This window comes from Lycium barbarum, chromosome 4, assembly GCF_019175385.1.
Source record: "Lycium barbarum isolate Lr01 chromosome 4, ASM1917538v2, whole genome shotgun sequence".
Taxonomy (NCBI): Eukaryota; Viridiplantae; Streptophyta; class Magnoliopsida; order Solanales; family Solanaceae; genus Lycium; species Lycium barbarum.
In genome coordinates, this window is record NC_083340.1 from 69,823,575 (window position 1) to 69,895,663 (window position 72,089).

The following is a 72,089-nucleotide window of genomic DNA, read 5'->3' on the forward strand; positions in this document are numbered from 1 at the left end:
AGACTGAAGCTCCGGATCAACTGGAGCACTCTCAATGAACAGCTGGTGGAGCTCCTAGGGATTAAATCCGTCTATCTGCTGACCTGCGCGACATGAAACGCAGCGTCCACAAGAAGGGACGTCAGTACGAGTAATGTACCGAATATGTAAGGCATGGAAAATAATACAAACAGAAACATAAAGTATGAATAACGATATCATGGAATCATAGGACATGTAATGAGATAAGAAAGTAACTTGTACATACGAATGCCCTTTCAGGCTGGATACCATGCATGCTTGTCTTTCCCTTATATAAAAAAAACATTTCTTTTTCATAGTCATAGAAAATAGAGTTTATACCATATCATGTCTCTTATTTTTCATATCGTATCGTATCATATCATGCCGTATCGTATCATGTCGTATCATATCATGTCATATCAATTCATATCATATTATATCAAGTCATAGCATAGCACCGAACGACGTCGGCTCGCCCACATAGCGCCGAAATACGTCGGCTCGCCCATATATCCCGCGTCCGGGATGATAACGCCAACTGACCAGGTGGCAATGAAACATATGTCCCTCCCCCAATGTACATATACATATCATATACATATATCATATAAGCATGCAGGGGAGCCCAAGGAAGATCGTGTGTCCATCGGAGTGACGTAAGGTCGGTAACCTCTGATTACATTATGGAACAATCACCATGACTTTGTCTTACCTTGAAGGGACTAGCATTATAAGGCGAGACTATCAATAAGGAATAGCTTTAAGAGAAAACGTAGAATAAGATCACGAGCCTCATAGAACATTCATTCATATACTTTAGAGTCTTTTAGAAAGATAGAGTCGTAACCAAGAAATAGAATAAAATTCAAGAACTAGTTGACACTTTCATACTCATTTTGAGTCCTTAGCTTAAGACTCTTAGTCCTGGAATCATTCTTGTCATACTTATCATAGACATATTCTCTTTCTTACATCATCGTTATCATTATCATCATAGAAGTATTCTCATTAGGATAGTTACAGTACTTGTCATTTGATAAACGGAACAAGGATCAAAAGTTTCCTTTGGATTCTACTCCAAAATAGGTCAAACGGAACAATAAGGAAAATCCTGGAACAATGGGCCCACCTCGGCCGAGTGAGGTAGCGTACACAATTTGCATATGTTACATTTCATGACGTCACTTGTGAGGGTTTTTTTAAGGTAGTCAGGTCCTATTGGTGCAAGTTCCAGATGCTTAGGAAGTTTTTCCGACATTTCATACAACTTTAATTCAATTCCACTGAATGAAAAAGGGGTATCTTTAGGTGCGGATTCCGGAGAATGGAGTTGTCCCCGAGGCTCGTATCCAACCTAGTATGCCTAAGACATGCCAAAGAAGAAAGAGTAAAGCCTTACATACCTTTTTCCGCTCCTTATGCTACTCCAAATTCAAGTTGCAAATCCGCCAAAATCTACAATTTGGTCACATTTACCAAACATTGATTAGAGCATTTAGAAGTTGAATCTTAAGATAACACTTGTCCACCGAAATTTCGGTAGCACTTCCCCTGTAAATACACCATCCCCAAAATTCAACTTAGCCAATTTTTAATCAACAACAATCCGGGAATTCAACCCGGCCAAATTATCAACATATTGTCAACAACCATATTAACAATTTCCACATTCAATCCAAGATACATTATAACAACTCAATCAATATACTACTTCCTTCAAAACCTTCCAACTCCAATAAAAACAATAACAACCTTATAATTTATATTCCAACAACACCATACTAATATCATTGTCTTCCATACATGTAAGAACATCATGTTTAATTTACATAATCTTCCAAGACAAGCCTCCAACTACTAATACTTCACTAAACTCATTAGGCTTTTATTTGCAATATAAAATCCACAATACAACAACCAACATACTAAATAAAATTTGCTCACCACTCCTTCATGATTCACCAAATATACACGGCTATACATGTAATATACAACTCACAGCCAACATCATGCATACATGGCTACAACTTCACTAAAATCATCCAACTTCCATTATTAACATAGCATTCATTACAACCACAACTATCCACTAGATAAAATAATTAAAACATGATTTCCACACACACACACATATATCACACCTCACGGCCACACCCCCACTTTCATATTCTTCATGAATTTCACTCATTTGTATACACTACAACATGCAAAATTATCCATAACATGTAAAGATAATAAATTCTTACCTCCTTCTTTGATTCTCCAACTTGCTTGAATTTCCAACTTATGAATATGTGTTTTTCTTGCTTCAATAACAACTCTACTTTGTTAAGGACCCTCCAATGGAATGTTTGAGTGGAAGAGAATGATTTTTGAAAAAAAAAATTCCCAAGTACTTATTGCTCTTGCTATGGCCGAATGGCCTTTGAAGCTTCTCCCTTTTTTTTTTCTTTTTCTTTCTTTTCTCTTGAAATGTCTAGAAGGTTGTGGGACTACTTAGAAGACTTAGTCTTCTTTTAATCCCATGGATTTTAATCCAACATGGGCTTGGCCCATCAAGAAGGGTGGACGGCAAAAAATGGCCCAACACCAAGCCCACCCTTTTTTTTTTTTAGTTCTACAATTCATGAAAAATTATTTTTCAAATTTCAAATTTGCCCTTCGTCTTCCTCCATATTTTCCACGAATCATATTGCGAATTTCCCTTTATGCCCTTGACCTTTCTTAATATTCCCACTTCAAAATTTTCATAACCAACTCATGTGCTTAACAAAATAAAAAAATAAAGCCTCGCTTGTCATTTTCCCGCAATTACCTTGAATTGTCCGAGCGCCCAAAATGCGGGGTATAACAATGAACATCAACATCATTAGTATGTGCCTTAATGGGACTTAGGAATCATACATATGAACATGCTTGAAAACAGTATCATAAGGGAATGAACAACATGGACATCCCTAACTACTAAGAGTAGAACCATTATGGAATAACGTTTCGTTTACGTTACGTATCACTTCGGAACATGCCAAAAGAAAGAGAGTTAGCCTTGACATACCTTTGCAATATTCTCTCCAATCGTCAACTACGCTTAATATGATCCTCTTACGTCTACAATGAGTAAAATGACTTCTTCATCATTATGTAAGAATTGTAACTCTCATATTTCGACAACAATATTCTACAAGAAAACTGACAACACCTCCCTTGTTTATACTACATCCCATAAGTTATTAAAAGTCACCAAACAACAATAATATAATTCACAATAAGCTTTACGATTACTTTAACAACCATTTTGAGCGGCAAGCTCGATTTACGATTAACAAAATATAATTTGAATCTAATTCCTTTTCCATGAATCTGCCTACAACATCTATAACATCATACTTATGCTTACCATATCATTTTCATCCCCAAACATCGTAAGAATAATCCTAAAAAACATTCCACACTCTTAGCACCTTAACCTTCACTTTCAATATCAAATTTCATATGTTTCTTTCATCAATTCACTTGATGAACATATCGACATGCATAACAACAACAACCATATCATAATCAAGTTGTTTTCCACAATTTCCATCCATAACAACTTATATATATAACCTTGAAACAGTCCAACAAAAAGTTAACAACATCTCTGTCCCTTTCAAGTGCTATCTTGTAATCTTTCACTCAAACAACACTACCAACATGTAATTAATCTTAAAAACAACCAACAAGATGTTAAATATACCTTAGGAGGCATATAAAATTCGAACCTAAGCTTAACTTAGATCACCATCATCCTTATTCACATCACAACACCATAGAGGGGCTATTCTTCAGCTTCGGCTAACTTTGATGTTGGGTCTAAGTTAAATCACCTTGGATTCACCTTGAAGCCTTAAGAATCCGTTAGGAGGGTTTATGAGGAGTGTGGGGACGAAATTTGGTTGAAAAATTATGATAAATGAATCCCCAAATCTTTTTATAAAAAGTAAGGTCGGCCACCGCCATAGTGGGTCCTAAAAGGGGCTGCCCGCGCAGTCTCGCGAAAATGCAAATATATCTTTACTCCGACGTCGCATCGACGAATGGTTTAATGCGTTGAAAACTAGACTCGTAGGCTTTCAATTTGGTGGGTGGACCGCTCTGTAACTCCAAGTATATTGGGAGAAAATATGTATGATTATATTTATTTGTTGCTACCATTTTAAATCATATGAAAATTCACATACTTGATTAATTCTTTTGCGTTACATATCCACAAATAGCTAAAGTTTTTACGTTGTTTGGATGGTTGTTACCTATTGTTTTATAATGTATTGTATTATATTGTATTGTGTTTGTATTGTATTGTACGATGTTGTTTCGACAAGTACAACGTTTGAATAGATTGTATCATTCCTATCGTTATCTAATGTTACACATCACTAATTTGAAGGATAAACCTGTTATATCCTGCATTTTCGAACGTCGAATTATTTATAAGCTGAGGTGGGGCCCACACATCAATATTTTTTTTGGGACATGTGAAAAGTTATATGAATCGTATATGTAAAGTTAAACACAACCCGTGAAGGGCCCTGGGGCCAAATCAAAGTGGAAGCCCTCCAAACGAATATTTTTAAGAAAACGTTTTCGGATGACCTGACTTGGAGGGGAAAAAACGGCATTATCAGTTTAGAATTTGGGAAAATGCCCAGAGATAAAAGTTGTAGATAATTGAAATATCTTTCCAACGGTAGGTCGTGGGCTCCCAGGCGACGTCGGTACAAGGAGATATGGACATTTTAAGGCGGAAAGGTCAAGCTGGGCAGTGAAATGGGCCCAACCCGATTCCAATCCGGGTCAGGCCCATTTCCTTATTATTTAAGGGAGTTTTCAGCCTCCTCCTCCACATTTCAGATCAGAAAAGATCCAGAAAATTCCATTAGAGAGAGAGAGAGAAAACTTCAAGGCTAAGAAGGTCATTTTGATCAAAATCCGAGCTCCGAATCCCGAAGCTCATGAAGAGAAAAACGTTGTACGTTGCGTTGCCTTCAATTTGAGATAAATATTGGTCTTGGGGGATGAAATTTTCGTGGTGGATCTTCTGATAAGGTATTTATAAAATTCCTTTTATGTTATTAAAGTGTTTATTTAGAGTTTTAACGAATTAGAACGGAGAAAACAACATTATAAACTCGTTTATTGTTTTGTTGAAATTTATGGGTGAGGGGCTGTTTTAATTGAAATTGATGGACTGATTTGAATTAATATTTTGGTTGTTTTAATCATGGATTATGTGAGGAGAATGAAGGAACTTAATGGTTATTAAGTTGTTGTAGGAAAACATACAACTTTGTTATGGTTTATGTAAAAATGGAAATGAAAGTATCAAGAGGAAAATTATGATTATTGTGGATGAATTTGGAAGATGGAAATGTATAATGAACTTGTATGTTGAAGGTTAGGAAAAATTGGAAAAGTAGTGGCTTAATGGAAAATTATGCTTCCGATGTATGTTGTAATGAATTTAGTGGGTGATGAATATCAAAATAACAAGTTTGGTTCGGAAATGTAAGTTTGAAACGAAAGATGTGTCGCTATACCGAAACGATGGCTAGTGATGCCATAGTGTGTGTTTTAATGTCTGTTGTTGTTTTTGCTGTTGTTCTGGGTTGTTGTGTAGTGAATTGAGCCGAGCTAAGTCTCGGGGATGTCTTATATACAGAGGAAATGCTGCCGAAATTTCGGTAGGCAAACATGTGTTAAGTTGGATTATTGAAAAGTTTGAAACTAACAAATGGTAAACTCGACCATTTCTAGATTTTGGACGAGATTGGGATCGACGCCAAGCGAGCGTAAGGCGCTATCGAGGTATGTGAAGCATTTTCCTTTGTTCCTAGGCATGTTCTGGATGTGATAGGCTCGGTCGCGAGCCTTAAGTACGACTCCGTTCCCCGGAATTCGAGACGGAAAACCGCTCCAATTCCTTCAATTCAATTGAAGCTATTTTCTTACAAATTGCCTTTAAAGTGAATTTTTGTACAAAACTCCCCTAAACGGAGTCAGAACACTTCCAAACGATTATGGATGACCTCATAAGGTCTATTAGCGATAATTTACATATGTTGCCTCGAGTTGGTCCGAGACGGGCCCGCAAGGCCCGATATCTTCTGTAATACTTTAAATACTTCCGTTTTGTCCGATTTTCTCAGAAACCATCTGAACTATTATTTTGATTATGATACAACTATTTTTATGAAATTCTTATAAAATAACTTCTGAACATCTGAGAATTCGATTCTGATAATAATATGTCGTGCCTTCCCAAGTAGGATATAGGCGCGTACTATGCATACTATCCGTATACTCTGATTTTGGCTCGCCGTTTGGCACCCTTTAGTCTGATTGAGTCTGTATGTGAGTCTGTATGTATGTGGTTTCCCATGGATCTGTTCGTGGCTGTCTCAATGCATTCCTTCACTGCGTCCCGGGCCAGGTTCTGTTATCGTGCATATTTCTCTGCATTGTTCACCGCGTCCCTCGGCGTACGGGCCGGGATCTGTATGTCTGTATGATACTATGATCTGTGTATGGGGATGGCGGCCAGGATGGCATATGATCTGATCTGATTCTGTCTGTCCACCGCGTCCCGTACTAAGAGGGCCGGGTTCTGTTTACCGCGCCCCCAGACAGGGCCGGGATCTGTATGTCTGTATGCATGTGCCATCAGTATGTATATAAGCACATGCCTCTGTATGATTCTGTATGATTCAGTATGATTCAGCACTACTCTACATGCATAATTCTGTCAGGTATACTTCTGTCTGTCCGTCTGAACTACGACTATGTCTGTATGTCCGTATGGATTCTGATTCTGTATGTCCGTATGGATTCCGATTCTGTATGTCCGTATGGATTCTGATTCTGTCTGTCTGGACCATGATTATGTCCGTCTGTCGGGACTTGACTCTGTCTGTCCGGCTTATGAGCCAGTCTAGTATATTTATGCGCTTCCGGTCCAGATCATGATTATGTTTGATATATTTCTGCTTTACATACTCGGTACATTTTTGTACTGACCCCCGGTTCTTCGGGGGCTGCGTTACATGCCCGCAGGTACAGGCGCACTTGGTGACACGCCGCCAGTCTAGGGCACAGGTTCTGCTATCTTGAAGAGCTCCTCTTGATTCGGAGCATGTACTTTGGTATATATATCTTTTGTTTTCCGTATGTTCTGTATGTATGGAAGTTCTGGGTACGGCGGGGCCCTGTCCCGTCATATGATTCTGTATGTCTGTAGAGGCCTGTAGATAGATGTGTGGGTTACGGGTTTCGTCTGTATGTTAGCCTTATCGGCTTATCTGTAAATGTCTGCATGTTCAGGTATATATATATGTTTGCGTGCGTGCCGTATCTGTATCGGCCTACTTCTGTAATATCTGTTTGAAAAACAAAATCTGTACGATACGAAATTCGGTCAGGTAGGTATGTACGGGTACCCAGCTAGGGTGCCAGTCGCGGCCCACAGGGTTGGGTCGTGACAGAAGTGGTATCAAAGCGGTTAGTCCTCGGAATGTCTACAGGCCGTGTCTAGTAGAGTCTTGTTTATCGATGTGTTGTGCACCACATCTATAAACAGGAAGCTACAGGGCATCTAGGATGTTACCCTTCTTTGAATCTTAGATCATGCGATAGAGCCAGCTGTAGGATATGAATTCCTTCCGACTAACTTTTAATTTCAGCCAAAGGACGGCATGGACAGAAGGCAATGGCTGATGATATTGGAGGCCGCATAGTACTCAGGTAAGCAATAATATGAAAGCTGTGTGTCGGAGAAGTTGTTTGATGTGTGGTAGAAATATAAAGTTGAAGATTGAACAGAAAAGTGAACAGGAAGAAGCCTCCGATGTTGTTCGAGTTGGGCATGTGAGGTAAGCCTCGACATCTGTATAATTTTATCTGTAATTGTTAGCCCCGTGTGGCTACGAGACGACATGATATGATGTATATATATATGCGTATATGTGTTGGCCCTGTGAGGCATGGTTGGTATTTCTTGTGTACAGGTTTCGGATAGTAAGAAATACAGAGGAACCTCTGCCCAAATGTTTTTCCAGAGATATGGAAGTAAATATATATAAAGTAAGTACAAACAGGTTCCGCGATACTTGTCGGAATTTAGTTTTCTTCTGTCGGTGGTTGGAGAGCACCTTATGGTGATATTTTATCAGATTTCACCGACTATTTGGAGACGGAATTCGTGGGACGAAGACTTAAATCTGTGGCCTGTCTGTAATTGTATGTATATGTGTATGAAAGTGAATATCGGAGATTCAGAAAGGCAATATGGTAATTGTGCAACTTAGCCGGGGGTGGGACCCGCTACAAAAATTTTCCGAAAATTTGCTAAGACCCCGATTTGCCCTAAAATTATGTGACAAAGGTCTTGCAGGGCAATTGACGAAATTATATCAGCCCTAACGCATCAAAATGCATGAAAGTTTCGGGGTTAAGCGTGCTCAAGCCAGAGCAATTCTGGGATGGGTGACCACCCTGGGAAGTAATGCAAAATTTTGCACAAGTGTAAGTATGAAAGATATAAATGAAAATTTGGGGTAATCTAAAGGAAAAGAGAATGTGTGGAGTAATTAGTGCCCTTACAGGAGTCGCGCAGAACGAGGCGGACTAAATGGTAAAAAAGAAAAGGTGCAACACCGCTCGGGAAATTGAGCGGATTTGAATAACAGTCAGAGACGTTCGCCAGTAAGATACTAGTAAATATATCTGTATGTGTGTATGTGTGTGTGTATAATTTTCGTTTGGTGCCCATATGGATCAAGAGCCGAGTCCCGACAACTAATGTTGTGATAGACGAAAGGTTTTACTAACCTGAATACATGAAACGACGCGGAGACGGGGATTCGAATGTCATCAAAGGATAGAAAAAACCCCTATTCCATTATAACTCGGTCTGGTATGACGATGTCTGAAAAAGAAAATGAGTATGGATAGTAGGAAAGATGAAAGATAAGAAGTGTGAATAAGCGGAATCTTTGAAAAGGTCGATAAGCGACACGTAAGACGATTTGTATGATAACTTGGCGAACAAGTTTACAAATAAGGGAAATTTTCATAAAACACTGGAGCCTTAATAGGAGTGATCTGATTCTAATTCAGATCCTATCTGTTATACTTCTGCACCCCCGATTCTGATAAGGCTCTGCCTATTACGCCTCTGTACTTCTGAACTCGATTATGTTCCCGTCTGATAAATCTTTGTACATCTGATTCTAAATACGTTTCTGTTTGACACACCCCTATACGATTGACTCTGATTACGAATCTGTCTGACACGCCTCTGTGTGTCTGATTCTGGATATGAATCTGTCTGATACATCTCTGTACGTCTGATTTTGATCACGCGTCTGTCTGATACATCTCCGTATGTCTGATTCTGATTACGACTCTGTCTGATACATTTTTGTACGTCTGATTCTGATTTCGAATCTGGCTGATACCTCTTTGTACGTCTGGCTCCGATCTCATGTTTGTCCGACATACTTCCGTACATCTGGCTTCGACTATGAATCTGTCCGATATGCTTTTGTGCGTCTGGCTCTAGTTATGAACCTGTTTGATGTAACGTGAAATTATGATAACGTTGTAAGGAACCGAGAAGTGTGACAAGAGGTGAAAGATGTTGATAACAATCGTAACGTTGAAAGGAATTTTGAAAGAAAGGAAGGAACCTCCCCGAAGTGTCACGAGGCCCGCTAAGGTCAATCGAGCATTCGAGGACGAATGTTCTAAAGGGGGGGAGAATGTTATATCCTGCATTTTCGAACGTCGAATTATTTGTAAGCTGAGGTGGGGCCCACACATCAATATTTTTTTTGGGACATGTGAAAAGTTATATGAATCGTATATGTAAAGTTAAACACAACCCGTGAAGGGCCCTGGGGCCAAATCAAAGTGGAAGCCCTCCAAACGAATATTTTTAAGAAAACGTTTTCGGATGACCTGACTTGGAGGGGAAAAAACGGCATTATCAGTTTAGAATTTGGGAAAATGCCCAGAGATAAAAGTTGTAGATAATTGAAATATCTTTCCAACGGTAGGTCGTGGGCTCCCAGGCGACGTCGGTACAAGGAGATATGGACATTTTAAGGCGGAAAGGTCAAGCTGGGCAGTGAAATGGGCCCAACCCGATTCCAATCCGGGTCAGGCCCATTTCCTTATTATTTAAGGGAGTTTTCAGCCTCCTCCTCCACATTTCAGATCAGAAAAGATCCAGAAAATTCCATTAGAGAGAGAGAGAGAAAACTTCAAGGCTAAGAAGGTCATTTTGATCAAAATCCGAGCTCCGAATCCCGAAGCTCATGAAGAGAAAAACGTTGTACGTTGCGTTGCCTTCAATTTGAGATAAATATTGGTCTTGGGGGATGAAATTTTCGTGGTGGATCTTCTGATAAGGTATTTATAAAATTCCTTTTATGTTATTAAAGTGTTTATTTAGAGTTTTAACGAATTAGAACGGAGAAAACAACATTATAAACTCGTTTGTTGTTTTGTTGAAATTTATGGGTGAGGGGCTGTTTTAATTGAAATTGATGGACTGATTTGAATTAATATTTTGGTTGTTTTAATCATGGATTATGTGAGGAGAGTGAAGGAACTTAATGGTTATTAAGTTGTTGTAGGAAAACATACAACTTTGTTATGGTTTATGTAAAAATGGAAATGAAAGTATCAAGAGGAAAATTATGATTATTGTGGATGAATTTGGAAGATGGAAATGTATAATGAACTTGTATGTTGAAGGTTAGGAAAAATTGGAAAAGTAGTGGCTTAATGGAAAATTATGCTTCCGATGTATGTTGTAATGAATTTAGTGGGTGATGAATATCAAAATAACAAGTTTGGTTCGGAAATGTAAGTTTGAAACGAAAGATGTGTCGTTATACCGAAACGATGGCTAGTGATGCCATAGTGTGTGTTTTAATGTCTGTTGTTGTTTTTGCTGTTGTTCTGGGTTGTTGTGTAGTGAATTGAGCCGAGCTAAGTCTCGGGGATGTCTTATATACAGAGGAAATGCTGCCGAAATTTCGGTAGGCAAACATGTGTTAAGTTGGATTATTGAAAAGTTTGAAACTAACAAATGGTAAACTCGACCATTTCTAGATTTTGGACGAGATTGGGATCGACGCCAAGCGAGCGTAAGGCGCTATCGAGGTATGTGAAGCATTTTCCTTTGTTCCTAGGCATGTTCTGGATGTGATAGGCTCGGCCGCGAGCCTTAAGTACGACTCCGTTCCCCGGAATTCGAGACGGAAAATCGCTCCAATTCCTTCAATTCAATTGAAGCTATTTTCTTACAAATTGCCTTTAAAGTGAATTTTTGTACAAAACTCCCCTAAACGGAGTCAGAACACTTCCAAACGATTATGGATGACCTCATAAGGTCTATTAGCGATAATTTACATATGTTGCCTCGAGTTGGTCCGAGGCGGGCCCGCAAGGCCCGATATCTTCTGTAATACTTTAAATACTTCCGTTTTGTCCGATTTTCTCAGAAACCATCTGAACTATTATTTTGATTATGATACAACTATTTTTATGAAATTCTTATAAAATAACTTCTGAACATCTGAGAATCCGATTCTGATAATAATATGTCGTGCCTTCCCAAGTAGGATATAGGCGCGTACTATGCATACTATCCGTATACTCTGATTTTGGCTCGCCGTTTGGCACCCTGTAGTCTGATTGAGTCTGTATGTGAGTCTGTATGTATGTGGTTTCCCATGGATCTGTTCGTGGCTGTCTCAATGCATTCCTTCACTGCGTCCCGGGCCAGGTTCTGTTATCGTGCATATTTCTCTGCATTGTTCACCGCGTCCCTCGGCGTACGGGCCGGGATCTGTATGTCTGTATGATACTATGATCTGTGTATGGGGATGGCGGCCAGGATGGCATATGATCTGATCTGATTCTGTCTGTCCACCGCGTCCCGTACTAAGAGGGCCGGGTTCTGTTTACCGCGCCCCCAGACAGGGCCGGGATCTGTATGTCTGTATGCATGTGCCATCAGTATGTATATAAGCACATGCCTCTGTATGATTCTGTATGATTCAGTATGATTCAGCACTACTCTACATGCATGATTCTGTCAGGTATACTTCTGTCTGTCCGTCTGAACTACGACTATGTCTGTATGTCCGTATGGATTCTGATTCTGTATGTCCGTATGGATTCCGATTCTGTATGTCCGTATGGATTCTGATTCTGTCTGTCTGGACCATGATTATGTCCGTCTGTCGGGACTTGACTCTGTCTGTCCGGCTTATGAGCCAGTCTAGTATATTTATGCGCTTCCGGTCCAGATCATGATTATGTTTGATATATTTCTGCTTTACATACTCGGTACATTTTTGTACTGACCCCCGGTTCTTCGGGGGCTGCGTTACATGCCCGCAGGTACAGGCGCACTTGGTGACACGCCGCCAGTCTAGGGCACAGGTTCTGCTATCTTGAAGAGCTCCTCTTGATTCGGAGCATGTACTTTGGTATATATATCTTTTGTTTTCCGTATGTTCTGTATGTATGGAAGTTCTGGGTACGGCGGGGCCCTGTCCCGTCATATGATTCTGTATGTCTGTAGAGGCCTGTAGATAGATGTGTGGGTTACGGGTTTCGTCTGTATGTTAGCCTTATCGGCTTATCTGTAAATGTCTGCATGTTCAGGTATATATATATGTTTGCGTGCGTGCCGTATCTGTATCGGCCTACTTCTGTAATATCCGTTTGAAAAACAAAATCTGTACGATACGAAATTCGGTCAGGTAGGTATGTACGGGTACCCAGCTAGGGTGCCAGTCGCGGCCCACAGGGTTGGGTCGTGACAAAACCTACACAAAAAGTATGATACGGAGTAGAGCTACTATAACAAGATAAGAGTACAGAACGAAATAAGATTATTAGATAATTAGTAAAGATAAAATGAGAAAAAAAAATAACATAAGGATGCAATCACATCAAATCGATTATTACATCAAATGAGATTTATATTGTTAACGATGAATTTAATAATACAATACAATAAAATTTAAATAATAATTAAAACAAACATTATATTCAAACCATAAAATAGGTAACCGTCATCCAAAAAGCCGTAAAACATTCTCCATTTTCAAGGTTAAGCTCAAGACCTTTAAACCAAGGAAAAGAGGATATGGACCATCCCACTACACCTTGCGTGCCTTTAATGATTTGTATTTCACTATTTCTTCAAAGGGTACCCCAATGATAATTCACACAGTTGGGGCCCACAATTATGCAGTGCTCTACTGCAATTATCTATATCTCCTTGTAATAATAATATGGCAGTGTGCTAATGGCCCTTTGCATATCTCTGTCCTTTAGTGCACCTATTCTATATCATGCATGTCAACATCAATGGCGGCCAACAATATGCATCTTTCACTAGCAAGCCTTTTTTATTTTAATAGCACCAAATAAACAAGAGGATATAATAGTAGTAAGCATCTATTTTCTTTTTTCTGTTGGTGTATTTTAATTGGGCGGATAATAAGTGGTGACTAACTTTCTAGAAAAGTGAAATAAATATAATATACTATAATTAAGAAAAGAGCATTGCTTTCAGTAACTGTTTCAAGATGCTTAGATTACAATTATTATTACATGTGAATTGAAATATCTCACATGGGTGATGGTCTTTTGTTTCGTATTTTTGATCTTTTCAAGATTTGCATCAAATTGTCTAGAGAATCTGTTAGTGGGTTTTGGTGTGTTAACAATACTGTCTCATTTTAGCTTTTGGGGTTCATCAAGAATGAGGTTTTGAGCTCTATTTTGGAGAAAACTGGGTTCTTTGGTTTGACTTTTAACGTAATTTAATTCTAAGTAATTTGTTTTGATTCTTGGAATCCAGTTAAAGATTGTTTCTTTTCATCATCCCACCATATTCAAGGTGTGAATTTCTTCTTTTTTGAGCTCCAAGCTTCATATTTGTAAAATCTTGATTAAGTTTCTGACTTCTGGTTTGATGTTTTGGACTGATTTTGTAACGTTTCATGGAACTGATATCATTGATTTTGGCTAAGAAAAGGGTGAAAGTTCTTTTATGATTTTGTTGGTTAACTTGGTAGTTAGAATTCAAGAAACTAACCTGATAATGATGAAAAGTTTCAACCTTTGTAGTTCTTGAAAGTGGGAAGAGAAATTTGTTGGATAAATTAGTGAAAGGGATTGAATTTTGTGGTGTGTGATGGATAAGCAGATTAGTTTTCGTGGGGTGATTGAGAAACAGCAGAGTTTTCGAAATGGGACGATTGAGAAGCAGAAGAGTTTTAGAGGGTTGATGGAAAAGCAGAAAAGTTTTCGGATAGCAATGGAGAGGCAGTTGAGTTTTGGTGGTGGTGAGAGGAAAAGGGGTAAGGATTCACCAGGAAAGAGAGGGGATTCCCAACTTCACTTGGCAGTTAGAGCAGGGAATCTTGGAAAGGTAAAAGAAATTGTTCAGAAAGTTGTTGATAGTAAAGATTTGTTATCTAAGCAAAACCAGGAGGGTGAGACTGTTCTGTATGTCGCGGCAGAGAATGGCCATAGTTTGGTTGTTGCAGAGTTGTTGAAACATTTAGACCTGCAGACAGCTTCTATTCTGGCTAATAATGGTTATGATGCATTCCATGTCGCTGCAAAGCAGGGTCATCTTGGTGAGTCTTATGACACAAAATAACTAAAAAGAAGAGTTAATAGTCAAAACCACACCTGAAGAATCATTTTTTTGTGAGTTTCACACCCCAACTATCAGGTGTGTTTTTGACCATTATCTATTTTCTAGACTTGGTTTTGGGTCGATCATTCCTTCTGGTACATATTGTATGCTTTATGGAGATATTGTGTATGTTTATTATTTGGTATATGATGCACTCGACTGTGGCACTTCACATTCTATCTAGTGCTGCTGTTTAGCACCCACATTAGGAGCAATTTTCATCATTGATTTTAGCTTCTAAATCTTTAACTTAAACTTATCTAGTTTAAATTACTTACGGCTTCAGTAAAAGACTAGATTGTTATAAAAATGTTTCCACAAGCCTAGATGATGAGGCCCTACATAGTATCACTTGAAGACTTGAGATATCGAGCATCTTCTTCTTTGTAATCTACAATTAGAGGACAAGACTAAGTTCGGAGCAGCCAAAGCTAAGTTTCCTGCATTTGGCCACTCGCAAAATTCTGCAAAAAATTTGGTCCTTTAGTATCATATATTGGAATTTTAGCAGATAAATACTGAAGGATGCTATACTGTATTTACCTTTCATCTTAGCTCAGAACTTTCACTAGGAAGGGCGCGGTCCAAATTGTTCAAGAATAGTGTCGTTAAGTTTCTTGTGTCATTTGACTTGAGGATTACTCAGTTCTATTTTTCAGTGGGAGTAAGGAAGGGATCTAAGTCAGTGGTATTGTCACATTAACGCACTGTATTGACTGCTGTATGTATCCTCTGATTATACATGAAATAGAATAGCAACAGTTTTAAGAGATAAGTACGCAATTATTCGCTGAACCAAATCGTTCTTGGAGAGGGTAATTCAGCATGTGCACAAATCGCAAATCATCTTATGTGAGCATTTGAAGATAATAAGGACCTATACAATAGTGTGTCTTCTGATGGCATTAAAGGTGGTGATGGAAGTTGAAAGCGTTTGAGTTGCGCTTACTTTTAATCTTAGCCCAAGGAGTCAAAATCCCTTGAACGATAAAAATCTACCCTGAAAAGACTCTCCAGATCTTTATAATAAGTTGTACATTTACATCAACTACTTAAAACTCTGTATTGATATAATGAATGAACATAAAATGAATGAAGAAATGAACTTTAAGATGAAGCTTATTTACTTACTGGTCAGGAGGGGAAAAAAAAAAGATTAAGCTTATTTACTTTATCAGAAAAAGATTGATCAAGCTTTAGACGTTTTGCGTTTGCCATCACATCTATAATTTAGTTTGTGCTTTTTGTGGCTTGAGTATATTAAAGCTTACAAACTTGTGATGATGCTTGTTTCGGATCGCTTCTCATTTTCTGAAACTTGTTCTTAGTGACAATTGTTAAACTGGAATTTGAATGTTCCGTTCATAGTTGCACTCTCTAAAAGGAATTTCTGGATTACATTGCAGAGGTACTGAAAGAACTGTTGTATTCATTTCCAAACCTAGTGATGACAACGGATTCGTCCAACTCTACAGCCTTACATACAGCAGCTGCTCAGGGACACCTTGATGTAGTAAATCTCCTTCTGGAGATCGATTCGAACCTTGCTAAGATAGCTCGTAACAATGGCAAGACTATTCTCCATACAGCTGCAAGAATGGGGCACTTGGAAATAGTTAGATCCCTTCTAAGCAAGGATCCTGAGATTGGCTTTAGAACAGATAAAAAAGGCCAAAGTGCCTTGCACATGGCTGTAAAGGGACAAAATTTTGATATTGTGCTTGAATTAATCAAACCAAATCCTGCTGTATTGGCTTTGGAAGATAACAAAGGAAACAGAGCACTTCATGTTGCAACTACGAAGGGACGGCCGCAGGTTGGTCTCAATTTATTAACTAATTTCTTGTATAGTAGCAACCCCCAGAAAGTTGAGTGCTTTAATGTGTTTAAGGCGAATTGGTGATATGTGTTCTATATATTGTAGTCTAATGCTTCTTAATTGGGATGAAACTGTTCATTTTGTGAATCACATTGAAAATTACAAAACTTCTGTGAGGAAAGAAAAGGTGGGTTGAGTTTACGGAGGAAGTCTTTTGTTTTGTATCATGGAGATGGTTGTAGATTCAGGAAACATCAGAGAGGGAAAAAGGAAGTTGAGGTGACAAATGATCCCTATACCCAAAAAATCCTAAATAACAATATTTTTTTCAACGAAGACTTGATAAAAATGCAGCAGTCGGCTGCTTATTTGTCACTTCAACTCCCTTTTTCCCTCTCAGGCGCTTCCTGCATCTCAATCTTCTCTTCCCCGATAAGCCTGACATCTGCAAGATAAGCTAATATAAACAGCTGGTGACATTGATGCTGCTTGAAAACAAGAAAGCTGACACTAGGTACCACTTACCATAACGGCAAAAGATTTCTTGTTTACGTTCTTAGAGGACATTTTTTAGGTATCTTGTTTCTTTACCTACCGAACTGCTAGATTACTGTTGTTTGACATTAAATGATGATGCAGAAGTAGTGATATCACTTACGGCAATGTAGCTCACAAGTGAATTTGCAAAGGCAAGCTTGTTGTGTGGAGATGCTCAGGGCATCTTTGGCATAGATTATCAAAACTGTTTCTGATTATTTTAAAAAGAAAGTGAGTATTCAATGATAAAATAATTAATTCTATTGAAGATATAGTTAATAACTCTTGTTTTGGTTTTTTTACAATAACTAATCAGACTTGTTAATAGTATAAATCCAAACCGACCAGACCCTTTTGCTTGGAGATTATCTGATGTTCCTCAGGTTTAAGATTTTTTTTTTCTGACATATATTTTGTAGCTTGGTTCTTGCACTGATTACATATACATGTTTAATATAGGAATCCGACATCATACTCCGTGAACTTTGGGTTTACCATTTATCTTGAAACTAAACTGACGTAATTGCAGATGGTACAATGTCTGTTATCAATCGAGGGCATCGATCTCAATGCCGTCAATAAGGCTGGAGAAACAGCTCTTGATATTGCAGAAAAGTCTGGATCTCCGCAGCTCGTCTCCATGTTGAAGGAGGCAGGGGCTACCCATTCTAAAGATGATGGGAGGCCTCCAACTGCTGCAAAGCAGCTCAAGCAGACTGTCAGTGACATACGACATGATGTGGAGTCCCAACTCCAACACAGTCGTCAAACTGGCTTCAGAGTGCGGAAAATTGCAAAGAATGTAAAAAAGCTCCACATTAGTGGTCTTAACAATGCAATCAACAATGCGACAGTTGTTGCTGTCCTTATTGCTACTGTAGCTTTTGCTGCCATCTTCACTGTACCTGGCCAATATGTTGAAGACAAAAAAGACGGGGTTTCGCTTGGCGAAGCAAACATAGCCAGAAAAGCATCATTCATAATATTCTTCTTGTTTGACAGTATGGCGTTGTTTATTTCGATTGCTGTTGTGGTGGTACAAACTTCTGTGGTTGTGATTGAACAGAAGGCGAAGAAACAGCTCATGTTTTGGATAAACAAGCTCATGTGGGCAGCTTGCCTCTCCATATCAATTTCCTTTATTTCACTTACTTATGTGGTGGTTGGAGAAAAGGAAAGAGCGCTTGCTATCTATGCAACTGTTATCGGTAGTACTATAATGCTCACTACTATTGGCTCCATGTGCTATTGTGTGGTTCGACATAGGCTAGAAGAGTCAAAGATGAGGAGCATAAGGAGGGCTGAGACTCATTCACGTTCGTACTCTATGTCTGTGGCATCAGATACAGAGCTTTACAGTGAAAGCTACAAGAGGATGTATGCAGTGTAGGAGTAAATAAAAGTCGGATAAATTTCTGTCCAAGGCATCAAACCTGGAGCTTTGTAGATAGCACTATGAGCGAAGGATATATGCAGGTTCTAAATCCTCAAGTCTGATGAACTTCTAGTGGTGGCATCAGGTACCAAATTGTACGAGGAACAAATGAGGAAAAAGTTTAAATAGATTGTGCAATAATGTCGAGGCGATGCATATCTTCACAATTCCATAAATGGAGTTCCTGCAGCCACTGAATTGCTGCACATATGAGGTGACATATTGCTAACAAGTTCAAGTTTAAGGCTTTAGCAAATCCTTTTGTATTCTTCGCATGAATTTTAATAGTTTGAAGGCAAGCTCTCATGGAGTTTACTATCTACTACAGTTACTAGTACCAGATTACTAGTGGGTGACAGGAAGGTGGGGATGGCTATATTGAATTGCTTTGCGTATATATAATAAACTCTGTAGAGAAATGCACTAAATTTTTTATGTACGATTTTAATATTAATTCATCATATCTATTTCCTCTGGTAATGAAGTTGTCTTTTTCCAGCTTCTTTTATTTGGTGGAAATTTTCTGTCCGCTTGGGGAAAAACTCTAATAGCGAGCTAGTTCCATAGATTCCTTCTTCCTGATCCACAATATCCTTACTTTTGGATACAAAGTGTTGATTGCAGAGAAAACAAGGCATCAGAAGAACATCTTAATGACTGGGAAAAGCTTAAGCAAATAGAAAATTTACAATACAGAAATGGTAACAGTTTAAACTTTTCTCAAGTCGTTTCTGCTCAAATAGCAAAACAAATTCTTCTCTTGGTGAGGCACAAACAGATTTCCAGTGATCACTATGCAAAATTGATCATAAATCTTCAATCTAAGAGTGGTAACGTAAACAGGATTACTATTTAGGACCTGATTCTAACAAAAATGGATGAGAAAATCTCACACTTTTTGCCAATATTGTCTGAGCCGGAAATCAAGCTTTAGTACTATTTGTATACGAGTATTTACATCAAGATCCTATGTAAGTATCGACAGCAAAGAAAATCCAACTGGTTGGAACCACCCCCTCCCCCCTCCCGCCCCAAACCCCCAGCGGTGATGCCATTGTATTTGTAGATTCCAATGTTTTCATGTAGCTATCAAGGAACCCGAATGTTTTGATGGTCCTTCATCTTATTCGAGGTACTCCCGGTATGTTTGAGTGTGGACCTATGATGGGAGCTTCCTTGATTACTTCTACCACTGTTTTTTGAATTCACGCGAAGTCCATCAGGTGAGAAGCTGTGGCGCACATGAACTTGATGTGTTTTTGCCTCAGTTGACTGACTGGCTTTAATACTGATCATCAAAGTCACCTCCCTGTCTCTTGTATCCACTGATTGCGGAATACCATCAACAGAATCTTCTAATGACGGGCTATCCTCGTGACGAACTAAGATCTCAGCAGCTTGATCGGGTTTAATGATGCCAGCCGCAGGTGTGACCTGAATCGGAGAATCAGTAAATTGCATTGCTTGCAATAAAGGCCCATTTTCAGTTTCAAAAAAAGTACATGTTGAAGCTAAGAAACTGACAAAGCACTAGATAGGGCATCAACTGAAAGAAAAAGGAGTCTTAACTAATGCTTATTCCATCTTTTCTTTCTTACAATGTGCATATCAGAATGAAGGGACAGCCTATCATCTAAATTTGCCATTTTAGGCTCTTTTAGTAACCTCTGAACTTCCTAAAATATTATGCGGGACTCGCGAAGAGGTAATACTGTTCCACTAGAAAAAGGACTTGTTTCCTCTCATTCCTGTAGGATGAAAAAGTATAAAACCAAATTAAAAGCATTTAGGAAATGAAGAATCACCTCAAGCCACCTGGGAAAACTGAAGGAACCTCTGGGACGATATTCTGTTGCTTTGCCATCCTCTTTGGTGGTAGACTGACCACTACAGGTGATTTGGAAGACAACTCTGTCTTCTCTGCTTTTGTTGGAAATTTTTAAGCTGAACGTGTCTTGATTCTGAAGAACAATTTCGCTCGTGCTAACATTTGTCTCTGGGATATAACGTAGTTCTTCCAGTATAGACCTGACTCTATCATTGTTCTGGAAAATCTTCCCAAACACTTCTCTCCTTACTGATCTATCAATATGAGCAAGTTCAACATTAAACTTGCACCTTACAGGTTTGTGATCACTTTCTGTTACTTCCATGCAACCCTCATACCTATCACATAATGTAGAAGTTCCAAGATGAAGCAAGAAAAGTAAATATGAAGAACTCCCCGCAATAAAACTTACTGTACAATAGAGGCAACGACAGGGCACCCTAAACTGCACTCCACATTAGGACTTGTCCGGTTGTCTCGATACAGTACTCGATCACACCAAGCTGGAATTCGTTTCTTCTCTCCAGAATCATATCCTAAAGTGGAAAACGGAAAGTATAGTAAATGCTTTGGTTAGCCCATGCATTGTGTAGGACTATTCAAAAAGGACAATCTTATATTAGTTCTTGAAACAAACCCTTGTCATCCTAAGCAAAATGAAAGAAAAATAAGATGTTCAGTCACATTCTATATCACTACAAATATGCCTCACCTCCTAATCCTGGTTTCCCCCTTTCAAACTTGTAAGTTGGAGGAAATCTGATGATGGCTTCACGCATTCCTTGGAAAACTTTACCAGCTTTCATTTCTGCTCTTAATTGATCTCTCACGAAGCCAATCAAAGGTTCTTTGTGATACAAAGTCCCTTGCTTCATCATAAGATATCCCGAAAAGACGATAATTGAAATCACCAAAGAAAACCACCATGTCAGCTTCAGCAAGATCAGGCTTTCCCTCATCAGGATTAATTGCTGCAGCCTGTTGTAGATGAAAAGGTGTCACTTGAACTGTATTAAAATCTAAAATCACCTGACAAACAAATATAGGAATTGCACATGCATACATTTGTACCATGAAGCATTTGAGCAGCAGATGAGATGCCAACTGCAAGGAGGAGGATCGATGGCAAGCCAGAAGAGTAAAGCAGCCATAGTAAATACATGGAGAAGACAACAGTGCAATAGAAAAACAGGTATCGCAGCATACCAGCACCATTATTAAGAAGGTTAGAAGAGCGAGTGAAGGACATTGTTCTATATATATGGTCAAAATCAGCATTGCGACGGGTGATTGCTTCCAAATGAGCAGCCAAGTGACAGTTTACAAAGCACATTATTCGATCATATACTCTTAACCTCAGACCAACTCCACCCTGCATTGTAAATGTATAACATGACAGAATTATGCCAGCCATTTCATCATTCCCTTTATAAAGGCAAGAACCAATATCAGTAGAACAAGCAGCTCTATGTCTTGAGCATCTGTGGTATGAATTCTAACGTACACAAACCAACATTTGATTAATAATACAAGTTAAACCTCAGGAAGAAAGTTACCTTGTTACCAATTGCACGTCCTAAACCACATGCAACTGCTCCAACGTCAAGGTCTCCGACATGATTTCTGAGAGATTTCCTCACCCTGAGTTAAATATTATCGATGAAGAAAATGAGTAAAATAATACAAGTGGGGATTGGAGCTCGAGGTAGAACTATATCACCCAAATTCAGCTAGAAATATGAATCTTTATGAAGAATGCAGTTCATAGGAGGTATAGTTTGGGACTTTGGCTTACAAAGAGAACAGATAACTAAAGTAACCTGAAGAACAGATAACTAAAGTAATCTCCACAAGGTCTTACCAGATAGTAATAAGCAATGCAGCTAGCTGCCGTGATCCTACACGTTCGAAAGTTGGTCCTTCATCCAATGCCTTACCTATGGCGTCCTGCCACCATTGCCCCATCGCACTTCCTTCCAGTCCTACCTACAGTTAACATGAGTGGTAATGCTCTGCAAATGACACAAGACTAGGGAAGTATAAGGTTACACTATCCACATGTGTGCCAAATTATGCACTTCCTTAATATCAAGCCTACCAGTGCAAAAGGAGATACAAATAACGGACTTGGAAATATCAGAAGAGATGCAAAGAAAGTAAACCTACACCATTTCTTTTAAATTCAAATTGAGCATTAAAGCCCTTTAGTGCACAACTTTTGTTTAGTCAGTAATTGTTCTGTGAAATGCACAAGTTCCTTCTGTGGATCTGGAAATCCTACTCACTAACCATACAGGAAGAATACATCTATAGTAGAGCATCTTAGTGCTAGCTTTTGTTTGCCCTCTGTTGGTTTTTGAAACAAAGAAAATACAGGAAAATAAAAGAGGAAGAAAACTTTAAGAATTAGAGTTGAATGCAGTAGAGTACAAGACTGAAGAGAGCTTATGAACTGAAGTTGAAAGTTCGATATATTTTTAGTGCAGTATAAGACTACAATTTATAATAGAAAATACTAACTTAAAACCTAAAGATAAGCAAAGAAAATCTGCTGAAAAAAACAAATTCCTAAAGGCTAGGAAATACTATTTATTCAAAATTCAAATAGAAATCAACTCCTAAATACTAGGTCTAACTAGTTGACTAGGTAAAACTTAATAAATTACTATAGTAAAACGATTTGCAGCTCTAAAGCAAATATTCAACACTCCTCCTTGCTTTAGGAACTGCAAAATTTTGGTCTTCTATCTTGGAATCTTCACACTTGATAACTGAAAGTGACCTTGTGAATAAATCTGCAGATTCATCTTTGGACTTGTAGTGAATTAAATTCACTTCTCTACTTGATTGCAACGCTTGACTGCTAAAAATTTCTGGCATGTTTTCTTGCTTCATTTGCATCTTGACTTTAAGCTTGTCAATTTTATTTCCTTGAAACATTGACAACTCCTCCATTGCTTTAATTCTTTTTGGAACATTGCAAGCTTTTTTATGGCTAGGTTCACTTTTTGCTTCTGCTTTTTCAATTGGAGTATCATCTTCCAATTTTTTCGGCCTTTGATCTTTTGCTTGTTCTACAGGAACATCTTCCATTGGATCAAATGAGAAATTCTTACCTCTCCTCTTAATTTTTAAAATTTATTTTCCAGCAACATCATTGATGAAACAATGCTTATCCTCAAAGGATACTTTGAATCCTTTTTCTACCAACTGACAAATACTCAACAAGTTCTGATCAATATTAGGTACATAAAGAACATCTGAAATTGTCTTATTACCTGAACTTGTTTCAATGACAACGGTTCCTTTTCCTTCAACAAGAATCTGGTCACCATTTCCGATCCTAACTTTAGATATTTCAGTGGGTTTTAACTCTTTGAACAAACTCTTGTCATAAGTCATATGGTTAGTGCAACCGTTATCAATCAACCAAAAATTTGTTGAAACCTTACTTGATATACACGTTGCAACAAAAAGATGGTCTTCTTCTTCTTCATTGGCGACACGTGCATCTGCATCATGATTCTGAGATTCGTTTTTGCAAATCACTGCTTGATGACCAAGTTCATTACACTTGTTGCACTTTGCGTCTGGCCTCTTCCAGCATCTGAATGGTGGATGTCCCATTTTTCCGCAGTGCTGGCAAGGTGAGTAATTTTTCCAATTTTTACCCCTGCTTTGAGTTTTGTGGCTGGTTGCTAAGGCTCCTTCAACCATACCATCTTGCCTCACAAGCCTCCTTTGCTCCTGTGCCTGGAAAGAATTTAACAACTCTGCCAAGGTAATCTTGGACAGATCTTGTGTGTTTTCTAAGGTAACTACATGTTTCATATCTTTCGGGCACTGTTACCAAAATTTTTTCAACAATTCTTGAATCTTTAAATTTAGTGCCTAGCAATCTTACCTTGTTAACAATGCCAAGCAGTCTGTCAGTGTACTCTTTGACAGTCTCGGACTCTTTCATTCTCTGCAACTCAAACTCTCTTATCAAATTTAATACTTGTATCCTTCGTATTCTCTCATCTCCCACATGTTATTTCTTCAAATAATCCCAAATTTCTTTTGGTGATGTGAGAGACATAATTCTCGTGAAAATAGTTGTTGAAACAGCAGCAAATAAAGTTGCTCTCGCCTTGGACTTCCTGGTTTCCTTTTCCTTGTGGCTCTTGATTTGGGCCATGGTGGGATTGTTTGGCAGCGGATTAATTTCATAATCCACTTCCACGGCTTCCCAAAGATCAAGGGCCTCCAAGTAAGTTTCCATTCTAATAGCCCATAGTTGGTAATTTTCGTCATCGAAAGCAGGAGGAGCCATTCGTGAAAAAATATTTTCGGAATCCATTTCTTTACTCACAAGTCCCTTAAGAAAAAAAGGCTCTAGATACCAATTGTTGGTTTTTGAAACAAAGAAAATATAGGAAAATAAAAGAGGAAGAAAACTTTAAGAATTAGAGTTGAATGCAGTAGAGTACAAGAAAGAAGAGAGCTTATGAACAAACTTAAAGAATTAAAGTTGAATGCAGTAGAGTACAAGAAAGAAGAGAGCTTATGAACTGAAGTTGAAAGTTGGTATATATTTTTAGTACAGTATACGACTACAATTTGTAATAGAAAATACTAACTTAAAAACCTAAAGATAAGCAAAGAAAATCTGCAGAAAATAACAAATTCCTAAAGACTAGGAAATACTATTTATTCAAAATTCAAATAGAAATCAACTCCTAAATACTAGGTCTAACTAGTTGACTCGGTAAAACTTAATAAAGCACTGCAGTAAAAAGATTTGCAGTTCTAAAGCAAATATTCAACACCCTCCAATCTCTTGACCATGTTTCAGGGATTAACTGAACTATTAGAGACACAGTGTCAAGGAGACGGATAGGGCAGAACTACTTGAAGATTGCAACATGTTATCATTCTCTTATGACAAGGCCTGTTAACTCTTTCAGCTACTGGGATTCTTGACTTCTTTTATTCTAAGTAACAAACTGATCAAGTTTTCAATACCTCTATTTCAATTTATGTGTATTACTAAATTATACACACCTTTTGTTTAAGACAACAAAGTCTCCCTAATTTTCTTTAACTCTGTGCCTAGTCAAACTAAGACACATAAATAGAAACGAAACAACTACTGGTTGCATCTCGTTTGAAAATCTCTTATACAGCTGGACTGCCTATGACATGTAGAAGGTGAAATAGCTTACACTTTCTTTTGCAGCAGACATTGCAAGAAAACCAGCTCCCATTTCTACTTCTTGCAACCCAACCACTACTATTCCAACATCTGAAATTGTGGAACCAAGCCAAGCAGCAAGTGCTTCCTGTGAAACTCTTCCCTGACCGACATTCCAGTTGCCAACTAAAATCCTGAAATCTTCTTTTCTGGTGTACAAATGTTCTTTCTCAGCTAACTCTGGCCGTATTACATTATCAATAGGTCCTGGAGAGGCAAGACTCCATCCACGTATACCACCGTGAGCAGCCAAGCTAAAAAGATAGTTATCCCCAACTACCATTTTTACTACAGGCCCATCGTGAGCAACCCAACCTACTAGCAAGTTTCCTTCAAGATCCAGCATCTGTACCATGCCACTTATGTAGCCAACCCATATCCAAGAACCATGAGCGCATATTCTTAGAACAGCACAAGGATGGTGATGGAAATCTTGCAAACGGTTGCCGTTTCCATCCCAATGCACAAGAAAACCATTTGAACACCCACTCCAAATCATTCCATCAGCTGCAAGCACAAGGGCTTCTGTTTTTTTACTATCTTCAGCAAATGCTCCTGCACCCTTTGAAGCAACCCGACGGACAGCTTCTGCAGCTCCCATTATAGCATTACGTGACCGCTGCAAAAAACTACTTCCTTGTGACTTTTCCTTTTTAGATTTGGATACAACATTGGCATTCATCTCATCCTCTGTTGCTTGGTCCTGCAGTGACGGCATGTCAGCTCGGTTTTCAATTTGACCTTCTGCATTGTAAACTTTAAGGAGTTCGCTTGTCCGTGCGTTCCTGCAGTTTCCCAACTATCAGGGTAATTAGGGGTGACAATTTAGTATGCACACATAATCGTCAGATGGAAGCAATAAAGAGGAACCTACCATAACGAAAAGGATGCTGATCCAGCTGCCCACACTTTTGCTCTTACATGATCAGATAACAAACACTTCACATCAGTAGATGAGATGTTGCAGACACCATTAACTGTAACCTGGCTTTTAAGGTCAACTAATGACCGTTCCACAATTAAAGCAGCCATGTGTCTTTCTTCTGGTGATAGAGAGAGAGACTTTTCAATAGATTCCCATGGCCAAACCCTGATGTTACCACCCTCGGACCCTGACCATATATCACCTGGATATTCAAGTAAATTGTCACGATACTTGTCCATCGGAAAATTAGAAGCCATACATTTCACCATTAACGTGATGACATAAGCTAAAAACTGAGGTTCTCAACTACCATTAAGACAAAATAACATGTATGAATCACTGATGTACAGCACTAAATATAAGCTCAGGTTATAACCTGGAAAATTGAACTTCAAAATAAGCATTCCACGAGTGTTTTTGATCATTATTGCAAGACTTCATGCAAGAAAAACTAACAGCTAGGCAGAATGACAAAGAGATTTTGTGTGCAATCAGAAAAAAGGGACAATTGAAGGTCAATTATTGGTCCAGATAACTGGCTGGTTGGTAGTCTCAGACACATCGAGAAACACACTTGCCCTGGCATCTCTTCTTCTATTTTTCTTTCAAAGTTATTTAAATGGCTAAGTGAAACTTTCCACCATTTGCACCATCACGAGCTCATCATCAAATAGTTAGGATCCAAAATCCTCATCATAATCAACAAGAAATAAAAGATCCCTACACTTACAAGTGAATAAGCTCTTTTTTCCTCTCCTGTGCCTAGTTTCTAAGAGTTGCTAAATAGAAACTCCAAATGATATATCCCAATGGTAGCTAACAAAACGAAGAGGAGCTTACATATTTTCAGTTCAAAGGTGCACAAACAAGAATTTCAATAGGCTGATTAATCATAAACATTGAACCTTTTCACAAATGATCAAATTACAAACGCTACCAAGGATAGGTTGACATGTTACCATAAGAAGACATGACCATGGAAAGAACAGAACCACGATGAGCCTGCCAGGAGAGGCCTTCCTTGAAAGGAGATTCATCGGAATCTGATTGGTCCATCTTCCAGGACCTAATTTGCCATCTTTGTGTCCACTCCAAATCAATCTACGCCCACTATCAACCATCAAGCATAATGTTGGTGATGTATTTGTCGACTCCTGAAAGGGTGCAGCATCCTCATCTCCTCTCCTTGCCCTTTCCCCAATTCCCATTCCTGGCTTATACTGATCTGAAAAATTCCATACTCTTTATCCCACATTCTAGTCCAGCCCATAATTGTGTCTCTGTACATGCAATGGTCCTCAAAAATTTTCCAACCTGTATAATTGGGAAAACAAAGAAAACATTTTTAACACACGAACATAAAACAAAGAATGTTAAACAATAAACACACGCCCCCTTTCTGTTTCTGATTCATTCTGCTATCAATGACATCAAAGTTGTGAAAATTTTGCTTAATAGTAGATGTTGAGAAACAAATGAATTCTAGAGTACATCACTACCCTTCTCTCCCATATCCTATGACACTTCCCCAGAAACAAGTAAAAGATCGATCATAAAACTTTAAATGTATTACCTGTTGAAATTAATGTATTCACTATACTTTTATGTTATCCTTCACTTTTATGTTTTTGGAGAAGTTTTTTATTGTTTCAAAAATATCATTTAGTCTTTTAATATTATCTCTTAATTTTTTAAAAAATATTTTAAAAATTTATGATACATGTATCTAGTGAATTGTGATACATGTATTTAGTTATTTGTGCAAGACTTTTGAATTGATTTTTTGAGTAGTATAAATAGAGATGTAATTGATGATTGTAATTATCTCAAGTGGTCTTAAGTAGCCTAATACAACTTGAGCATTCTCTAAGAAAAATATTCTCTTCCTATTCTTTCCTACAAATTGGTATCAAGAGCAGTTTTCGTTCTTAATCTGGGGTTAGGTTAAGAAGAAAAAATTATGACATCTAAAACAAATGATGGTGTTGATTCTTCAGTTGTTCTTACTCCATTTTTTGATGGAAATGACTTTGAATACTGGAAGATAAGAATGAGAACTTATCTGAAAGCTGAAGGTTTGTGGACTATTGTTGCAAATGGCTATGAAGAGCCAGAAGATGATGGTGAACTTTCAGTAGCAGAGATGAAAAATCTTGAGGCTAAGCGTCGTCAAGATGCAAAGGCTTTGAGCAAAATTCAAATGGGAGTCCCAAGAGCATTTTTTTTGCAAAACTTGCTACTTGTGAGACTGCAAAGCAAGCTTGGGAGTCTCTGGAAGCTGAGGTGTATGGTGACGAAAAGGTACGCACTATCAATCTTCAAACTTTTAGAAGAGAGTTTCAAAATTTGAAGATGATAGAATCTGAAAAAATCGATGAATATTGCACAAGAGTCATGAATATTGTTAATGAAATGAGAAATCATGATGATGAAATTTCTGACCAACAAGTTGTAGAAAAGATTCTAATTAGTGTCACAGAAAAGTATGAGTATATTGTTGCTAACACTGAGGAGACGAAAGATCTTTCTAAGCTTTCCATCAAAGAGCTAGTTGGATCGTTCCGTGCACACGAGAAGCGAAGATTTTTTCGTGAGAATCAACCCAAAGAGACGGCTTTCCAGTCCAGAACTAACGAGAATTCTCAAAATTTCTCAAAGAATCAACAAAAAAAGAAGTACAATCCAAAAAAGAAGCAGGATCGTGATGGCTCTACTAAGAAGGTTGAAGCAAAAGGTGAGAAAAGTACTAGTCTTTTTTGTAAAATTTGCAAAAAGACTAATCATAATGCAGAAAAATGTTGGCACAAAGGCAAGCCCCAATGTAACATTTGTAAAAAGTTTGGCCATATTGAGAAGGACTGCAGGCACAAGAAACAGGAGCAAGTAAATTTCTGTGAAGAAAAAGAGGAAGAAAAGGAAGAAAACCTTTTCTACGCTTCTCAATTTGATGCTTCAGCAAAAAGCAATGAATGGTATGTTGATAGCGGTTGTACCAATCATATGACTGGAGATGAAAAGGCTTTCCTCTCAATTAATCGCAGCATCACTTCTAAAGTGAGAATGGGGAATGGAGCCTTAGTTGATGCAAAAGGTAGAGGTACCATTTCGATCAACAGAAAAGGGAGCGGTAAGCAAATTCATGATGTCCTTTATGTTCCTGACTTGGAAGAAAATTTGCTTAGTGTTGGTCAGCTCATGAAAAATGGTTATTCTCTTGTGTTTAGAGATAATTGTTGTAGAATTTATGATAAAATTGAGCCAAATCAAGTCATTGTTGAAGTAAAGATGATAAAAAGAAACTTTCCTTTACAACTTCATTACAATGCATTCAAAAATGAAGTTGTAGATGATTCATGGCTTTGGTACAAAAGGTTTTGTCACTTGAATTTTCATGGTTTGAAGCTTCTGAAGCAAAAAGACATAGTGCAAGGCCTTCCTGAGATACATACTGAGGTGGATCTATGTGAAAGTTGTATTATGAGAAAGCAACATAGAAAGTCTTTTCCAAAAGGGAAGTCTTGGAGACCAAGTGTACTTTTGGAACTAATCCATACAGACATTTGTGGACCAATGAAGACTCCATCTCGGGGAAGCCAAAGGTACTTTCTAATTTTTATTGATGATTTTTCAAGAATGACTTGGGTTTATTTCTTGAAAGAAAAGTCAGAAACATTTGCTACATTCAAGAGATTTAAGCCTTTGTTGAGAAGCAAAAAGGTTGCAGCATCAAAACCATTCGTAGTGACAGAGGAGGTGAATATACAAGTCGAGAATTTGAAGAATATTGCAAAAATGAAGGCATTGAGAAGCAACTTACAGCAGGGTACACTCCTTAACAAAATGGTGTATCTGAAAGGAGAAACAGAACCATTGTTGAAATGGCCAGAATGATGATGAATGAGAAAGGGCTGCCAAAATATTTTTGGGCAGAAGCAGTACATACAGCAGTGTACATTCTCAATAGGTGCCCGACAAAGGAATTGAAGGATAAGACACCAGTTGAAGCTTGGAGTGGAATGAAACCTTCTGTAAGTCATTTTAAAATTTTCGGGTGTATTTGTTATGCTCATATACCTGCTGAAAAAAGAACAAAATTGGAAGAAAAGAGTCAAAAATGTATATTTCTTGGTTATAGTGATGTGACAAAAGGCTATAGGCTTCTCGACGTCAAAACTAACAAACTTGTTGTTAGTAGAGATGTCATTTTTTATGAAAAAATAGCATGGAATTGGAAAGATAAAAAGGTGGAGAATACTTCTATCATTTCTTTAAATGTGCCAAGTCAAGAAGAGGATGAGGAAGAGGAAGAGGAAGATGTCCCTCAAGGGGGAGAAATCTCAGATCCAGAAGATGAAGAACCACCTCCAAGAGGAACAAGAATGTTGAGTGACATCTATCAAAGATGCACCTTTGCCTGTATTGAGCTAGAAAATTATGAGGAGGCAATAAAGCATGATGTTTAGAAGACAGCCATGGTAGAAGAAATTCGGATGATTGAGAAAAATAATACTTGGGAGGTTGTGGATGTACCTAAAGAAAGAGAAGTTGTAAGTCTAAAATGGATTTACAAAGTCAAACTCAATCAAGAAGGAGAAATTCAAAAGCACAAAGCAAGGTTGGTTGCTAGAGGTTTCACTCAAAAGCCAGGTATTGATTTCTACGAAACTTTCTCTCCAGTTGCACGTCTTGAGGCAATTAGAACCTTGATTGCTGTTGCTGCACAAAAGAAATGGAAGATTTTTCAACTTGATGTTAAGTCTGCATTTCTAAATGGAAAGCATGATGAAGAAATTTATGTTGAGCAACCTCAAGGATTTTTTGTTCAAGGGAGAGAAGAGAAGGTGTACAGGCTAAAAAAGGCTCTTTATGGGCTGAAGCAAGCGCCAAGAGCCTGTTACAATGAAATTGATACATACTTTCTGAAAAATAATTTTCAGAGAAGTAAAAGCGAAGCCACTTTGTATGTGAAGCAAGAACATGGCAGCATTGCCATTGTTTGCCTCTATGTGGATGATCTGATTTTTACAGGAAATGATCTGAAGATGATGCAGAAATTCAAGCAAGATATGATGCAAACCTATGAAATGAGTGATCTTGGGTTGCTACATTATTTCTTGGGCATTGAAGTTTCTCAAGTGAAAGAAGGAATTTTTATTTCTCAAAAGAAGTATACTAAAAGTATTCTTCAAAAATTTAAAATGATGGATTGCAGGTCTGTGGCCATACCATTAGCAGCAAATGAGAAATTCAGAAAAGATGATGGAGCAAAGAAAGCTAGTAGCTCACTTTACAGGAGCTTGATTGGAAGCCTGCTATATCTTACTTCAACAAGACCTGACATTATGTTTGCTGCCAGTTTATTATCCAGATTCATGCAAGAACCAAGCCAAGTGCATTTTGGAGCTACAAAGCGTGTTCTACGCTACTTGCAAGGAACAATGGATTATGGGATAATGTACAAATTTGATGGAGATTTGGACTTAATTGGCTATTCTGATAGTGACTGGGCTGGAAGTATAGATGACATAAAGAGTACTTTTGGTTATGCTTTCTTATTTGGTTCAAGCATTTGTTCTTGGTTGTCAAAAAAGCAAAGTGTTGTTGCTCAATCCACTCCCGAAGCAAAATATGTCTCAGCAGCTAAGGCTACTTCTCAAGCTATTTGGCTTAGGAGAATTCTTGAAGATATTGGTTAAAAACAAAAAGAAGGGACTGTTTTGTATTGCGATAACAAATCAGCGATTGCCATTGCCAAGAATCCGGTCAACCATGAAAGATCGAAGCATATTTCCATCAAGTACCATTTTATCCGAGAAGCACAAGAGAAAGGTGAAATTCAGTTGCATTATTGCCAGACAGGAGAACAAATTGCTGACATCTTCACCAAAGCACTTCCTAGAGAAAAGTTTTGCTATCTTCGAGAACGCATTGGAGTTGTCAAGCAAATGCATTAAGGGGGAGTGTTGGAATTAATGCATTCACAAGGATACTATCCTTGAATTTTATGTTTTCTAGAGTTCTTTATTGTTTCATGAATATCATTTAGTCTTTCAATATTATCTCTTAGTTTTTCAAGAAATCTTTTAAAAGTTTGTGATACATGTATCTAGTGAATTGTGATACATGTATCTAGTTATTTGTGCAAGACTTTTGAATTGGTTTTTTAAGTAGTGTAAATAGAGATGTAATTGATGATTGTAATCATCTCAAGTGGCCTTAAGTAGCCTAATATAACTTGAGCATTCTCTAAGAAAAATATTCTCTTCCTATTCTTTCCTACATTACCTCCTTTGTTTTAAAATATAAACAATTACAACTAGCATCATTTCAGCTTATAGTTTTTGAATATTTAAGTTAGCATTAAAATTTATAATTATGTTCGATTTAGTTCTAAATATCAAACAAACTGATAAACCAAAAGAAAAGAAAGAACTTGAGAAGATGCAATTCTTAAGACTACTTTAGCATCGAAGCGCCTAGTATAAGTTCAAGACACCTTAAGTTCTTGAACTTATAAACATCTTTTGACTAATCTAGGTACCCTCCTCCATCCCTTGCGACGAACAAGGAGTAATATATGAATATTCACCCTTTGTCCATATTCTACACCCTTTGGCCTGATCTTAGGTCCTGACTCACACAAACCCTAGCTTATACTCCCTCCATTCCACTTTATGTGACACCATTTAACTAGACATAAAGTTTAAGAAAGAATTATGACTTTTAAATTTGTGATCTAAAACAAACATTAGACATTTGTGAGACTATAAATCATCTCACTAAGGGTAAAAGTGAATTTTAAATTTAAGTTGTTTCCAATTATAAAAAGGTCACATTCTTTTTGGGACAGACTAAAAAGAAAGTGTGCTATATTGGGAAAATAGGAGTATATAATCCTATGAATTTATATCACCGGTCCAACTAATTTGAGATCGAGCTAGGCACATCTAGTAACAGTACTAGTTGTTGGTGTAACTACAGAATTCTAATTAATTCCTCACTTGAGTTTCCCTAAAGGGGTGAGGCCTGAGTTGATGGCAAGATGGACGTGAAGGATGCACAGAGGCACGAGTTGGGACTTTAAAGATTCCAACTCCACCACCACCTCCAACAAACTCTTGCAACGGATGCTGCTTTTGATCATTAATATCATCCTCCCCCACACTAATACCTGCATCAAACACCTGTCCTGATACACATGCAGTACTGCCAGCAGTACTATAAGTAGAATAAGGATAAAAAGATTCATCATCAGAAGAAGAATCCTCATACATAATTAACCCGTGATTGTTTTTTATGATGTTTGTTGGAATATCAAAGCTATGATGACGAAACTGGTGGTAACGCTTGTGATGAGTTCCTGTATTGGTCCTAAGCTGATGGCTGTATGAATGAGCTTTTTTTCCTGGTGTTGGCTCCACGCTAAGCCCTTCCAATGCCTCTTTTTCATCCTCGTCAATTTTTTCATCGTCCATAATGAGGTGGAATGATTCGAAACTTCTTAACAATTATAGAAGAAAAGCAATGGAAGAGATAGAACAAAGGGGAAAGATGAAATTTTCCAAAAAGGAAAAATGGGAAGGAGGAGAGAGAATGGTAAAGAGCTGAGGATATTACAGAAATGTGTGAAGAAGAAAAGGAGAGCGAAATTGGGGGTTGGGGGGGAGGGTAGGTGGGTATAGGAGACATGCATGCATGGGAAGAAGAGAGGAGAGAGCGGGAGGTGGTTTTGAGGAGAAGGCGAAGCTTTGGTGCAATATTTGTACGGACAGGAAACTTATTTTTCTAGTACTCCTGTGTCACTGTAAGTCCCGAATGACCCAAAAAAGGAGGAAAGTAACAAAGATATCCCATTAAAAAGTTACTTTAGTACTATTAACGCAATATTATTGCTTTAAAAGTCTTAACCGTAACGGTGCAGTTAAGTCTTTTAGTGCCGCTAAAGGTGTCATTAAATATAGGGCCGAACCTCCATTTTCCAACTTCTCCATTTTTACTCTTTTTCCATACTTTGGCCCCCTATAACTCATGTCTCAAGACTCTTGAACGTCAATGTTTGCTAAGAACCCGACGTTTGTTTGTGCGGTCTATATTGCCAGCTCAAAACATCAAGGACCCCAGAAAATCCTGGCTACCATTTTTGACGATGTAAAGTCTCCGAAGTAAGCTTTTTTGCAACTTTTTACAGTCTTTATACATGGTCTACATATTCTAGTTTCAAAAAGTGAAATTTTATTTGTTATTTTTATAGCCAAATGGTGGGTGAAAATATTTTCAATGGGAAGATGAAGTTCCCGTTGATAAAATTGTGGTGGTGCAGTTTAAAAAGCTTCCGGTTGATAGAGATACCGTGACCTAAAAAAGCAATAGAGATACCATGAAGTTTGTTTTGCAATTTAAACTTAACGAAGCTGAATAAAAAGTTCAATTTATTGAGTTGTTGCTAAAAGACTCGGAAGAAAAAAAATTACTTAAAGAATAACCTTAAAGACACTCAATGTCACGACCCAACCGGAGGGCCGCGACGGGCACCCGGTGCTAACCCACCCGGGCACCCCTTATCATACTATTACATTTACATCTAGGTGAGCCACATAGCTAAATCATACGTTCTATCCATCAATCATACTAATCCCATTGGACAACAATACATTTATATCATTATTAGCAACTATTCCCATATCAATGTACATAAGCCGACGGGGCCAACAAAATGACATCCAAAATATAGGCCGACAAGGCCAAATACATCTAACCATATACACATGTCTACGAGCCTCTAAGGAGAGTATGTCATATAATATAGACGGGACAGGACCCCGCTATGCCCATAAATATGTACACAAAAGAATAAGTACCAAAAGCTTTAGCTCCGAATGAAATGGAGCTCCGCTATGTAGTCCCTGAGTGATAAAGCTATGGATCAAGCCTGTCTCCCTAGCCACCTGTGGGCATAACGCAGCGTCCACAAACAAAAGGACATCAGTATGAAGAATGTACTGAGTATGTAAAGCATGATCAACATCATTATGAAAGCATAATAGACAACGTAAGAAATAGCATAGGATGGGAGATAGTAGTATCATCGTCATAAGCACTTACTCGCTTCTCATAGGGACGTTTCATTTCTAACGCGTGATTGTGTACATACATCCATATCCGTATCTGTATTCACATTCGTACTCATTTACATATCGTATCCATAGTCATATTCACATACATATTCATATACATATTCATACCCATATTCATAAACATATCATTTACATAGCATACCTGACCACGAAGGTTCGGTGTTTCGCGTACCCGACCATGGCTAGGCTCGGTGATCATACATACCTGGCCCTACCAAGGCTCAGGGTTACACATACCTAGCCCTACCAAGGCTCAGGGTTATCCGTACCCAACTGTAGAGGTGCGCACGCATTATATATCTATATATATATATATTCTACCCGGCCATATAAGCTCGGGGTTTCATAATAGCCATACATAGGCACATATACATAAAAGCCCATAAGCATCTTTAGCGTCATCACTATCATCATTCATTACATCTATCCCTAGAGGATTACTCATCTTATGAGGAATTTAGTACAATCGTAACATATCGAGAATTATGAGCTTAGTAGCTTTTGAAGATAACATCATTTGGAGGACATCATAGGCTTATAGAAGATTAGATATTTGGCCAAAGAACCATGCCTTATGAAAGAAGGGTTAGCCTTACATACCTTTTCGTTCAACTATTACTTGCACGTTCTCCTTCAATGCTCACGTTTCTACCTTCATTAGAGTTATACTATCATTAGAAAATCGATAGCTTAGCATACATGACTAAAGCTAGAGAAAATTGGACAGCATCTCCTTTATTTATACGACTTCCTCCATATCATATATCAATCCCAAACATCAATAATAACATTCACAACATCATAACAATAACCTTTATTCACTTACATTATCCTTACTTTTCCATTCACTTCCAATCATTCATATTCATGGTCATAACACACGATTATGTTCATTCATATACAATGTCCATCCCATGTTCTCAATATCATTTATAACATGATAATAATCATAACATATCAAGAATCATGACTCAATCCAAACTATTACTCAAAAGTGACATTATTCCCACATTCATGACCCATTTTCTATTTCCTTCTACAATCTAAGTTTCAACTTTCAATATCTTAAACAATATAGAAATACCATAAAACTTACCTTAGATGGTGTAGGAATGACCCTTGGGTGCAAACACTTCACTTGAGCAAAACTCTAGTTTCTCCTTCACTTGGATTCGTGTCTTGGATGAACTTTAATGTGTTTCTTACACTTCATTCACTTGGTTTGATGTAGTTGATCACTAATATTTCTTGAATTCTTATGGGAGAAGTGTAGAGAGATGTTCTAGAGAGAAGGGGTGTGAAAGGGAAATGAAACTTGGTCCCCTATTAATAACATAAATCTGTCCCGACCAGTTTCTACGGACCAACATACGGTCCGTATAAATTATACTGATCGTATGTCTGGCCGTAGATTTAGTCCAGAGAGGGATGCTAATCTGGGCGGATTATATGGTTGAACATACGGCCCGTATGTTTTATACGGCCAGTATGTTTGGCCGTATAATGCCCAGTTTTCCGAAGTTCGTTCTCGTCGACTCATTTGATCTCCAATCCTTATGGAACCTTCTTAACACTTGTTTATCACCTCATTAAAAATCTAAGAGACGTTATAAATTTTCTCCAAAGCATCATTAAATCATCATTAACTTGTTACTCGTAAATCCTTTCCGATACATATCGTATGTCTTGCCTCCTCTTGGCAAGCTTCCTTCTCTTACCTCGAACGTCTTTGAAATCTTAACTAGGATCATCAAATGTCATTCCTTACTTATTGCAATACCGTATACTTCGTTCTCTTCGTTAGTCTATTCACTGTGTATCAACAGAAAATTTTTCGAGGTGTATTCTAGTCTATTCACTGTCCTCGAATGTTCGGTTCTCGGGGATTCTATAAAAATTTCGCCAGAGTTTCCCCTATAACATGGAACTACCATCCTATCACAACAGCCCATAATAACAATGCCTCACAGGGCCACAACATAATAGCAATAGAGTTTGGCCACGCACGACCCAAATGCATAAAAAGGAAAACATACATACCTTATGATCTTGATGCCTCATCTTGGATCTCTTCCGCGGGATGAAATAAGTGCGGGTACTTGGATTTCATACTTTCTTCCGCTTCCCATGTCATTTCTTCTCGGTTATTATTCCTCCATAAAACCTTAACTGAGGCCACTTCGTTGTTTCTAAGTCTCCGTACTTGCCTATCTAATATGGCAATGGGTACCTCTTCATAAGTCAACTTTTCTTTCACTTGAACATCATTTACTGGCACGATCCTAGTAGGATCTTCGACACATTTACGAAGCATCGAAACATGGAAAACTGGGTGAACTGACTCCAACTCAGGAGGTAGATCTAATTCGTAAGCCACTTTGCCTACCTTGCGCACAATCTCATAAGGCCCAATGTACTGGGGACTAAGCTTCCCCTTTTTGCCAAATCTCATTACACCCTTCATTGGTGATACTTTTAAGAATACCCAATCTTTCACTTGGAACTCTAAGTCCGTTCGACGATTATCCGCATACAACTTTTGACGACTTTGGGCTGCTAATAACCGATCTTGTATGAGCTTAACTTTATCTATGGCTTGCTGGACCAAGTCTGGCCCTATCAATTTAGTCTCTCCTAGATCGAACCACCCAATTGGGAATCTACACTTTCGCCCATATAAAGCCTCATACGGTGCCATTTGGATGCTAGAATGATAACTATTGTTATAAGAAAAATCAATGAGTGGTAAGTGATCATCCCAATTTCCTCCAAAATCTATCATACATGCCCGTAACATATCCTCAAGAGTCTGAATAGTACGTTCAACTTGTCCATCAGTCTGTGGATGAAATGCCGTGCTAAGGCTCACATGAGTCCCCAAACCCTCTTGGAAGGAATTCAAAAAATTAGCTGTAAACTGAGTTCCTCTATCTGAGATAACAGATACTGGAACACCATGGAGTCGCAATATCTCTTTAACATAAAGCTTTGCATAATCTTCCGCCACATATGTAGTTCTGACTGGTAAGAAATGAGCCGACTTCGTGAGTCTATCCACAATCACCCATATAGAGTCATACTTACGTCGAGAACGGGGTAAGCCTATAATGAAGTCCATGTTAATTACTTCCCACTTCCAAGTTGGAATTTCTATAGCTTGCAACAATCCGCTTGGCTTTTGGTGCTCGATTTTTACTTGTTGGCAGTTGGGACATTGAGCTACAAATTCCACTGTATCTTTCTTCATCCCGTTCTACCAATATATAGACTTGAGATCATGATACATTTTCGTTGCTCCGGGGTGGACAGAATAATTGGAGCAATGGGCTTCTCTCAATATTTGGTGGCGTAATCCTGCCACATCAGGAACACATACTCTGCCTCGGCATCGGAGAACTCCGTCTCCTGCAATCTCAAATGATGACTTCTCCTTCTGAGGGAGTGTATCTCTGTAATGCATTAGCATGGGATTTTCGTTTTGTCGCTCTTTCACTTCCATTACTAGCGACAAGACTGCTGAATTCTGAATGGTAGTTCCCCTGCTACCTGAGTCCACTACTCGAACTCCTAGGCTAGCTAACTGCTGGAGCTCACGAACCATTTCTCTTTTCTCTGGTCGTATATCACACAAACTTCCCATGGATCTACGACTAAGAGCATCAGCCACAACATTTGCCTTTCCGGGGTGATATAGGATATCAACATCATAATCTTTTAGCAATTCCAACCATCGTTGTTGCCGTAAATTCAACTCTTTTTTCTTGAAGATATACTGAAGTCTCTTATGATCTGTGTAAATATCCACATGAACACCATACAAGTAATGTCTCCACATCTTTAATGCATGAATCACTGTAGCCAATTCAAGGTCATGGGTTGGATAATTTTTCTCATGTTTTTGCAATTGCCTCGAAGCTTCAGCTACAGTCTTGAAGCTACCAGAGGGAACCGAAAGGTTCATGGTTTATTATGATTCTTTAAGGGTCGGTCTGGGTGTGTGTTATTGCAAAACGATAAAGTTATAACCTATGCGTCCAGACAGATTAAGCCCCACTAAAACAATTATCCGACTCATGATCTTGAGATAGCAGCCGTGGTATTCTCACTAAAGATCTGGTGCCATTATTTATATGAAGTGCATGTTGATATTTTCATAGATCACAAGAGTCTTTAGTACGTCTTCAAGCAAAGGGAGCTGAATCTTCGTCAGAAGAGGTGGCTTGAATTGCTAAAGGATTATGATGTAGATATCCTCTATCTCCCAAGTAAAGCGAATGTTATAGCCGATGCTCTTAATCAGCGTTCGATGGGAAGTCTAGCTCATGTTGAGGAAGACAAGAGAACTATGACGAAGGAAGTCCACCACTTAGCAAGTATAGGAGTTCGACTGCTGGACTCCGAAGATAGTGGCGTTGTTGTTCAGAATATGTTACACCCCGCATCTTCGAAGACGCACTTATCGAAGTTGAAACATAAGTACGTTGAGTTATGGTTAAGTAAAACCATTTTGGAATATAAGGAGCAAGCATTATTAAGTATATTTAATGAGTGAAGGATGTATATAAGGTATACTGGAAGGTTTTATAAGGAAATGAGTGGAAGAAATGGAGTAGTACAATTTTGGAGAAAGGATGGGCAAAGTTTTGTGTGAAAATTTTGGTCCAACTTGAGGGAAGAATATCTCTTAGCATATGAAGTGTTTAGAAGTGAAACAAAAACCTAAATTGTAGTTCAGGAAGTCTAGTTTCCAACAAAACAAACCTCTTATTGATGTGACCTCAGAGTAAGGGGATATGAACGTTACAAGTCAGGCTGACAGAGTAGAAACGCGTGATACAGTAACTGCTACAGTATCGACGCGCTAAAGTAACTGCTACAGTAACTGGTATGAACAGTACAAATCAAAAAATTTAAAAATGAAAATCTGATTTTTTTTCACTCATTTTCTACCACCTTCTCTACCTAAATTCTCTCTAAATTTCCCCAAAACCCTTTCTACCAAGTTCATGAAGGTCTTAGATCAAATTCAAGTGATTATATCCAAATTCAACCTCAAAAGTTAACCTTGGTAAGGAAGAACACCTCTATAGCGTTGTGTTGCGTTTAAGGGTGATTGAAAGTTGAATCAGCGACGTATTTCAAATGGTATTTACTGTTTAAGGTAAGTTTAACATCCCCTTGGTTGTGCTTAAGCTTAATTTCATGTTGGTGAGATTGTTTATAGCAAAATACTACAAGATAGCATTGAAATAGCCTAAGATATGGCTACTGTTTCGTTGGGCTGTTTTGAGGTGATAAATATGATTTGTGATGGCTGGAAATTATGGAATACAACATGATTGTGATATGGTATCTATTGTTATTTGTATATATATGTTTATCAAGTGAATTGGTGAAAGAAACATATGAAATTTGAGATTGAAAGTGAAGATTGAAATGTTAGGCATGTGGATTGTTTTGCAAGCTGCTCTAAAGAACTTTAAGTGGCTGGGAATTATTTTAAATAAATTGGATATGGTACTGTTAGTATGATTATATTGGTTTACATGTCAAGTTTCTTGAGGAAATTGCTAACTAGAAAGGGAAACGGCTATAAAGCACTTGGAAGTTGTCTGTAGTGATATTATCTTATGTTGGACTGCATTGGGTAACTTTGAAATTGAGTTGAAGGTTGGAAATCCTTTAAAAAGTATTGATTAGTATATTGGATATATTACTATGTTCAAGAATGAATGACAATGAGGTTGAAGGGTGTTAAAGGGGATCCAATCCGAGCTTACCGCTTGTCGTGAGATATTGATGACTTGTTGTTGACATATTATTCCTTGTTGTTGGTTGTATTTTTTGTGTTTCTCTGGTTCTTGTTGTTGATATGTGGATTTGGAGGAAGTCAATGTTACAGGGGAGATGCTGCCCGATTTTCAGCAGGATATAGAACAGTTTAACTTGAAAGCTTAGCACAAGTATACTACGATGAGTCTAACGATAGTGTGAATCCTCTTAAATGTAGATTTGCGAGCTCGGATGAATAAGTGTAGATAATTGGAGGCTGAACAGGTATGTTAAGGCTAGTCCATTTCTTTCCAAAGGCATGATTCCTTTTTTTGTGAACCCATACATGTTTTCCAAGAATGTTCTTATTCTCAAAAGCTAGAGATTCATGATTCATAGAGTTCTTATGATGCTAAAGATAAGCATGTTTTATGATGACGATGATTCTATTTCTAGAAATTCCTATATTATAATTCCCTACATATTTTCATAACCTCCTTACTTCCACAAGGTAGAAGTTTATGATTCAAAGGCATGACTCCTTTCCTAATAATCCATAAATGCTTTCCATAATGTCCGTGTTTTCCAAATCAGAGATTTATGATTCCGTAAGCTCTTATGACAACAACGATGGACATGTTTTTACAATGACAACGCTGATGTCAAAAAGGAGAATATTTCTATGACGATTACAATGATGATGATGATTTCATGTTTAAAAGTCCCAAGCTTATGATTTCAATGTGAATATGAGAATGTTGAGCAATGTTACACCTTGGAAATTTCATGTCGTCGCATAGTGAATGAACCAATGCGAGCTTAAGGATAACAGGAAGTTCTTAAGACTATAAGACGGGTATTTGGTGGTCTTAGAATGCGTACGTTAAGATCTTGAAGCTATATGAATTGATGGAATAAGGGTTGATAATGATAAGTGGAGTATAAGTGAGGTTTAGGAAAGGTTTCGTAAATTATTGCGTTCAGAATTATTTGGTAAGGTCTTGAGGACGAGTTATAGGGATGTTTAGATCATTAATGAAGTATTAAACAAGTGTTAAGAAGGTTGTATAAGGATTGGATATCAAATGAAGTGACAAGAAAAAGATCAGTGGAAGGATGATTTATATGGTCGATTATACGGTCCGTATAATGGACCGTAGGATTGTCACAGAATGAAGTTGTTGAGGGGGGTGATTTCACGGTCACTTATACGGACCTTATAATGTGCCGTGAAATCGACACCGAAAGGGATGGTCACTGGAGCGATTTTACGGTCACTTATACGGACCGTATAAGTGTCCGTATAATGATGTTGGGACAGCTTTTTCATTTATAAAATAATATCCCAAGTTCATTTAATTCATTTTATTTTCTCTCTCCGCGACCCAATAGCTCTCTAGAACTTTCCAAACCCCTCATATACAAGAATCCAAGTGAAATTGATGATTAACTTCATCAAATCAAGGGAAAAAAGTGCAAGAAACTCACTAGGGTTCACCTAAGGCAAGAAAAGTTTATGGGAAGTGAACTAGGGTTTTGGTGAAAGAGAAATATTTCAACTCAAGGCTTACTCCTACACTATCTAAGGTGATTTTTATGGTATTTACATGTTATTTAAGGTATTGAAAAGTTGAAACACATGGATTGTGGAAAGAGATAGGAAATGGGTCATAAATGTGGGAATAGTAACATTGTTAGATGAAGGTTTGGATTGAATTATGAACATTGGTATGTTGTGGATGTAAGTATGTTATGAATGACATTAAGACCATGGAATAAGTCTTATATATGAGAAAATGCAATAATAAAATATGACCATGATTATGGAGAAATGGGAGCGAAATTACGAAATGTGGATAATATGGGTGAATGATGATTGTTGTTTGCGATACTGTGAATATTGTTATGAATGTTGGGAGTTGATATAGAATATGGGGAAAGTAGTATAAACAAAGGAAATGCTGCCCAATTTTCTTTAGCTTTAGTAAGTGCGTTTAAGCAATCGATTAGCTAATGTTCATGCGACTTCTCTTGAAGGTAGAAATGTGGGCGTTGAAGGAGAACAAGCTAGCGATAGATTAGTTAAACGTAAAAGGTATGTAAGGCTAGTTGTTATATCCCGTATTTCGTACATTCGGATATTTAAAGAAAGTCGTGGTAAGTTAAGGGCGAGACTATTTTCCAAAATTATTTTAATGTACAAGTTGTTCATTTGTATGAAAATATTGTGGAAGGCTAGGGGCAAAACGGGAATTTTGCAAAAGTTCAAGAAGGTTCTAGCCAAGCCCCTCTTGGCCGTGTGGCATGGGTTCACATGGTATTAGTAGGAGCCATATAAATATATATATATATATATATATATATATATATATATATGGAAAAGTGATGACAAAATAAAATAATTAGTCATCCTTATTTTAATTTAAGAAACTTCAAGAAAGAGGGCATGTGTCCACATGGTATTGGAAGGAGCTATATATATATATGTAGAGAGATGACCAAAGCAAGACAATTATTCATCCTTACAATTCAAGAAATTTCAAGAACAAAACTATAGAGGCCATTCGGCCAAGGCAACCAAACAAGAGCCTTAGAGAAATTGATCAAGAAAAATTATTCTCTTCTAGTATTCCAACTAATTTGAAGGCCCTAATTAACATGGGGTGGTTGTTGAAGCAAGCAAACCATTCTTTGTGCAAATTCCTACCCCTAGCCGATTAAAGATGTGTGTGGAGAAAGGTACGTGTTCAATCCTCTTTTACATGTGTTATGGATGATTTATGTATGTTGAAGTATGTAGAAATGGATGAAATTCATGAAATATGTATGTGTATGGTGTGGCCGAATGGAGGTGGTGATTGTGTAGATATGATGAATTGATTTTATTTAGTATTTTGATTGTTATAGATGTGGATTCCATGATGAAAATGAAGGTTTGATGAATTGAAGTGAATTTGGAATCATTGTGGGGTTGTTGAAGAAGTTAGTGTGACATTATTATGGTTTCTTATACTTGTAGGAATGATATTGCTAATATGTAGGTTGTAAATATAATTCATGAATTTGGAAGTGAGACATGTGTTTGGAAGATTGTAAGTTGGTTGTTGTGATTGAATTGAATATAAGAAAAATGTTGCCGAATTATGTAAAAGAAGTTACTAACGTTAGAATGTATTTTGAATTGATTGGTGAAGTTGTTAATGTGTAGATTGTTGGTGTAGTTCATGAATTTGGAAGAAATGAATGTGTTGTTGTTGTCCTTATTAAGTTTGGAAGAATTCTCGGATTATTGTTGATAAATTGGCCGAGTTGAATTCTCGGATTGTTGTTGATAAATTGGCCGAGTTAGATTCTCGGGGATGGTGTATTTACAGAGGAGATGCTGCCGAAATTTCGGTAGATTATAAGTGAATTTATTTGGGAAGCTAAGGCAAGTGTATGACAATGAATCTAATGATTATGTAAATCTTCTTGAATGTAGACTAGCAAGCTTGGACAAATAAGCGTAGCTAATAGGACGTGGGACACGTATGTAAGGCTTACCCTTTCTTTCTTTTGGCATGATCCTTATGAAACAAGTAGATGACGTATATGTATGACTTCAAAGAGACTCCCATTCTTAGAGCCACTAGGATGGCTAATATTCTTGACTTCCATAAGCTATTTCATATGGTTTTGATGCGTATCTATGATGTCCGAAGATCTATGTGATATGTTTCCGAATGGCATTCGAAAGATAATTGATATGACTAAAGTCTTGATTTTCAAATGCTAGCACGTTCGATTATTCCATTGAGTCTTTGATATATTTTGATACGTACATATGGTTCCAAAAGCTTTATTTGATTTGATCCAAAACGATATCCGAAAGGTACTTGATATGATTGTTGCTTTGATTTTCCAAAAATGGCTTCTGAAACATTCATAGAAGGTTCTGTACTTAAACGTCCACAGCTTTTTCATACTAACTCGGATCGACTTGAAACGTGTTTATGACTCTCAAGTGTCGATTTGCGTTCCTACCTATCGAGTCTTGATTTATGTGCATATAGTTTCTCACTACTCTGATCGTGGATGCCTCAATATGTCCTTCACTGAGCCCGGGCCAGGATATGTTCTCGTGCGTACTCCACTGCATTGTTCACTGAGTCCCTCTCACTTGCGGGCCGGGACACGTTATATGTATATGTATATGATGATATGATGATACGGGGATAGCGGCCAGGATGGCATATGATGACTTCATTCACCGAGACCCGCAGTAGAGGGCCGGGACACGTTATGTATATATGGTACATAATGTTAACATGCATGATTCTATCCATCGAGTCCCTCAATAGAGGGCCGGGACACGTTATATGTACACATGATATATGATGTTGACATGTATGACCTTATCCACCGAGTCCCTCACTTGAGGGCCGGGACACGTTACGCATATATGATATATGATGTGGACATGTATGATTTTATCCACCGAGTCCCTCACTGGAGGGCCGGGACACGTTATCTGTATATATGATATATGATGTGGATATGCATGATTTTTATTTAAAAAGGGCTAGTGCTTTGATGTTTCAAAAGGTCATACTTGATTCTAGTAAATCTCTGTTTCAGTTATGATCCTCTTTTCTGTATTCCATGCCTTACATGCTCAGTACACATTCCGTACTGACCCCCTTTCTTCGGGGGCTGCGTTTCATGCCACGCAGGTACACCCAGATGAGTAGCAGTCACTATAGAAGATATTCCAGCAAAGTTGGCAAGCTCCATTTGCCTCTGGAGTGTTGCCGGGTCAGAGTATTATGCTATGATGTTTTGTTCGAAGTTAGAGACTTTGCAGACAGAGTCGTGGGTATAGAATGTCAGTTCTGTAAGCGGCTCCATCAGCCGATGTGTCATTTTGTGTTATGATATGAATTCCATATGATTACAGATTTTGTTTGATTTGAGAACAACGAAAAAGAATATTTCTGAAAAGTTGTACTATGTATTTCATCCTTATTTGATTTAAAAGTCCAAAAAGATTATGTGTGCACTAAGGGTCAGAGGGTTTGCTTGGCCCTAAGTAAGGGTCGGGTGCCCATCACGCCCTGGTAAGATTAGGGTGTGACACTAGTCCTTTCTTTCTATGGCATGAATCCAATGGTATGATTCTTCTTTCTTCTCCATGAATCTCCTACATTCCGGAAAGCTAATAGTTCATGTTCATGAATAGCTATATGAGATAAGAGATACGTTACGAGCCCAATAATGATGATGATAAGCTTAAGTCTAAAGATTCTAGAGTTCATGATATGATGTTCCTATAAAGTTAATGATATTGTTTGTTGTACACACTCACCTTACATACTATTTCCTTCAAGGTGAGGCAGAATACCATTGAGCTAATGATTTCATTATTGCATACACTCACTTTATACGTATATTTCCTTCAAGGTGAGGCAGAATACTATTAAGTTAATGATGTCAGTTATTGTAGACACTCACTTTACATACTATTTCCTTCAAGGTGAGGCAGGATACTTATAGATGCCCATAATGGAATCGGGGGTTCACGACCTTATGTCACCTCGATAAAGCATAGTTATCTTGGAGTTATTATACATGCATTATGATGAGTATATGTTGATGATATTACACCGTACCTATATGGACGGGCAGACATACACACCACTATTGTGGGCAGCTTATACCCCGGATGCGGGAGGCCTGGACGCAGGTTAATTATTATCAGACCGTACCTATATGGATGGAAAGCTTATACTTATACACTTATACATTTATGCATACATGATATGATGATTATTATGAGTAAGTCAACATGTGTTATCCCTTCTATAAGTGACAGTCATACACAGTTGCTCCTTATTGATGCTTCCTTTATCTCATTGATGTATCATTATTGTTTATGCCTCCATACTCAGTACAATATTCGTACTCACGTCCGTTTTCTTTGGACGCTGTGTTCATGCCCACAGGTAGATAGGGAGGTGATCTTGATCCAGACTCGTAGGAGCTAGTAGCTGATTTGAGAGCACTCCATTGTTCCGGAGGTGCCTTTGATTATTCTTTTGTGTACATATGCATATTTTGGGCACGACGGGTCCTGTCCCGTCCTTATGTCTAGCACTCCAGTAGAGGCTCGTAGATACGCAGTGTGGGTTATATGGTCTCACGAGGTTACTATTGTATATATAGTATTATTTTGATAGCCGAGAGGCTTATGTCTATAAAAGTATCTATGTTCTCAAATGAAAAATAGTTTTACCTATGATTATGAGCATATGAATATTAAAGAAGTGTAATATGAGTATGATGAAGAGTAGAACGAGTGGTGCTCGGTGGTTAGCCACGGGTACCCATCACGGCCCCTAGGCGGGTCGTGACTCTTGATTTTTTCAATTTTATTCATTGATGATGATCTCATCTCATGTTATTCGTTCCTTCGAGGTGAGATTTAGCGATGATGATTATTCCATAATATAAATTGGAGGTTACTGACCTTACGTCACTCCGATAAAGTTGTAGCTTTTAATTGGGCTCTCATGCATGCTTATGTTTATGTATGATTACACCGAGCCTAGTTGGCCGAGCATGACACCAATTCGGTGGGCAGCTTATGGATAATGATAACACCGTGTCTATATGGCACGGGCATGATACCACTAGTGGGCGGCGTGAGATGGTTATCCCGGACGCAGGCTAATGATTATGCTATATATATATATATATATATATATATATATATATATATATATATATATATATATATATATATATATATATATATATATATGTATGTATGTATGTATGTATGAGAAACGTTTTCTTTAAAGTTAAGCATGCATGGTATCTGCCTTAAGAGGCAATCATATGTACAGGTTATTTCCTTATCTGTTGTGCTCCATATTTCTTATTATGTTATAATTCATGCCTTACATACTTAGTACATTATTCGTACTGACGTCCCTTCTTGTGGACGCTGCGTTCATGCCCGCAGGTTCAGGTAGTCACCCGGACGAGCCAGACCAGTAGGGTCTCCTCCCAGCCGCATTTAGTGCGCTCCACTTGATCCGGAGTTGCAGCCTTTTGGTATACTGTTTCTGGTATGCGGATATATTGGTATGATAGGGCCTTGCCCTGTCCTTTCTACAGTTATACTCCATAGAGGTCTGTAGACAGTGGTATATAATGGGGAAGTCATGCAGCTTTAGTTGTTCCTTATGTTTGTGTACAGTATGTACGGTGACCAAGTTGGTCTGCATTGTCATCCTCTGCTTGTATGCTTACATATACATATCCATATGCATGTTTCGTGGGATTCTGAGATAAGATCTATCGTATAAATGCTACCGCGAATGGTACCAGTGGAATATCAGTCAAAGTGGGCCACTAAGTTTTTTAGTACAGAGTGGGAGTGAGTTTAGGGGTGCTCGATCAGTAGTTGTCGGGTGCTCGTCGCGGCTTATTGGTATGGGTCGTGACAGAATTGGGCTGAATCCTCTTTAGCAGCAGAAGTGAAGGAGAAGCAGTTTCGTGATCCCTACTTATTGCAGCTGAATGAGGGGGGATTCACAAATACAAGACTACGATTTTTGAACAAGGGGGAGATGATGGTACTTTGAGGTACAGAGGTAGACTATGAGTTCCAAACGTAGATGAGAGCAGATTATGTCGGAAGCCCACAATTTCAGGTATTCCATTCACTCAGATTCCACAAAGATGTATCATGATCTTAAGGAGATTTATTGGTGGAACGACATGAAAAAGAACGTAGTAGATTGGGCGGCTAAGTGTACGAATTGTTAGCAGGTGAAAGCCGAGCACGAGAAGGCCGAGCACCAGAGGCCTGGAGGTTTGGCTCAGAACATAGAAATTCCCGTATGGAAATGGGAGATGATAAACATGGATTTCATAACAAGTTTACCTCGCTCTTTTCGGAAGCATGATTCGATTTGTGTGATTGTAGATCGACTTACCAAGCCAGTTCACTTCTTGCCAGTGAAGGCTACAGATTCAGTAGAGGATTATGTCAAGTTGTATATCCAGGAAATCATCAGATTGCATGGGACTCCGTTATCCATCATTTCAGATCGTGGTGCTCAGTTCATAACAAACTTTTGGAAATATTTTCAGAAAGGATTGGGCACAAGGGTGAACCTCGGCACAACTTTTCATCCTCAGACATATGGCCAGGCATACCGTTCAGACTTTTGAGGATATGTTGAGGGCTTGTACTATATATTTTAAAGGTAATTGGGATGATCATTTGACACTCGTTCAGTTTGCTTATAATAACAGCAACCACTCTAGTATCCCAATGGCACCGTTTGAGGCCTTATATAGGCGAAGATGTTGTTCGCCAATTGGTTGGTTCGAAGTTGGCGAAGCAGAGGTATTGGGACCAGACATAGTCTATCAGGCTATGGATAAAGTCAAGTTGATTCAAGAGCATTTGAAGATGGCTCAGAGTCGCCAAAAGTCCTATTGGGATTTGTGGTGTAGCAGCTTAGAGTTTCAAGTTGATGATTGGATGTTTCTGAAAGTTTCGCCTATGCATGGCGTTATGAGATTTGGGAAGTAGGGGAAGCTTAGTCCCAGCTATATTTGGCCACATAGGATCCTGCGAAGGATCAGGCAAGTGACTTATGAGTTAGAATTGCCACAAAAATTAGCCGCTGCACACCAGTGTTTCATGTGTCTATATTGAAGAAATTCATAGGAGACCTATCTCTTGTAGTTCCCACGAAGATTACAGGGGTTAAAGATATCCTATCTTATGAAGAGATTCCAGTGGCTATTCTTGATCGTCAAGTTCACAAGTTGAGAACTAAGGAGATTTCTTCAGTGAAAGTGCTATGGAGAAATCAGAAAGTTGAAGAGGCTACGTGGGAAGCCGAAGAGGACATGAAGTCTAGATATCCCCATCTCTTTGAAAAGCAAGCAGAAAATATGGAAGGTAATTAAATCCATAAAGGTTGTTGGGGCATTGGTTAGCCCAAAAGACATAACTAGAAGTTCATAATGACCATAACGAGTCCTGAAAGTTATCTTAGGGACATCCTTTGCCCTAACTTCAACAGGTGATAACCGGACCTCAAATCGATCTTGGAGAAGACCGATGCACCCTGAAGTTGATCAAACTAATCATCAATCCAAGGAATGGGATACTTGCTCAACTATTAGCAGTCAATACACATATGCAGAGACCCATCCTTCTTCTTTACAAACAACACCAGAGCACCCTAAGGGGAAACACTAGGTCTAATGAACCTTTTACTCAATATGTTTTGCAATTGTTCTTTCAACTCATCTGGTGCCATCTAATACAGCGAAATAAAAAATGGGCTGGGTGCCCGGCTCCAAATCAATACAAAAGTTAATGTTACGATGGTGGTACACCTGTTAAATCTATTAGAGACTTCCTCACAACCGGTACCAACTCAAGTGGAGCAGTATCGGCACTAACATCCCTAACATAGGCCAAATAAGCTAAACAACCCTTTTCCACCATTCAACGAGCCTTAAGGAACGATATCACTTTATTCAGCGCATGGCTAGTCTCGCCCTTCCACTCCAACCTAGGGAATCCGGCATAGCTAAGGTAACCATCTTGGCATAACAGTCCAAGATCACATGATAAGGGGCCAACCAATTCATACCATGAATAGTGTACAATTCTACCATGTCTAGAATCAGCAAGTCTGTCCAAGTGTCGTACCCCATCAAAGTAGCCACACAAGACCAATACATTCGATCCACCACTACAGAATTCCTAATAGGAGTAGAAATACTAATAGGGACATCAAGCGACTCACAGAGCATATCTAAACCCAAAGCAAAGTAAGTAGACACATAAGAATATATAGAGCCTAGATCAAATAATGTCGTAGCTGATCGGTGACAAACAAAAATAGTACCTCCGGTAATTGCATTGGAAGCCTCTGGCTTTGGTCTACCTGAGAATGCGTAGCACTGAGCACGGCCACCCTCGGCCTGAGAACCTCTACGACCACCACCATGGCCGGTCTGAGTCCCACCTCTACCGGAATAAGAATCACCTCTACCACTCTATGCACTGCCTTTAGCCAGCTATGCCACTGACCTAGGTGCAACATTCTGAGAACCTGAGTGTGGGCCACCCTGTCTAAGTTTAGGGAAATCCTTGGCAAAATGCCCTAAGTAACCACACTCATAAGAACCTCGACGAGCCATAGGGTTCTGGGAAGAGCTAGAATAACCGAAATGACCACCTCGACCTCCAAGTTGGGAATGAGAACCCAAAGAATTGTGCCCTGAACAATGAGTACCTAGACCTGAAGAACCAACTGTCAAAATCTGCATCGCTGCTTGAACGGGTCTACTGAACTAAGGGCGTTAACCCCTACTATGATAGCCTCTACCTCTATACGAGGTACCTCCATAACTGCCTGAGCTGTGGGGCTTCTTGCCTGATCTATCTCCAAACTCCTGATGCTTAATAGACTCAACACTCCTAGCGGCATCCACCACTACCTAAAAATTACCTCCCGAAGCTTCCACCTATGTCGCTCCGACTCGAAGGTGATATGACAGCCCCCGAATGAACTTTCTAATACTCTCTGTATCATCAGGTAGAACGGTCAAGGCATGGTGAGATAGGGAGTGAAACATCATCTTATACTCTGTCACAGATATCCCATGCTCACGCCTCTCATTCCTTAAGCTACAGGGAACCCACTTCTCCAGAAACACGCCAGAAAACTCAGCCCAAGTAAGTGGAGGTGACCCGACTAGTCTGGTCTCAATGAAAACCCTCCACCATTGCTTGGCAGGGCCAACCATCTGAAATGCCAAAAATATCAACTCCGCTAGACTCAACCAACCCCAAATTATATAGACGCTCATGTCAACTACTCAAAAACGCATTCACATCATCATCAAGATGCCCATCATACCGTGGTGTCTTTATCTTCTCAAACTTATCCCACCTCTTCTGCTTCTCAATAGTAATAGTAGGCTGGGCAACCGAGCGAATAGCAACACCTAGAACTGGAAAACCCTAAAACTGAGGAGCCACAACAGAAGTTGATTGTGCCTCTTAGGGTCCTATACCCTGCAACAATCATTGGATCATTAGGACTCTGAGATCTAACTCTAGTTTGGTAACCCTTTGGCATAGTTGGTAGTATGCCCGCCTGGGCCATACCCTCAAAGAAGCTCAAGATACGCACCAAAGTGTCCTGAAGAACAGGAGTAGCTATGAATCCAGTTGGTGCCTGGGCAGGTCCAACCTGATCCGCCTGAACATGCTCTTCCTCCGAAATCTCCTTTGGGTCCAGAGTCACATCCCTAGTATGGGCCTGAGCAGCAGTTGGTTCTCGGCCTCTGGCTGGTATAGTAATCTGGGTCTAGACCTGCCTCACCTTCTATCACGTCCCGTTCCTCTCCCATGAGCAATAGTAGCGGTAGATATGGGTGCGGGTGTAGGCTCCTGGTCTCCAACTGCGGCTGATTATGTCCTCAGTATCTATGAGAAAGTGAAACAAAAAACTCTTAGAATCTATTAGAATCAAGTACGCATGATAAGAGAAGAAAGATTGTAGACACTGGAGATATTTCCTAGGATATATGAGATTATATGTGCCTATCTTATGGTTATGGAGGTTTAAGTTCATGTAATAGGTCATGGAAGGATTGGAGAACAATTGAAGCAGGAAAACTAAGTTGTTGGAATTTTGGAGAAAGGATGGGCAAGATTTCGTACGATAATTTTGAGCCAATTTGGGTAAAGGATATATTTTAGTATATGAAGAGTTTAGAAGTAAATTAAAAGCCTAAAATGAAGTTCATGAAGTCTAGTTTCGAACGCAACAAACCGCTCGTCGATATGACATTGTAGTAGAGAGTTATGGACATTACAGTTTAGGTCGGCGGAGTAGGGAAGCTACAGTGCACGAGCGTGCTGCTATAGTGCGCGAAAATTCTAGGTCGGTGCCAAACGACTCTATAACAATATAAAAGGGGTTTTAACCCTTTATTTTTCATCCAAACACCCCCTAAAACTATCCCAAACTCTCTAGAACATTCCCCCAACTTCCACCCATAAAATTTTAATCCAAATCAAGTGAAATCTTGGGATTTAGGTTCGGATAGCACATAGTTGCGATATAATATCTTATTGCGGTGAAGCTTGGCTTGAAATCAAGGTGAATATTGAAGACATTGCGGCTCTAGGGAGAATAAGGTAACAATATCTCCTTATTGATATTGATTTAGGTTTATTTACAGAGATAGAACTATTAAATGGTCGTATGATGAACTAGTTGGTTGAGAAATCGGGTAAACATCATATGGGTTGTTTTATGGAGTATTTTGGTATTGACAATGAAGTTGTTGATGTTAGTGTTGTTGTGTTATTGGTTGTTGGTATTGTGATTTCGGGCTAGGGATATAAACAGGGGAGATACTGCCCGAATTTCGGCAGATTCTAAAGGGGCTTAATTTGAAGGCTTAAGATAAGTATATGACGATAAGACTAACAATAATATGAATTCTCTAGAATATAGATTTACGAGCTTGGGTGGATAAGCATTAAGTAGTTAAGGAGACTAAAGAGGTGTGTTAAGGGTGTCCCTTTCTTTCTAGAGGCATAATTCCTTCTGACAAACCTATACGTGTTTTCCATAACATTCTTATTCCAAAAAGCTAGAAGTTCATGATTTTTACAGTGTCTTATGATGCTAAAGATAAGTATGTTCCATGATGATAATGATGATGATGATGATTAAATTTTCAGAGATTCCAAAGCTTATGGATTTGATGCTATTATGAGATTATTGAGCTTATTTCATGATTTTGTTGATTTTATTCATTGTTGTTGATCTCACCTTATAATAGTTGTCCCTTCAAGGTGAGATATAGCGATGATGATTGTTCCATAATATAAATCGGAGGTTACCGATCTTACGTCACTCCGATAAAGTAGTAGCTCTTATTTAGGCTCTCATGCTTGCTATTTGTATTACATATGTATATAGCTATTTTATGATATTATCGAGTCCTATTATGGCCGGGTACCGATATTACCGAGTCCTATTATGGCCGGGTACCGATATTACCGAGTCCTATTATGGGCGGGGGCCGATATTACCGAGTCCTATTATGGCCGGGTGCCGATATTACCGAGTTCTATTATGGCCGGGTTCCGATATTCTATGGGTAGGTATGTGGATATATGAAATGTTTCTTCTAGAAAAAGGTTAAGTAAGCATGATGAATGTCTTAAAAGGTATTATGAGGTATAAACAGTTCTTTTATCTTATGCTATTCTTCATGCTTTTATCATGGTACTATTCATGCCTTACATACTCAGTACATTGTTCGTATTGACGTCCTTTTTTGTGGATGCTGCATTCATGCCCGCAGGGAAACAGGGAGGCGGATCGGATCCTTAGGAGCTTCATCAGCCGAGTCTCAGAAGCCCTCCATTTGCTTCGGAACTGCAATCTATTGGTATTGCTCTTTTGTGTATATACTTGGGCATGGCGAAGTCTTGCCCCGTCTTTGTGGATTTTTATATTCTATATTGAAGCTCGTAGACAGATGTATGTAGCTAGATATTCCATAACCTTATCAGTTCATATTGTTTTATAATATTTTGGTAGCTTAGCCAGCTTGTGATGATGGGCACAAATGTTGATGATTGTATAGTGATGTGACATTATCTTGTGACATATACCCTTACAGATTATGGTACCTATAAGCTATCTTTGTTGTCGACCTAGAAATGATGATGATGACGTATGTTCAGAGGTGCTCGGCAGGTTAGTTCCGGGTGCCCGTCATGGCCCTCCGGTTGGGTCGTGACAAAAGTGGTATCAGAACAGTTCGTCTTAGGGTATGTCTACGAGCCGTGGCAAGTAGAGTCTTGTTTATAGGTGTGAAGCGCGCAACATTTATAAACACGAGGCTGCAGGGCATTTAGGAATAATTGACCTTCTTTCACATCTTAGATCGTGCAATAGTGCTATGTTATAAGGATTCCCTTTTTCCTAATCGTGTGTTATGATTTCAGCGATGCCTATGAAGAGAAAAGCAACAACGGTCCAAAAGGGCAAGACAGTCGCCGGAAGGAGGACTGAGCGCGAGCTGCCAATAGATATAGAGGAGGGTGAGTCTCAGAATGAGGTTTCATCTTGGACCTCTCATACTCCACCCATCTCAGAGGAGCATGAAGGGGCCTCAGCTCTAGCTCCGATACCCCCAGTTCCTCCACCAGATGCCACAGGCCAGGAGATGAGACAGGCCATCCTTTTGCTGACCCAGTTAGTATCCGCTCAGGCCTAGGGGAAGGGTGTGGGCCATGGTGATAGGAGTCAGAGGAAGAGGGTCAGGTCTTCAAGGTTTGACCGTGAGTTCAGAGGTGCCTCGAGACAGCAGTTCTCTAGGCACTCAGTTTGTTCAACTACTAGTGGGCCTCCACAATTTTCTGGACCCAGGGTTGACAGACCCGCTCGTTTTGGGCCAGTTCAGAGTCCCAGAGCTTCCAGTTCTCAAATCAGGAGTATGTTTTGTTAGCAGTTGGAAAGATAGCAAAAAAAAGGAATCGGGAACCACCACAAAAGGGATAAGGTTAGGAGATAAAATTCCAAGGAGAGTCTTACCCGAAGTCCCAAGAGAGGGATGCTACGAGAGTCTAGTAATGAAGAAACAAAGAAGGATTGGGTATGACAACATGGGAGAAAAAGCTTATAGATGATACGAGAATCTTAGGTACAGAAGATCCAGGAGGTAAAGGAAATTAAAGTCACGTTGCAAGTAAGGTGGAACTAGATAAACTTACATGAGGAATTAAAGGCTGGTAGTGGAAATGGAGAAGGATAACGACGAGTAACTTCGTGTAAAATGTCTTGGTTGTACTAAGAAGAATAAGGATAAATCTAGCACCAAGATGGATACGTTCATTTTGGGAAGTAATAGAACGATATAGAATTATGTATCCCAAAGATGATACAAGTATATGAGAAGCATATCAAGATTATTATAGGGCTTCAACTGGTGAAGCGTAGTGTAGTCGAGGATAGCAATGGAAAATCATATGATATAAGTCAAAAAACTTGAGTAAAGATATAGTATTCTAGATATGGCATATCTCTAAAAATTGAAGCTTGAAAGGGTAGTCAGGAAAGAGTATCTCAGTAAGGTGGATCTTTAAGATATCAAGGTCGAACCTATATCAAATGTAGCAAAGGTAGATGATCTATTCAGAGGCAATAAATATGTATCATGACCTTGATGGATCAAAAGAAGAAATATTGCAGAGTTCATAGTCCGCTAATAAATAAACAGAAAGCTGGAAAGATCGAGGAACATATACATATGTCGTTGAGGAATGAAGGAATGATCAGCATGGATATTATAACTATAAGGAAGTCAAGATAACCAGTTAGTGTGTTCTAGTTACCATTTCAATATTCAGATGGCCCCATATGAAGATCTATATGGGAGAAAGTGTAGATCACCAATTAGATGGCTCGAAGTAGGGGAGACACATTTAGTGGGCCCATACTTGATCCAACAAGCGGTGGAGAAGATCAAGCTTATTCAAGACCAGTTATTAACAACTCAAAGTCGTCAGAAATCCTACGCGGACAATCGTCGATGAAACTTGGAATTCAAAGTTAATGATTGGGTATTCTTGAAAGTGTCGCCGATGAAAGGTGTAATGAGATTTGGCAAGAAGGGAAAGCTTAGTCCCCAGTATATTAGGCCTTCCAAGATTGTGCTCAAGGTAGGCCAAGTAGCTTATGAGTTAGATTTGCCTTCAGATTTGGAGTTAGTCCACCCGGTCTTTCATGTGTCAATGCTTCGTAAGTGCGTTGGAGATCCTTCCAAAATTATGCCTGAAGATGATGTCGAAGTTACTGAGAAATTGTCTTATGAAGAAGTACCCATTTCCATTCTAGACAGGCAAGTTCGGAGACTCAGAACCAAAGACGTAGCCTCAGTTAATAATCTCTGGAGAAACAATAATAGGGAAGAAATGACTAGGGAAGCAGAGGAAGATATGAAGTCCAGGTATCCACATCTATTTCCACCCCCATAAGAGCTCCAGACATAGACACCATTATCCTCAGGTATGTGATGCTTCTTTGAATGATTTTTTAGTCGTGTGTGGCCAATATGGATATTGATGTTGTAGTCCTGTGAGGTAATGTATATTTTGGGTTATTGCGACAGGATGGTAATGGTATGATTATAGGGGAAACTCTGGCGAATTTTTTGTAGGATTCCTAAGAGCTTAACATTTGAGGATGAATGTTTCTAAAAGGGGAGGAATGTTACACCTCATAGTTTTGTACATTGAGATTCGCTAGGTGTTAGTTGTTCAATTGTAGACACAAGAGATATTTCCTAGGATATAAGAGATTATACTTGCCTATATTATGGTTATAGAGGTTTAAGTTCATGTAATAGGTCATGGAAGGATTGGAGAACAAGTGAAGCAAGGAAACTAAGTTGTTGGAATTTTGGAGAAAGGATGGGCAAGATTTCATACGATAATTTTGAGCCAATTTGGGGAAAGGATATCTTATAGAATATGAAGAGTTTTAAAGAAAATTAAAAGCCTAAAATGAAGTTCATGGAGTTTAGTTTCGAACGCAACAACCCGTTTGTCGATATGACATCGGAGTAGAGAGTTATGGACATTACAAGTTAGGCCGGTGGAGTAGGGAGCTACAGTGTGCAGAAATTCTAGGTCGGTGCCAACCGACTCTAGAAAAATGTAAAAGGGGGTTTACCCCCTTATTTTTCATCCAAACACCCCTAAAACTATCTCAAACGCGCTAGAACATTCCCCCAACTTCCACCCATAAAGTTTTAGTCCAAATAAAGTGAAATCTCGGTATTTAGGTTTGGATAGCGTAGAGTTGCGATTATAAAATCATATTGCGGTGAATCTTGGCTTGCAATCAAGGTGAATATTGAATATAGTGGCTCTAGTGGGAATAAGGTAAGAATATTTCCTTATTGATATTGATTTAGGTTTATTTACGGAGATAGAACTATTAAATGGTCGTATGATGAACTAGTTGGTTGAGAAATCGGGTAAACATCATATGGGTTGTTTTATGGAGTATTTTGGTATTGATAATGAAGTTGTTGATGTTAGTGTTGTTGTTGTTATTGGTTGTTGGTATTGTGATTTCGGTCTAGGGATATAAACAGGGGAGATACTGCCCGAATTTCGGCAGATTCTAAAGGGGCTTAATTTGAAGGCTTAAGATAAGTATATGACGATAAGCCTAACAATAATATGAATTCTCTAGAATATAGATTTACGAGCTTGGGTGGATAAGCGTTAAGTAGTTAAGGAGACCAAAGAGGTGTGTTAAGGGTGTCCCTTTCTTTCTAGAGGCATAATTCTTTCTTACAAACCTATACGTGTTTTCCATAACATTCTTATTCCCAAAAGCTAGAAGTTCATGATTCTTACAGTTTCTTATGATGCTAAAGATAAGTATGTTCCATGATGATAATGATGATGATGATGATTCAATTTTTAGAGATTCCAAAGCTTATGGATTTGATGCTATTATGAGATTATTGAGCTTATTTCATGATTTTGTTGATTTTATTCATTGTTGTTGATCTCACCTTATAATAGTTGTCCCTTCAAGGTGAGATGTAGCGATGATGATTGTTCCATAATATAAATCGGAGGTTACCGATCTTACTTCACTCCGATAAAGTAGTAGCTCTTAGTTAGGCTCTCATGCTTGCTATTTATATTACATATGTATATAGCTATTTTATGATATTACCGAGTCCTATTATGGCCGGGTACCGATATTACCGAGTCCTATTATGGGCGGGGGCCGATATTACCGAGTCCTATTATGGCCGGGTGCCGATATTACCGAGTTCTATTATGGCCGGGTTCCGATATTGTATGGGTAGGTATGTGGATATATGAAATGTTTCTTCTAGAAAAAGGTTAAGTAAGCATGATGAATGTCTTAAAAGGTATTATGAGGTATAAACAGTTCTTTTATCTTATGCTATTCTTTATGCTTTTATCATGGTACTATTCATGCCTTACATACTCAGTACATTGTTCGTATTGACATCCTTTTTTGTGGATGCTGCATTCATGCCCGCAGGGAAACAGAGAGACGGATCGGATCCTTAGGAGCTTCATCAACCGAGTCTCAGAAGCCCTCCATTTGCTTCGGAACTGCAATCTATTGGTATTGCTCTTTTGTGTATATACTTTGGCATGGCGGAGTCCTGCCCCGTCTTTGTGGATTCTTATATTTTATATAGAGGCTCGTAGACAGATGTATGTAGGTAGATATTCCATAACCTTACCAGTTCATATTGTTGTATAATATTTTGGTAGCTTAGCCAACTTGTGATGATGGGCACAAATGTTGATGATTGTATAGAGATGTGTCATTATCTTGTGATATATACCCTTACAGATTATGGTACCTATGAGCTATCTTTGTGGTCCACCTAGAAATGATGATGATGATGTATGTTCAGTGGTGCTCGGTAGGTTAGTTTCGGGTGCCCGTCATGGCCCTCCGGTTGGGTTGTGACATTTAGCCACTCAAAGTCTACCTTCCGAGCCTGTAAATCTGTCACACCCCAAACCGTGGGGCATGACTGGCACCCGATTTGACTCACCGACCACCATCTGGCGTGTATACAAGCATAATTCAAATCTCAACAACTGCAAGAGATTATATGATGTAACTATAATATGGCACCATCCACCTGCAAGCAGAAAAGGCCCAACACACTACTAGACACATGCACATATATACATTTATATATATACGTATATAGGTATGTAAGCCGACAAGGCTGTCACTAACATCAATCATATATCATAAGGTCGGTAAGCCTGTAGCAACAATATCAAAACTCGACTAAGGCCGGCTAGGCCACACATGACATCTACATACCAATCACTGTCTATAAGCCTCTAAGAGTAAATACGTGTCATACTAGTAGGGATAGGGCCCTGCCATACCCATACGACATATGTATAAATATAAAATATGTACATCATATGCATACCCAACAACAAGCAAGTCCAGAACAATGGAGCTTCCCGACCATACACTAAACTGTACAACCTTACCAAAGAGCCTCCAAATCATTTGCTAGGACCTGCAGCACGAAATGTAGCATCCCACAAAATATGACGTTAGTACGGGTAAAAGTATTGAGTATGTAAGGCAGGAAGACAATAACATAATCAAGATATAAGTGTAAAGGAATAGGAACAACCTGAGACTCTGAGGACGTACAATATGCAATGCATGAGTTTGAACAAATCATATACATATATACATCATCATATCGTCCTCAACCCGCATCCGGGGAGCATCATCATCATAACATGCCCACTGCAGTGGTGTGCACATCTACGTGCCTGCCCGGCTGACCATAGCATGGCCCGGTGTAGTAAAATAATGAATAGACACACACACACACACACACACACACACAGATATATATATATATATACAATGCATGAAGAACTAATAGAAATGACATCTGGGCTTTTCGGAGTGACGTAAGGTCGGTGACCTCCAAATATGTTATGTGATTATCCCCGTCAATAAGAACTTCAATAAAACTTGGATCACAATGAACTAAAGCTTAAATAACATATTGAATCATGAAACATAAGAAATGCGAAGCATTAAAATGGAGTAATCTCTTTATGGAACGTTCGTTAATAGGTATAGTTGGATTCGTGCCAAAGAATAAGGAGAAAGAAAACCTTACATACCTTGTTTGCATTCTAGTCAATCCCATCAACCGTACCTCGTCTCGCGCCTTATCCTTATATACCAATAACTGCTCTTTTTCCACCTTACTTTACTTCAAAGAAATCTCTGATTTACCAAAATCCCGAAGAACAATCGGTGTTGAATTACGTAACCGACGTGGGCATAACCTCTACGTTGTTCTTCGTATTTTGCTGCTTCAATGAAATCAACTAAAATATGTAGTTGCTACCAATTTAAGAATCACGTTTCTGTAGCTCCCCTTTAAGGGAAAATCTTAGTTGTGTAAGTTAACTCTTTGAGAGTTAGCTAATTTACCCCAAACAACCATCTCTAATATGGCCCCTTTTGCCATTACTTGAACGTGGGGCCCATCCACACCTAACATACTTATCTCTACACCCTCCTAGCATGTAATTCCACCTCCACTTTATATTAGCATAGTCACTAGTCTTCTTAATTCCATGACATCCACGTGGATTCCACAAAAAACCATTATCCTAGTGATAGTAATTAATATAATAGTTAATCCCCTTACTCTTCCACGTTATCTCAACGTTTAATCAATTACCCACATAATTAATTTCTTGATCTCAATTTACTTAAATATAAATCATTTTCAACACACGTCATATACTCATTAGTATGCTCATGTGATATAGCACTAGTCCATAGCCTCATTTGCCACACATAAAATAATATAAAAGGACTTCATCCTTTTATACACTGAGTTCTTGATTTGCATGCTTGAATATGACCAAATCCTCGAGGCTCGGGTAAATATGCCAATGTTGGACTGTTCAATTTCCTAGTCCAAAAGTACAGTGTATTATAGCTTGGACTGTATTTCATTCAAATAAATGTCGAACCTCGACGAAACTTATTTCTTCGATTCGTTTAACTTCTAATTCTTATGACATATCCGTACTATCATTCTAACCACCTATAAGCTTCGGGATAACCTAATGTTTTGCTACTTATGTCGTGTAACTTGAAGGCTTTCTAACACACGAAAACACTGGATGTAACAAAATCTACATCCAAGATGATTCATACAACAATTAGGCCATAAGAACACTTACACACTCAAACTTAGCTAGTTAATAAGTTAACAGAATTCGGACAACATTTTTCCTATATCATCTACTTCCTCCAAATTCCAAAACAACTCCCAAACATCATTAACAACATCAACAATAACATAATCAAGATACTACATGACAAACATATACAAATCCGTCCGAAACTTCCTTAAAAAATCAGTCCATAAGCCAACGAAGTCAACATATCAAACTACGACCTTTATACTATATTTTCCTTCTCTTTAAACCATTGAAATTGTCACGACCCAACTAGGGGCCGCGACGGGTACCCGGGGCTAACCACCGAGCACCGCTCGTACTATTACTTCTTAGACTCATTCAACAATCATTTATCGATTTCATACTCATTTTACCAAAGAAACTGCTTTTCATTACAAAACATAATGCTTTTATACAATAACATATATCAATACATTTACACAATATCCACGCCGTGAAACCACATAACCCACATTGAGTATCTACGAGGCTCTACTGGATTACACATACAACTCTACACAAAAGATTCATCATAAGCACCTCCGGTACAAGGGAGTGCTTTCAGTCAGCTAACAGCTTCTAAGAGTCCGGAGCAAGATCTCCTCCCTGTCGACCTGTGGGCATGAACACAGCGTCCAAAGAAAATGGTCGTCAGTACGAACATTGTACTGAGTATGTAAGGCAGGAATGAAATGAACAATGTCATAGAAGCATCATGAATCATAAAAAAAGATATAACCTGCTTGAGTGTTATAAGCAACATACTTTTTACATATATCATATTTTACATCATCATAGTATGTGTTTTGTCATATCTCAAATATCATCACATTCATTATCACATACATCATCACATACTTCATCACGTACATCGTTACATCGTACTCCGCATCATTACCCGCGTCCGGGTAATCCTCATATGCCGCCCACTAGTGGTGATCATGCCCGGTCCTCTAGGCTCGGTGTAAACATAGCAGCCCGCATTAGCGGTGACATGCCCGTCCATATAGGCGCGGTGGAATCATACGCAGCCCGCATTCGCGGTGACATGCACGGCCAAATAGGCACGGTGGAATCTTATCATCACAAAATCAATCATAACACATCTCATAATATAGCATCATCTTATCATTTCTTGGTATCTTATACATATCATCATCATATTACAAACTAGCATTGTCAATCATCTTATAGACATATCGTATATTAGCATTAAGAGCATACATTAATCCTTAAGGGCAACCACACTATGTCAGGGTGACGTAAGGTCGTGAACCCCCGATTATATTATGAACGTTTATGAGTGTCGTGCCTCGCCTTGAAGGAAATAGAACATAAGGCGAGTGTTAACAAAGATAACATTATTAGCGTTATAGGAACATCATGCCACAATTTCTTGAATCTCTATACTCTAGCTCATTATCATCACCATCACATTCATATGTAATTCAATATATTAAAGGACTCATAGGCTTCGTTTTGTAGAAGGACTATACAAGACTTGAAGGATTCATGCCTTTTGAAAGAAAAGATAAGCCTCACATACCTTTGTCATTTAACTATGCTATCGTCTGCTTGATTTCCTTTGATATCACGTCTTTACCTTCAAGAGAGAATTCATACCATTGTTAGTCAATCGACGAGAAGAACGCGCTACTATTTCTAGGGAAAAATTGGGCAGCATCTCCTTTGTTTCTACTACTTTTCCCATGTTTCATTTCAACTACCAAACATTCACAACAACACTCGCAATATCGTATCAACAGTCTTCATTTATCTACATTTACCACTTTCCACCATTTTTCTCCAATTTCTCCACATTTATGGGTTTTAGCTCATCATCACATTTTCTCATACATCACCCCTATTTCATGGTCTACACGTCATTTATAGCATATTTATACTCCCAACTCATCAACATTCATAATTTAATCCAACTATCATTCAACTAAGGCACTATTCACATTTTATGACCCATTTGCTACACTCTTCTATAATCCAAGTGTTTCAACGTATAAATACTTCAATCATCATGAGAAAGTCATAAATATTACCTTAGATGTGGTAGGAACAAGCCTTGGGTAGCAATACTCTTCTATACCAAAAACCCTACTTCACTTCCTTTGCAATTTCTTGGTGTAGATGAACTTTTATGAGTTTCACACTCTTGATTTCATGGATTTGGTGTTGTGGATCTTGATTTTCCTTTGCTTCTCTTGTGGATGAATATTATAGAGTATTCTAGATGTTTCTTGAAGTGTGGAGTGGAAATGAAATGCATGGAATGAAAAAGGGTCCCTTACACTTAACTTAAAATCTGATTTTTATGAACAGTAGTCGAAGTGCACAGTGGACGTAAACCCAGTTTACGGGCCGTATTTTGGTTTACGGTCCGTCCTTCACGACTGTATTTTAGCATAACAGAACCAGAAAGGTTTGCTGGAGGTCATGGTGGTTTACGGTCACAGTTTACGGGCCGTATTTCGATTTACGATCTGTATTCTGAGTCGTATTTAACCATTTAGATATTTGGTAGAAAGTTGAAATTTTGTATATTGGAGGACGATAGCAGTTTACGATCCGTAAACCACTTTACGGGCCGTATTCTACTTTACGACCAACTGGGCCGAAGTGCAAATCTGTAACTTTCGCATTTTCAAAACTCATAAGTAGTCATCCCCTTCCTAGTAAAACATCGTACACTCATACTCTTCGTTGGTCTATTCATTGTACGTTCACGGAGAAATTTCCGAGGTGTAACAGAAATCCTCCAAAAAAAATTAATATCAAAGTCAAGATGAAGAACATACCTTATACTTGAAGAACTTTAACCACACAAACTTTCTCCAAAACTTATTCACCACAACTTCATTTAGAAGCAAGAACCAACACTTTCTATGAGCTAGTTTAGTGTAATCTTGTTGAATTCTTGATCTAAGGGGTTATAAATGTTTAGGGGATGTTTATGGAGGTTTCTAGAGCTCAAGGGAAGTATATATGATGATAAAATGGGGAGAATGGGTGGGGGTCTTTATACCCCTTGAAATTCAGTTCCACCGCCTCGAAAATTGCCTTCGCGAATGCGAAGGTCTCTGACAGTCTGTCTTGAAATGCCCATAACTTCCTACTCCGATGTCGTATCGACGAACGGTTTTTGTGTTGGAAACTAGACTCAATGCACTTCAATTTACAAAGGTTATGTATTAAATCCTCATATTCTAGGAGATACACCTCTCTCAAGTTGGACCAAAATTCCTATCCAAAAATTCTGCCAAGTTTTTCTAAAGTTTCGACAAACTTAATTTTTTCGATTCGCTTGATCCTGAAACCTTTAGACACTTTCTTAGCGCTTGTTAGAAGTCTTCCTTAACCTTATAAGGGTTACATAACCTCTCCGGGCTTATGTTAGTTTGCTTACGACGCAAACAACGCAAATTGTTTTTCGAGGTGTAATACCTATAGCCCCTCGAAGATAGATACGGTGCTCATCGTACAGATCCTTAAGACTCTACTAGACATTGTTCTTGTACTTGTGAGATCGGTTAACCTAAGGCTCTGATACCAATTTGTCACGACCCAAATTACGAAGCCGTGAAGGCACTAACTCACCCGAGTCTGTAAGCCATCCACAACCCAAATTAAGGCAAAATAAGAAAGGAATAATGGAAAATAATCCTTAATAGCATAAATACTGAAATAAAAGTATAACTGTCCCCGAATCTGGTGTCACTAGTACAAGAACAAACTAAAATGGAGTATAATTCTGGGAATACATCCCGAAAGTACATAAACTATTCAGAAATAAAAGACAGAAAGTAATGATAGTTGAAGAAGATCTAGTTCCATAGATTACACTAGTGCTCACCCTGAATCGTCTAGATGGTCTCCTCAACGGCCGGTGGCGTTCTGAGATCCACTCGTGGTAAGATAGAGTCTGCACACAAAAAGGTGTAGCAAGTGTAACGTGAGTATGGGAAACAACGTGTACTCAGCAGCATCGTCGACCGACCCTAACAAAAACGGAGACGAGGTTTAACCTGCGATTACTACTTCCACACTTAACCGCTATTTGTCCACAAATATAATATTCACAATAATCTCAATAATATCAGGTTATAAGCCTAGGTTAAAGCTTCTAATCCGCAAGTCCGTTAAGTTTCCAGGTAGGCATTTAAGATAAATCAAGCAACAACTCAGGCAAATCACAACGAATGTAGTCAATGGGGTAATATGATATGTAATGATGTGAATATAATGCAAGGCCTTTTCCATCTTTGGGTTTACAGACGTTCAAACATTAACTAATTGTAACCCTTGGGGGACTCGCGAGGTCCATATACCATCCAGAATCATTTCCCTTTAGGTTTCTTAGCCCTTAGGCTTCCAAATCATCAAACACATCCCGTAGACTCATAATACCTGTCACTTAGCCAATCTAGCTCATATCATTAGCATTACTCGGTTCGGAACCATTTCCCCTCAGACTTTACATGCGTATCCTCAAATGCTCATGAGATACAAACTGCAGAATGAATATGGTATGCACAATAGTAAGAAATCAAGCTAAGCTATAAATACTCAATCTTTAGCTTTTTTCCACTTTTAATCGAGTATTTAGGAGTGATGAGAACACATAATCACAATGGGAGAGGTGATAAGCATAAAAGCAGTAAATAAGGGACCTCATATCCCAATCACATAGACAAATCAATCTATGCTATAAGCTAATGCCCAAAGCGTGGCATTTAGACCATACTATACAATGGAAATTACGCAAATACCCTTAACATGGCACCTATATCTGATACAAGTGCTCGTCACCTCACATGTATCGGAACCCCTTCAGTTACCCCATTATCCCCTCTTATTATTCCAATTTAAACCAACCATGAAACTTAAGTTAAGCTTCATAGTCTCAACATTCCTGGAATAAGAGTCCGACGATCACAGAAAAGTCTTGCCCTTCTGTCGACCCTCTGAACGCTCCTAATCTATTCAAACACGGATTATACGTAAGAATACGAGTCAATCGTTACCCATATTTCCCTATGAAGATTTGGGTCTAGAAAGTCAACCCAAAAACCCGAGGTCAAAACCCGTAATTTCGTTGCAAAATCGGGTTCAATAGGATCAAATTATTATTCTATGAAGTCATACAAATCCAGTGATACCCATAATTAGTCCCGAACCCAAAATGTCACTCAAAATAAGATTCCAAGCCAAAAGGGAAAAAAAGATTATTCAACTGAAAATTAGTTTACCCAACATCTATGAAGCCTAGATATCAAATATCAACCAAAACATATGTCACGACCCAATTTCGCTAAGTTGTGTGGGCACCTACCTTCCCCACTTCGGTAGGCGAACCCTTATCCCAACAATCTTAAAGACATGAAATAAAAATTAAATAAGCGAAAGAGATAGAAATATGTAAGTCTGACAATAATGATACAAGAACATGTGGAAGTAAGGAAATATATCAAATCCGCCCAGAGTCTGATCTAACCATACAAGAGCTTCTAACTAGATACTACAAGTCTGAAGGTAATAAAAATACATCAATAGTCTCAAAAGTATGTCTTAGAACGGAAATAAAAACATTGTAGATAGAGGAATCTTCGGGCAGCGAACGGCCCCTTGCTCACCCTGAAGACTCGAATCAGCAGATCCTCGAACAGCTATCAGCCACGAGGTGTAGAGGTCGAACCTACCTGGAACTCTGCATTAATAAAAGAATGCAGCAGGTGCAGGTCAGTACAAACAACAAGTACTGGTAGGTATCTTAGGCCGACTAAGATTAGCTAACATATATCAAGGCAATAAAGTAAGATAAAATGGAAAATCAACAAGGTATAAGTCAAACACGAGCCAGTAACCAAGTACACGTTATCACCTATGTTATAGCATCTAAACCCAAATACGTCAAGTCTCAATATATTTAATTTGAATCCGTATATCACAAGTACATCACAAGAATATCACAATAAAAGCCCCAGTACAATGCAATGCAGTAATGTATGGAATGTTAATGCAATGCATAAGCACCGTACACATGTACTCCGATGATGGATCATCACATCTCGGCAAAACCCATGGGGACCTGTGAAGTCCATGTACCTCACGATTCCAGCAACAACCTCGGTAATCGCTACCTCACGATGCCGGCAACAACCTCGGCAATCGCCACCACTCATCCTCGATTCTGGGATAAACATCAGACATTGGTCTTACATCACTCTTATCCAACTGAGCCCAAATCATAACAGTATTTCCTAAAGTATCATCAATGTATCAACAATATATCATGAAGGATGAGAATGCGTGAAATGTATGAGTTCAATTTCAATAATCAAATCAATATCAAAGTACCACACATGGGCACACCAACAATATCATGAAAAGGCTACACAATAAGCCATAATAGAATCACTATCATCGTCTCAAACGACAACAAGTAAGATATTACAACATCATAATCAAGATATATCAATTGTCTCCAATATCTACTATCTCCACGTGGCATCAAGCCAATAACAATAGAAAAAGATAAGTTATAATACAACGGGGTGGTTAACCCCAATCACACAACAGGGCCTAACCTAAGACAATATCCAACCCCACTTCATACCCGAAGGTTTATATGCATTCTTCGACAATATCGCCAAAATATTTGCTTCGCTAAACGAAGTCTCACCATAAGGTAAACAACAATCTACCTGGAAGGCCGAACAGCAAGGTCTCCAACAATTACTCCTTAGTCTTCCCTTTCCTTAGAGCCACGCGATAAATAAAGTCTACGCATATTCGAATCAAGAAATTAGAATCAAGAAGAACAACGATCAAACCTTACTTCTATTCAAGACCCAAATCCCCAACCTATGAAATACGGGTTATGAACTAGAAGAGTGAAATTAGGAATCTAAAGGTTTCAATGTCACGACCCAACTAGAGGACCATGACGGGAAGCCGGAGCTAACCTACCAAGAACCTCTGAGCATACATTTCATAATCATTTCTAGGTGGACCACAAAGATAGCTCATGGGTATCATAATCTGTAAGGGCATATGCTACAATATAACGACACATCTCTATATAATCATCAGCAACTATGCCCATCATCACAAGCCGACAAGGCTGCCAAAATATTATACAACAATATGAACTGATAAGGTTATGGGACATCTAGCTACATACATCTATCTACGAGCCTCTATATGGAATACAGGAATTCATGAGGATGGGGCAGCACTCCGCCATGCCCAAGCATACACACAAAAGAGCAATACCAATAGACTGCAGCTTCGAAACAAATGCAGCGCTCCTGAGACTCCGCTGATAAAGCTCCTAAGGATCTGGTCCGTCTCCCTGCTTTCCTGCGGGCATAAACGCAACATCCACAAGAAAGGAAGTCAGTACGAATAATGTACTGAGTATGTAAGGCATGAATAACAACATAACAAAAGATATGGAACATAACATGAGATAAAAGGGTAACCTGTACATCTGATTACCTCTTAAGGTGAATATCATGCATGCTTAGCTTTAAAAAAACATTTTTCATTCATACCTATATAACATAATAGTGCTGCGGAATGTGTAGCCCGATCCATATATCATGATTAGCCCGTGTCCGGGCCTCTAGCGTCCGAGGTAACCATCTCAAGCCGCCCACTGCAATGGTGCTGCCTGGCCATGTAGGCACGGTATAATCATACATCATCCATAAGCCGCCCATCGTAGTGGTGCTGCCTGACCATGTAGGAACGATATGAGAAAATACATACAAATATATAAAGCATGCATGAGAGCTCAATTAAGAGCTACAACTCTATCGAGTGACATTAGGTCGGTAACCTCTGATTTTTATTATGGAACAATCATCATCGCTATATCTCGCCTTGAAGGAACAATTATCATAAGGTGAGATCAACAACAACGAATAAAATCAAGAAAATCATGAAATAAGCTCAATAATCTCATAGTAGCATCAAAACCATAAGCTTTGGGATTTCCAGAAATGGGATCGTCATCATCATTATTATCATCATAGAAAACATCTATTTTTAGCATCATAAGAACTTTTAGAATCATGAACTTCTAGCTTTTTGGGAATAAGGATATTATGGAAGTCATGTTTGGGTTCATAAGAAGAGGACCATGGCTTTAGAAAGAAAGGGATTAGCCTCAGCATACCTTTTTGGTCTCCTTAACTACTTAACGCTTATCCTCCCAATCTCGTAAATCTACATTCAAGAGAATTCATACTATTGTTAGGCTTATCGTCATATACTTGTCTTAAGCCTTTAAATTAAATCCTGTTAGAATCTGCCGAGATTCGGGCAGCATCTCTTCTGTTTATATCCCTAGCCCGAAATCACAATTCCAACAACCAGTAACAACAACAACAACACTAACATCAACAACATCATCATCAATACCAAAATATTCCATAAAACATCCAACACGATGCTTGTCCGATTTCTCAACCAACTAATTCATTATACGACCATTTAATAGCTCTATCTTCTTAAGTAAACCTAAATCACTATCAATAAGGAGAGATTAATACCTTGTTCTTACTAGAACAACAATATTTTCAATACTCACTTTGAATGCAAGCTATAATCCACCGCAAAATGATATTATAATCGCAACTATACGCTATCCGAACCTAAATCCCGAGATTTCACTTGATTTGAGGTAAGATTTTATGGGTAGAACTTGGGAGAATGTTCCAGAGGGTTAGGGATAGGTTTGAGGGGTGAATGAATGGAAATGAGGGGTAAATGCCCATTTTATTTTGTTTTAGAGTCGGTTTGCACCGACCTAAAATTTGCTTTGCGCATTCGCGCAGAGTTACTCAGTGCTTCTTTGCCCGTTCGTGCCACCTCCAGACGTCTTCGTGCAAGGTTAGTTCCTGTTCTGGTAGTCTGTCTTAAAATGCTCATAACATTTGATTCCGATATCGGATCAACGCGCAGTTTGTTGCGTTGGAAACTAGACGTCTCGAACTTCAATTTAGGCTTCTGTTTCACTTCAAAACTCCGGATATACTCGGAGATATTCCTTTCTCAAGTTAGACCAAAATTATCTTATGAAATCTTATCCATCCTTTCTGCAAAGTTCTAACAAACTTTATTTCCTTAATTCACTTGCTCTCCAATCCTTCCATGACCTATTACATGAACTTAAACCCTCATAACTTTAAGATAGGCGCATATAATCTCATATATCCTAGAAAATAAATCCAGAGTCTACAATTGAAAAACTAGATCTAACAAATCCCAACTTACAAAACTACGAGGTGTAACATTCCCCCCCCCTTAGAAACATTCGTCCTCGAATATTAAACTCTTAGGAATTCTACGAAAATTTCGCCAGAGTTTCCTCTGTAATTGTACCACTACAATCCTATCACAACAACCCAAAATATACAGTGCCTCACAGGGCTACAATAACAACAACAATAACGGCCCCACACGACCAAGGAACTATAAAAGGAAAGCACCACGCACCTGAAAACAATGATGTTTCTTGTCTGAACTTCTTCTGGGAGTGGAAACAAATATGGATACCTGGACTTCATATCTTCCTTAGCTTCCCAAGTTAGTTCTTCCCTATTATTGTTTCTCCATAGAGCTTTAACTGAGGCTACATTTTTAGTTCTCAGCCTCCGAACTTGTCTATCCAAGATTGCAATGGGAACATCTTCGTAGGATAATTGTTCAGTGATCTGGACATCATTCACAGGTAC

The 72,089-nt window shown here is 38.6% G+C and overlaps 1 protein-coding gene and 1 pseudogene across 1 annotated transcript; one reads left to right on the top strand and one right to left on the bottom strand.

The window, feature by feature from the left end:
* Nucleotides 1-13,527: 13,527 nt before the first annotated feature.
* On the top strand, nt 13,528-19,044 carry LOC132636077 (ankyrin repeat-containing protein At5g02620-like). The gene is made up of 3 exons (XM_060352749.1): nt 13,528-14,711; nt 16,180-16,589; nt 17,659-19,044. Exons 1-3 carry the CDS (start codon nt 14,264-14,266, stop codon nt 18,517-18,519), a joined length of 1,719 nt encoding a protein of 572 aa, XP_060208732.1. The 5' UTR covers nt 13,528-14,263; the 3' UTR covers nt 18,520-19,044.
* Nucleotides 19,045-19,266: 222 nt separating this feature from the next.
* LOC132636076 (type I inositol polyphosphate 5-phosphatase 12-like) lies at nt 19,267-28,111 on the bottom strand (annotated as a pseudogene).
* Nucleotides 28,112-72,089: the final 43,978 nt, after the last annotated feature.

Excerpts from the sequence above, each read along its gene's own strand:
- LOC132636077 (XM_060352749.1), top strand. The coding sequence starts at position 14,264 with ATGGATAAGCAGATTAGTTTTCGTGGGGTGATTGAGAAACAGCAGAGT. Across the intron at positions 14,712-16,179 it reads TGCAAAGCAGGGTCATCTTG|AGGTACTGAAAGAACTGTTG; the intron begins GTGAGTCTTATG and ends ATTACATTGCAG. Across the intron at positions 16,590-17,658 it reads CTACGAAGGGACGGCCGCAG|ATGGTACAATGTCTGTTATC; the intron begins GTTGGTCTCAAT and ends ACGTAATTGCAG.